This window comes from Lytechinus variegatus, chromosome 6 (genome assembly GCF_018143015.1).
Source record: "Lytechinus variegatus isolate NC3 chromosome 6, Lvar_3.0, whole genome shotgun sequence".
In the NCBI taxonomy this organism is placed as follows: domain Eukaryota; kingdom Metazoa; phylum Echinodermata; class Echinoidea; order Temnopleuroida; family Toxopneustidae; genus Lytechinus; species Lytechinus variegatus.
Genome location: NC_054745.1, coordinates 7,081,476 through 7,153,564, shown reverse-complemented (window position 1 = coordinate 7,153,564; position 72,089 = coordinate 7,081,476). Strand labels below are relative to the sequence as shown.

Below are 72,089 nucleotides of genomic sequence, written 5' to 3'. Positions count from 1 at the left end.
AACTTTTAAATGTCATAACTTTCTTATTTTACATCCAATTTTGATGAAATTTTCAGCATTGTTCTTGTCTGATTTTTCTCTATGGATTCAAATCAACATTTTTCCGAGGTGGAATTGACCTTTAAGGGTGTAGTTGGCATGTGAGGTTCTCTAAGGTTTGCTTTACTTATATTTGTGGGGGGGGGTCTCACAATATTGTATCATCGCGAGAAGAAGTGGGGTTTTTTTATTTGATTTTACTTCATGTATGAGGAGTTTTTAACCTACAAAATGTAACTAAACTATGTCAGTACAACTACAGGAAAGTGACAATAAAAAAAATTGATTTTTTTTATTAAAGATGTCCAAGTGGAAATTATGTCATTGAAAGTCGGACGAGAAGTGGACTTTCCTGCTTAGAAGTTCACTCACTCCCTCATTATCTCTTTAATTATAGTTTTACTTCGATAGTTTTACTTAATTGAATTAAGATGGTGTAAAATGGATGCAAAGAAAATAAGTAAATTTTACTGAGAACTTCCAAAGTAATAATTATTTCAAAGAATTAAGGTAGTTTCTTAACATAATTCAATTAAGTGAATACTAAGGTAATTTTTATACAGTGTACAAAACTGACCACCATTGATTGGTGTCTTGAAAATTATTTTACAGCAACTGGCTGATGGAGAGGGTATGGTTTACGTGCAGACTGGTGACTGAAGGAGTAACCAGAGAATTGGAGATGGAACACCCCCCCCCCTGGAAAAAAAACTGAGGTCATTAGAAAGTAAGTAGCGTAATCTGTCAACACTGTGCAAATAATGTAGTATCATATTTTGTATAATCTTTAACATTCTTTTATTACGCTATAACATTCACTAATGTTGTTTCCTTCGCTGTATTTGTACATTTACAAACATATTATCGATTAAACCTCTTTAAGATGTTTTCTGTTACTATATAAGTGACAGAGAACCCCGTAAATTTTGTTTATTTGTTTACTGAAGGAAAGTGGAAGCATAAAATTGTTATTACGGAGTGTTTTAGTTACAATTAATACTCTGCGAGGTTAGATCATCTTGTATTTTATTTCGGACATGTAATTTAAAACAATATCTTTTAAATGCAAATATTTATTACAGGTCTCCCTACGTGGTTCATTTCAATGAAAAGCGGATTGCAATACATGCATCGCCCGTATGAGGCTATATAGACAATCGGGTAAAGTGGTCATGTCATCGTAAGATACAGAGGCGTATTCTTTTTAACATTTTGTTAAATAAGATAAGAAACACTGTTAATCTTGGTCTTCTACTTATTATTTTTACTGAGCGTATCAGTTAATCAGTAAAAATGACATAAAAAGTATCGGGAATAAAATAAAAAAACAACAAATTAGCGTAATTGATTAATTAAATATACTTGTAGATTTTCATTTCGAACAATCATGTTTTTAAGACATTGTTGACGTGCATGCTGATTTTAGTTATTGAATAATGTAGCTTAATTCATACCATCACTATTTTTGTTTTGCTTTCTTATCCGATCAGACATGCTCCACATTTCAAGCAAGAAGGACAGATTTTGAAATCCGACGGGACAATCGTTAAAACAGTTCTTCTAAGATAGAGTGGGCTGGCTACAAAGATCAACGAGGTGGACCATGAACAAGGCGCAGATTATGTAGTTGCTATGCGTCCCTCAAAAAAAGGAAACTGGGATTCTCATATCGTTTTTCTCCTAAGGCAAATTCATTATAATATTTCATTTGCATTATATTTTCACTTTTATACACACAATTCAATAATTCCTCTAATTTTATACCTAATCTGCCACAAACACTTTACGCATTAAAGGGAATGGTCCAGGCTAGAGATATTTTTATCTTAATAAATATGGTAAAATTTACAGAGCAAAATGCTGAAAATTTGACCGAAATCGGATAACAAATAACAAAGTTATTGAATTTTAAAGATTTGTATTATTCTGGTGAAACAGTTCTAGGAATGTTTTTATGAATATTCACTATATAGGTTGGCTGATGATGTCATATACCCACTTGTTCTTTTGTATTTTATTATAAGAAATTAGGTTTATTCTAAAATTTTCTACCAAAAACGAAATAATTGGATTGACAACTGATTAAATAAGTGCAACTTATTTTATCATAATGGAGACACATCACTAACTCATGAATGAAAAAATGTTTCAGTTATGATTTTAATGTAATAACACAAAAACAAGGAAAGTGGGGATGTGACTGTGACATCATCAGCCCACCTAATGAATATTCATGACTATGTGCATATAACTGCTATCACAAATTATTGTTAAACTTTAAAATTCAATAAATTCTTTGTTATCCGATTTTGATGAAATTTTCAGCATTTTGCTCCCTGAATTTCACTCAATCCATTTAGATATAAATATTTTGAGCCCAGACCGTCCCTTTAATGAGCAATACGAGTTTGAAATTTTAATGCCAAAACCATGTTGCACAGAAAATTTGGACAAGATTGGCTTGTGTTACGACACCCGAACTTATTCGACGATTGACTCAATATCATTTCTTTTGTATACATTATTACATATCTCACTGATCATGCTGATCACTGAAATAAGAGTGCATTGAGAATGATTAATACCTTTCTGAACAAATCGTTTCTGAAAGTCCTCGATATTTGTTGTTTTAATTTGTCTTGCGTGAATGATTTACCAAGTTTTTGGTCTCAAATTAAAGATGAGATTTAACTCTTACCATGTATCAAATTCATAGTAAAAACATGTGAAATCTATCTCTAAATACGGGTTCCCTTTTTTTGTTGGACGCACTGTCTTACCCCGTCTATTAGGGTCAAGACAATGATAAGGGGCGAAATGCAGTAAGATTTTAATCCGGTCTCCTCCGCAATCAAATTCTGAAATCGATTGAAATTTGGACGCGGAAGTGGACTCCCTGTCTGAATATGATTGGAGGGATTTTAAAAAATACCTACATTGGCGAGCTATAAAGCCCACATGGTCCTGGGAAGCGGGGTGATGGTATGTGTGCCAAATTAGAAATGTCAGGAAAATCACCTTCATTTTTTTTTGTTGACCCCCCCCCCCCCCCTCTGTTTTTGGTTGTCAAATTCTTGGGACCAAAACGACCCTCATTTTGTAGTGAAAACTTTCTCTTTATGTTTTGGGGTCAAATTTTCTTCAGCACCCCTGCCCCCCAAAAAATCGTTCCAAGGGCCATGGATGTCGATTTGTGTTGTGAATTTTTGTCCAAGGGGGGGGGGTGATCTCTGGTTTCACCCCCCTCCCCTTGAATAGTATGATGTCACGGACCATAGAGCCCTGATTTAACCATTATACCTGCGAGCTTATAATCTGTATTCTTTGGTTATGATCCCCGGGTTATGACCATGAGGTAATTCAGCGACCTTGAATTCCCAGCACAACATCGAAATGCTTCCACAAATCTTAATCTGAGTAATTGATTATTTCTCTTTTTACTGACTTATCTCAACCTGATTATGGTCATCAAAAATAAATCCCAACGATTTCCATCACAAAACAATTCTGACAAATTTGGAAAACCGAGAAATACATGACAAATTGAAAAGAAATACATACAAAAGAAAATAATATTGCGATATTGATTTCTGTCAAGTGTATTTGATCAGACTGACCGACAGAGAGTCTGAATAAAAAATGGGACTTTAGTTAGCTTATTAGAGCAAACCTTTGATTTTAAGCATAAAGTTGCATGATATAATGAAAAATTTCGAAGAATTTGTTCTTACAGTTTTGTAGATGGTGCCGAATTTCGGGGTTGTGTGCGGGAATTTCTTATAGAATCCGATGACAGGGGCAAATAATATATCTGGAAGCGTGACTTTATGTTTTTAAGGCCTTTTCACACCATACGTCTGGTCCATTCAGAATAAATCGTATTTTGCTTATTTTCAGAAAAAGTATTTGAGGTTAAAATTAGCTGTAAATGTACTATAAATATAATCTTTTTGGATGATTTATTTTGGACTCGGTAGTGGACCAAATTGTTTTCGAAAAAGAACCCGAGAATGAAAGAAAAAAAAGGTTACCAAAAACTTAATTGACTCATGGTGTCTGAATTAAAAAAAAGATCATATATACACCATGCAAGTAACACATCTGCTCTTTAATTTGATAAATCAATTTAAAAAGTGTCTTTAAAAGAACAACGTTCTATTTCTTTAAAATTATGCTTGCACATGGGTAACAGAAGATGGCTGATCATCAAAAAAATGGAGTGACTATTTATTCCGAAAGCCAGCTTGTAAAAAGTCTTCATTTATTTCAAGATTTTTTTTTAAATAGAACTTCACTTGTACTTAAAGGTCAAGTCCAACTAAGAAAAATGTTGATTTGAATCAATAGAGAAAAATCAGACAAGCACAATGCTGAAAATTTCATCAAAATTGGATGTAGAATAAGAAAGTTATGACATTTCAAAGTTTCGCTTATTTTCAACAAAATATTTATATGAACAAGCCAGTTACATCCAAATGAGAGAGTCGATGATGTCACTCACTCACTATTTCTTTTGTTTTTTATTGTTTGAATTATACAATATTTCAATGTTTACGAATTTGACGATTAGGACCTCCTTGCCTGAAGCACAAAATGTTGAAATAATGGAATTCCATGTGTTCAGGGAGGAATGAAACTTCATTTCACATAACAATGACGAGAAAATAAAAATATTTAATATTTCATATAAAAAAATATACAAGAAATAGTGAGTGAGTGATGTCATCAACTCTCTCATTTGAATGTAACTGGCTCGTTCATATAACTATTTTGTTGAAAATAAGCGAAACTTTAAAATGCCATAACTTTCTTATTTTACATCCGATTTTGATGAAATTTTCAGTGTTATGCTTGTTGAATTTTTCTTTTATTCAAATCAAGTTTTTGTTGGGGTGGACTTGTCCTTTAATCAATGGAGTATTAGATCAAGGAGCGGCCACGGTACATTAATTAGAAGACATGCAATTTACTTGTTTTAAAGTTCAGTTTTCGTCCGCAAAAAAGTGTTGTGGAAATCCTTTCTTGGAACCGATGTACTGGCCCTTGCGTTAAGTATATTATACAAATAAAAGAATATGCCCTAAGCTTTGCAAATATGTAGTGATCAACCAATCATTTTTTTATGAATGGAACCTATAAATCTTAATGAAAAATGGATATGGAAAAAGGTGTAAGAGGATAATATTCGAGAGTACCAAAACTAAGAATTAAAGGGAAGTACACGAATTTGATAATTTTTGCAAAGTTTTCAGAAGTCGTTAGGCCACCGCACACCTTACCATGCTCACGACTGTTCGCGATCCGATTTTGGAACAAATCGCATTTTGCTAATTTTTTTTAAATGTGAATGGAACATATTTCATTTGAGGTTAATATTTATTGAAAGAATACTAATATAACCATTTTGAACGATTGCAAGCCTTTATTTTGGAGTTAAGGCCAAATAAGTTGCAAATTGAAGCGAATCGCACGACTGCTATGACGTCATTGCGACTAGATATTAAATTTGCTTGTATTCTAAGGATGGTAGAATATAAACAGACTTAAACATAGGAATTCATACGATGATTTCGAACATTACGCGGTAAGATATTCCAAGTCTCAATATTAGCATCAAATTCTACTACGTTTTATTCCAAAATTGAGTCGCAGACCCATCGTAAGGTGTGCGATCGCTTTTACACTACTTCAGCATAACAGGCTTTGATAATATTGCTCCAAATTAGGAATGTTTCATGCTTCACCTTTACACATGCAGAACGCATTTATATTGTACTCTACTTATTGCTCTCTTTTTCAAAATAATATCTGTTGGAAAATTCATTTTTGTCGAACCATGTCATATTGCAGCTATTTTTTCGATCCATTAAAGGGATGGTCCGGGCTGAAAGTATTTATAGCTTAATAGAGTGGGAATTTACTGAGCAAAATGCCGAATATTTCATCAAAATGGGATGACCAATGACAAAGATATTGAATTTTAATTTCTAGCAATATTTTGTGAAAACAGTCGTCATGAATATTCAGAAGGTGGGCTGATGATGTCACATCTCCACTTGTTCTTTTGTATTTTATTATATGAAATTAGGTTTATTCATTTTTCTTCCAAGAACTAGAATCAACTGATTTAGTGCATTAGATATTTATTACTGCAACTTATTTCATTATAAGGGAGACATATCATTCACGCAAGTATTAAATGATGAAAAAAAAAATGATCTTATGTTATAACATAAGAAAACAGAAAGTGGAGATGCGACATCTTCAGCCCCGCATACATTCGTAATTCCGAAGGTTCGGATATCCGAAGGTCCGTGAATCCGAAAACGAAATGATTTTCGTAATTCCGAAGGTTCATTAGTACGAAAACGAAATGATTAAAGAACCTTATTTCGTTTTCGGATTAACGAACCTTCAGAACAACGAACCTTATTGCATTTTCGAATTATCGAACCTTTGGAATAACTCCACAAATGTACGGATTAACGAACCCTTTTACGTTTTCGGATTAACGAACATCGAGGTTTTGGCAATTTATGTTTCGGAATTACGAACCTTCTGAATAAAGAACCTTCGGAATTACGAACCTTCGGAATTACAAGTGTAACCCATCAGCCCACCTAATGAATAGTCATGACGAATGTTTTCACAAAACATTACTAAACTTTAAACTTCAATATCTTTATTATTTGTCATCCGATAATGATTTAATTTTCAGCATTTTGCTCAGTGAATTCTACTGTATGTATTTATAAATATTTTCAGCCCGGACCATCCCTTTAAGATATCTTTGTTGTGTGTATTTTTTCTTATTCTTTGAGGTCAAATACAACATATAATTATATAGAAAAAAAATAAAGTGTTGACATTAAAATTCGGTTCTTGTTGCTTCTAGTTAATTTTGAAGCTTTATTTTACTTGTGAGATAATGTAGCCTATATCCACTAAGGTCATATAAAACTTGAATGACAGAACAGAAACAAATGTAGTTTTTACTTCCAGGCTATGGAGGCTCTAATCAGTCTCTCGTATGTTCTTTCTAAGGAGAAAGAACTGGAAGCAGAGGAAACCCATTATATTTCTCACCTTTCCGTGTTTTACTCCGCTTTAAGTCTGTGAACTGGAAGAAGAGGAAACTCATGCTATTTCTCACCTTTCCGAGTTTTACTCTGCTCATTATGAAAAATACGAGACATTTGGCTTCCTCCTGCTCGTACGCACGGGCGTCCGTCTATATAACACATGATATTTTTATGAAAATATGCACCCTTTTTCTTAAAAGTTCATGGAGAGGGGGAAAAATTAATCGTATCAAGTCGGGGTATTCAGTAATGAGTACAGGAGAAACTATATTTCACTGATTTTCATGATTCATTCCATTTGATTAACTCATCTATTCGTGTTTTGGGGCTAATCTTTCCCTTACGCATTGCTTTTTGGCAGAAGTTCTATGGAAAATGCACCTTTTTTCACACAAACTTTGAGACACTCTGTATTCATTCCCCCATTGCTCGAGAATGAATGGGCAGTTAACGACGGGGTTAAAGATTTATTGAGGAACGGAATGTATATTTCATGAAAATGAAAGCCATTTTCCCATTGGATATCTGTAATATGTGTTTTTTACTAGATGAAATTAGTTGTCGAATAGGCTGTCCTGGCATTTCAGGTCTCTATCGGTGACGTCACTCAGGATCGTCATGCCTGAACCATCGGCCGGGCAGGGTCGCAATGGTAGTATGATTTATGGATAATGCACTCGATATATACAATAATCTTGTCCTCCCGTTCAAATGAATGTGAAACTCATATAATTTTCATCAGAGCATTCAACAGGAGTACTGTAGTACACATTTCTTTGTTATAAGTGAATTAAAGTCCCTCCAGTGAGTTTGATCACACCTATTGCGAAAATGTATCACCCCTATGTTGTAACACAGTCAGCTGTTTGCACTCAGGGTCACTCCGTGACCTGTGTGTGCGTTCAAGAGTTGTACACGATTTTCTGTCTCATTTAGGCAGAAATCTTTCATAATGTAAGTCTGTGAACCGGAAGCAGAGGAAACTCATGCTATTTCTCACCTTTCCGAGTTTTACTCTGCTTTAAGTCTGTGAACCGGAAGCAGAGGAAACTCATGCTATTTCTTACCTTTCCGTGTTTTACTCTGATTTAAGTCTGTGAACCGGAAGCAGAGGAAACTCATGCTATTTCTCACCTTTCCGAGTTTTACTCTGCTTTAAGTCTGTGAACCGGAAGCAGAGGAAACCAATTCTATTTCTCACCTTTCCAAGTTTTACTCTGCTTTAAGTCTGTGAACCGGAAGCAGAGGAAACTTATGCTATTTCTTACCTTTCCGAGTTTTACTCCGCTTTAAGTCTGTGAACCGGAAGCAGAGGAAATTCATGCTATTTCTCACCTTTCCGAGTTTTACTCTGCTTTAAGTCTGTGAACCGGAAGCAGAGGAAACTCATTCTATTTCTCACCATTCCATGTTTTACTCCGCTTTAAGTCTGTGAACCGGAAGCAGAGGAAACTTATTCTATTTCTCACCATTCCATGTTTTACTCCGCTTTAAGTCTGTGAACCGGAAGCAGAGGAAACTCATGCTATTTCTTACCTTTCCGTGTTTTACTCTGCTTTACGTCTGTGAACCGGAAGCAGAGGAAACTCATTCTATTTCTCACCATTCCATGTTTTACTCCGCTTTAAGTCTGTGAACCGGAAGCAGAGGAAACTCATTCTATTTCTCACCTTTCCGTGTTTTACTCCGCTTTAAGTCTGTGAACTGGAAGCAGAGGAAACTCATTCTATGTCTCACCTTTATGTGTTTTACTCTGCTTTAAGTCTGTGAACCAGAAGCAGAGGAAACTCAATCTATTTCTTACCTTTCCGTGTTTTACTCTGCTTTAAGTCTGTGAACCGGAAGCAGAGGAAACTCATTCTATTTCTCACCTTTTTGAGTTTTTCTCCGCTTTAAGTCTGTGGACAGGAAACAGAGGACACACTTTATTTCTCACCTCTCCGAGTTGAATACTGCTTTGTTAAGCCTTTTTACTGGACGCAAAGGAAACAAATATTCCAATATTTTCCATATTGTCTGCGTTGAAAAAGAGAGGGGGAGGGGTGGAGATTGCTTATGCTTCATAAAGATAACGGAGTGATGACTCTTGATTTCTATTCCAGTGGAATATAGGCCTTAGGAATGTGGGGGGCTGCAAAATGAGATACGGGATGAAAATTTCCTTTTAGGAACGAATAATGAAAAATTGACCCTGTTACTACCCCTTTGACCCCTTAACCCCTCGAATATCATTATTTTTATTGTAATTATGATCCAAATCGCTTATCAGTTTCAATTTTCCTATTACACATAAAACAGATAGAAGTGGAAAAACATAAATGAAGGCATTTGCCTAAAAAAATGGGACTTCTAGTATGATTCAATCGTCGGGGCCTGTCTTAATGTGAGAGTGAGTTTGTTCCATACCATTGAAGTTATAACAGTGAAGTTTCATCTCCGGACTTTTTTATTTTAGTTAGATAATTATGTCAACTAAAGTCTTCCGAGGATCGAGTTCTTCTACCTGGTACCTAAATTTCTAAACAATCAGACAAATATTTCGGGGCGAGGTTAATATGGGATTTGAATGTACAAAAAAAAATAGGAAGTAGTTTGAAAATGATTCGTTGTCTAATCGGGAGACAGTGTACATTATGTATTTGGGGTTCAGGAGGTGTGTCACAGCGGATTTTGAAAAAAAGATGAGCGGTCCAATCTGTTCTTATGTCCAGAAATGATTTAATCATTTCCCATTCTCTATCTGTATGTGAAATTTTCATTTGTCAACTGGACGCGGGAGGGTGGAAGTAGGGCCCTACTTGGCACCATTTCTAACAGAACAAAACCGTCATTTTAACATGTGGAATTTGTGTACACTCTAAAAAAAAAAATTGGGTAAAAGTGGAGGTAATTATCTGTTCAACCAACATTGGGCATTTGGGGAGGGGCATTTCTATTTATCCAGTGTAATGAAAATTTTGCCCATTCTTAAGTAATTGCTTCTTATTTTTAAACCTTACTGGACGATATGCTTCCCGCATTGGTAAAAGACGGCCCAAAATTGGTTGGACACATAATTACCCTCGTGGTGGTAAAAAAATTACCCAATACTTTGTTTACAGTGTACATTAAGTTAGTGAGAATAAATAAGAAAGAATGAATTAGTTCAAGTTATAGTGTATTCAGATGACCTTCATTAAAGGTCAAGTCCACCTCAGAAAAATGTTGATTTGAATCAATAGAGAAAAATCAAACAATCACAATGGTGAAAATTTCATCAAAATTGGATGTAAAATAAAGTTATGACATTTCAAAGTTTCGCTTATTTTTAACAAAATAGTAATATGAAGGAGCCAGTTACATCCAAATGAGAAGATGGATGATGTCACTCACCATTTCTTTTGTTTTTTATTGTTTTAATTATACAATATTTATTTTTTTACGAATTTCATGATTAGGACTTCCTTGCCTGAAGCACAAAATGTTAAAATAATGGAATTCCACGTGTTCAGGGAGGAATGAAACTTCATTTCACATGGCAATGAAGAGAAAATCAAAATATTTCATATAATAAAATACAAAAGAAAAAGTGAGTGAGTGATGTCATTAGTTCCCTAATTTGCATACCGACCGATATGTGCATGTAACTGTTTTGTGAAATGAAGCGAAACTTTAAAATGTCATAACTGTCTTATTCTACATCCGATTTTGATGAAATTTTCGGTGTTATGCTTGTTGAATTTTTCTCTTTTTATTCAAATAAAGTTTTTGTTGGGGTGGACTTGTCCTTTAAAGACTTCAAAATAACGAAAAGTTCCGCAAATCCCTGTCATTGGGACCTATAAAGTTGGTAACGTTACCAGTATGAAATATCACCGTGGACAACTTTTCATTCATTTTTGTGCATGTAGAACATATTTCTAATCAATTCAAATATAATCATTAAAAATCAAATTAATAAATGAACCTACATAAGATGCAGCCATGTCCCCGAGTTGTTACTAAGTTGAATTGAAATTGTCTTGAAAATAAAATAAACATATTTCCTATTTTTAAAGTTATAAAAGCCTGGGTATAAATACTCACATCCTAATCTATCCCAATAACCGCACGTCAACATAACTAATTTGCCCATCTATTGCTTTTGATAAAAGATAAATAATATGAATTATAGGCGAAAATACATCAAATCTTTAAAAATCATGTCTTGGCCATTTAACTTTTTTCTCAATCTAAAATTAAATTCTATTACTAAGATATTACTGATATTACCCCCAACCCTGTACCCATAACACAATCGTTATCCTTAACCGGTAATAACTCTGATAGTGAACTCGTAACCTCCAAATAATCATTAATCTAGAATTCCTACCCAAACCAAAAGTAGATATCATTTTGGTTGAATTTCTATTTTTCTTTTACTTTTTCTTCTACTCTTCTTCGTTCTTCTTTTTCATAGCTTACTCACTTTCCTTTCAATTTATTTCATTTTATCTGTTTAAAAAAATATGTAAAATCGCTTTCCCTTTTTTGCCATATGAAATGCCCCCGGTCGTTTTATGATTTTGTTTGTCATGATTTCTCCGTTTAATCACATAATAGTTCAGCGCAATACTTTCTGTTTTCGTAAACTTGAATGCTTATGTCTCATAAATTTGCCTTTAAATTTCCTTATTTTCTACCATTTAAATATTTTCAAAAGGAATGTTGACCACCGAACTGTGGTATGGTAAACCCCTTTCTATCTTCTTCTTTTAATTTCTCTAATGAACAGTTTCAATGCACCTTATATGGTTTCTCATAACGCATCTCATCATATTTTAATCATAATCATTTGGAATACATAATAGTTTAGGTAAATGGCATGTCGAAATCATGCCACATTTCCTCGTAAATGAGAAATAAATTAAAATGGGTTTCAGACTGTTTCAGTCTGTCTCCTGTTCAAATGTTATCTTCCCTTTCCCTTTTCTTCTTTTTCTTCTTCTTCTACTACTACTACAGCTACTACTACTATTATTACTACTTCTTCTCCTCCTTCTTCCATTCAATTTTCTTCTTTTTTGGTTAATTCCTTGCTAACTCGCAATTGTCTATACATTTCCCTTATTGTTGACCCTTCCTTTTCAAATATTCATAGTTTGTTATTTTTTACGTTTTGAAAACCCACAATACGTAGAGGTTCGGAAATCTTGAAAATAATTTGAAAAATAATTATATAGGCCTATAGTTTTCGCCAGTTGTCCCCTCTTCTCGTAAATAGATGTTTAAAAATATATTGTTAATATTTATATATTTTTTTTTATAAATCACGTTTGTTTTTTAAAAAGAAAAACAGTTACACTGAAGGTCAGGTTATCTGTTCTAAACAAACATGATGCATGTCAGCATAAAATGAATACAGTACGGTATTTAAATAAACATATTATCATCATCTATCACTAATGTCAAAATCAGACAGTTTTTAAAGCTATTTCTCAATCAACACAATCTAAACTGCTTTTTTGAACGTAGAGGGAGTATGTCAGTAGTCTAGATTTAGACGTGAAACCCTCCATTCACCAGGCAGCGTTGTAATGAATCCATGATTGAATCCGTGGATTTGGAAAGAGTAAGTGTACGGGTTTCCGAGTAAAATAACTGATAACGTCAATATCTAGACTAATAACGCGGACGCCTCTTGGCCGCAGTCGGTTATCAAAAAAGCGCATAGGGGATTTGAAAAGGGGCTGAATTAAATTTGGACGATTTTTATTCCTATAAAGTGTAACGGTAAACTTCAGGTTTTAAAATTTCATAAGGTTCAACGCCAGAAGTAATTATTCATACATTTAGATGGATTTGTAGTGAGACATAAAAAAAAGCTTTGACGTCGCCGGGATGAAATTTGGGGCGGAGTTATGCGGTAATGAAAGTCAACGAGTAGCGTGTGACATTTTGTGGACCTCATCATACACTTGCTAAACGGAAGCAACAAGACATTGATGTTTTTTGTCCGTTTTGTTACCTCTGGTTGTATGGAACTGGCATTGTTTTTCGCATTATCTAAAAAAAAATCCAGGAGTTTACTTTTGGTGGCAATATTTTTGTTTGTTGCGAAATGTGTCCTACAGGGGAGGGGCAAATCCCTGTATACTGTTATATTTTCCATTTGATTTATTAAATACCCCCTCCCCGGCTTTCCATCTTTCTATCAAACTTATACACTTACAGATAGTGGTTATAGGCACTGGCGTTCGGGTGGGGCGGGTTCGATTCCCGGCAAAGATTTTTTTGCGGCCTTACCAATAGTGTCATGGGGAACCTCAGTTGATTTAAGCTACGTCTACCATTGTTCTCGTCACTAATTTCTTTCACAATATATGCACATATATTTGTCAGTGTGTGTATGTTGTATAAGATTTCATTATTATCGCTATTATTAATGTTTATCATTATAATTAGTAGCAGTAGTAGTAGTAGTAGCATTTTCAGATAATTATTATGAATTGTTAAGTGTAGAAATACATGACCACATCATTTTTTTTTGGGGGGGTGGGGTGTTGGGGCTATTAGCCTTAGGCTATTGAATCTTCCGAGAAAATAAAAAAAGAATATTGTGGGTTTACGATAACGTATGTTTAAGTATCGATATATATATATATATATATATATATATATATATATATATATATATATATATATATATATATATATACCAATCGCTTTGATCATTGTTTATAATATATGTGAAGAGTAGAGTAGAATCAAGGATGAAGCAAAGTATACACTATGTTGTAAAGCTTTCGGCCCTGGTCAGTTTATTTGCTAAACAAAACAAATAAAGCAAATCATAGAATAAGCAACATGTAAATAATAGCAAATTGAATCGAATAAGAGAAATCAAATGGTAATACACGGAATAACAAACTAAGGATCATACTCGACAGAAATGAAAGGAGAATTTGCTATGACCCATGTCAGGTACTTTTCACTTTACTTTTCATTTCTGTCGAGTATGATCCTTAGTTTGTTATTCCGTGTATTACCATTTGATTTCTCTTATTCTTTTGATTCAATTTGCTATTATTTACATTTTGTTTGTTCATTCTATGATTATTTGTTTTGTTTAGCAAATAAAAACTGAAGAAGGCCAGGGCCGAAAGCTTTACAACATAGTGTATACTTTGCTTCATCCTTGATTCTACTCTACACACATATATATGTATATATATATATATATATATATTGTGTAAAGAAATGGATGAAGAGAACAATGGTAGCGTAGCTTAAATCAAGGCTCCCCAGAGCTATCTACCCTTTGGAAAAATTGGTGATGCCGAAAAAATGTCTCCGCCGGAATCGAACCTGGGCCCCCAGCTTTGAACGCCGGTGCCTTAACCACTAGACCACATAGACGGGTTAGTGATAAGGGCGAGCCTGATCCAATTGACCGTCAGATAGATTTTCGACACCATACCAATTATCATTTCCTTTGTCGGGTGAAATGATAATTGATATGGTGTCGAAAATCTGTCTATCTGACGGTCAATTGGATCAGGCTCGCCCTTATCACTAACCCGTCTATGTGGTCTAGTGGTTAAGGCACCGGCGTTCAAAGCTGGGGGCCCAGGTTCGATTCCCGGCGGAGACATTTTTTCGGCATCACCAATTTTTCCAAAGGGTAGATAGCTCTGGGGAGCCTTGATTTAAGCTACGCCTACCATTGTTCTCTTCATCCATTTCTTTACACAATATTTAAAATAAAAGAGTTGCCGATGCTGTTGTACATGTATAGCTTCACACACATTTATATATATATATATATATATATATATATATATATATATATATACATATATTTAAATCCTTGATGATATTATGTCTCTCGAGGTTACCCCAGACGCGTTAGATCCGGAGGGGAGGGGGCGCTCCCCAGGAGAAATATCCTATACATTTTTTGATAAATCATTTGGAAGCACTGTAAACGATAAAACCATTAAACTTGGCATAAAGTACTTTTAAACATACCAAATAGTCCATTATTCGGCGCCCTTCGCGGGACGCGCCTCTGAAAATCCTAATGAAAGGATTAGTCATCATAGAATGAAATGACCTTGCGGTGTAGGTTGCACAAATTTAGTCTAGGCGTATAGGGATACATTGAACCCCCAAATAGCGTGCGCTTTAAGTTACAATTCGCTGATCAATGACTTAAGACCAGTGACCTTATGGTATCATGAGGAGCTAATACAAGAGTAATGTATGTCAATACCTTATAACATTAAAACCATTTTATTAGAATTACCATTAATGTACATGGTTAAGGAAATCACTGATCCTTCTTCTACTACTACTACTACTACTACTACTACTACTACTACTACTACTTCTTCTATACTTTTTCTTTTACTAAGACTACTCATGACAATCATTAAAACAGTAACATTGAAATAAATGGTAGTAATAATGAGAACACTAAATGTAATGGTAGTAGTTATAATGATCTTATGGTGAAATAAGAAGAAGCGGAAGGAGAATAAGAAGAATGATGAGGAGAAGAAGAAAAAAGGAGGAGAATGTTTGAAGAAAAGACGAAGAAGAAGATGATGGTCGTGATACTAATCATCAAATTAATGATAATAAGAATTATAAAGTTGTAAGAATTTATTTCATAATCCCAACAACATTACATTCAAGAGATTGCGTTGTATTAGGCATGATTAATATAAATATGGAATAGTACGCAAATATTGTCTTTACAAAGTCTACAAGCATTACCATCATTTTCCATATGGTTTAATTGGGTTAAGCATGTGTAGCACACAATCCAATTTCTTAATCATGTAATGGAAGGTATGACTTCCACTGATATACTTAATCGTTTTTTTTTTTGGGGGGGGGCAAACAAACCCCTCAAATATAAAATGATTAAAAGACAATACGCCTCTGATATAGAAACCTGTCCAGGAGAGCGAGCGAGAAAAACACCAGAGTGACATTTGGACATAAGGACATGTATGAAAATTAACCCTTGAATTTTTTTTTTTTTTTGCTGTTCTCAGAAGACGTTTGCCCCTCCTGACCGTTTTCCAGGTATATTCCACTGCTACAGTGTGTAATAATTTTTCCACATTTTATTGTATGAACATCTGACTCTAAAGAAAAATGATGTTATAACAATATCGTGTAAGTACATTTGTATACATATACCCGATGTTGATAACTGGTACAAATGAAAATTGTCTAACGATTTATATCATTAAAACACTGGACCAAAAGAAACGTTGTATTCATATTTCATCTTGTTATTCGAAATTCAAAAGAAATCTCATAGAAATGCTCAACAATATTTAAACAAACTAATACTGTAAGAAATTTAGACGTTGAAAATCTCATGACAGTGCAGCAAGATACGGCGTATCGGGCAAAATTTATATTAAAATCAGTTGTGAGCGAGCAAAAATTTTGATATTTCTATTACAAAAATCAAATTTTATGATTGATTTTGAAATAAAAGTCAGAAAAATAAAACCACAAGTCACCCTTCTTTCTTCCCCTTTCCTTTCCTTCCCTTTCTCTTTCATTTTCTTGGTCGTGAAAATTTTGGTGGTTTGGGGGCAAGCGCCCAAGCCCCCATCTGTGCGCCACTGTCTCATGTTAATTAATATATAATTTGAGTTTCAGACACGCAAGTTTAACTCTTAAACAAATTGACTTACCTGTACATTGCTCTATATACGACAACTATACAGCAATGCATTGATTATAATAGTTGTGACGAACTCAGGTTTACCTCGGTCACAGTGGCTCTACGGCGGCCGTAAAACGGCGAGTCGAAAGCAGCAGTTTTATTTTTTTTGTACCAGCTACATAATGATAGGTGGTTTGATTAAAAATGAATAAAACAACTGTTTTCGACTCACCGTACGGCCACCGTAGAGCAAATCTGACCGAGGTATAGGTGGCTTATCACAAGATTACCAAGACTGACAATACATCTCGCATTAAAAAAAAAATCGTTTTCAAAACGGGGGGGGGGGGCACTTCCATTGACGAGCGGATACCATGCGCGACCATGGGGTCTCGAAAAGCACCCTAAACACGTAATTTCCATATTCTGAAAATGCACCCCTTTACAAGTATTGGCGTGTGACACCCTACCCTTAACAAGTATTGGAAACAAAACGATACTCTTGGCAAATATTCCCTAAAATGAACCCCTAAACAAGTACAGGATTGTTTGATTGTTACGATTCCTTCGGTCGTCGGCTTTATCTCATTTGGTTTAGTACGACCCCGCCTTCTACACCTCGCGCAAATCGGACTCTAAACACGAATTGTTGGGGCAAAAAGGACATCCTTTATAAAACATTTTAATTTTGTTTTATCAACCCCGCATAATTGACCCTAAACACGTAATTTCCCTAGCGAAATAAATACCCTTTTTTCATTATTTTTGTGTTTTTGATACCCTTATCACGTTACGTACGTAACGTGCCCTATCGTGAAAAAGACATCCTTTTTACGTTTTTTTGGTCGCGCATGGTATCCACTCGTCAATGTAAGTGCCCCCCGGGATTCAAAAGTCATAATTTTTTTCCCAAAAGAGTTGTAGGCTTAGGCCTAAATTATGCTTTTGGAATAAATGATTTAAAGGTTAAGTCCATCCTAGAAAAACGTTGCTTTGAATGAATAAATAAAAAATAAACCAAGCATAACGCTGAAAACTTCATCAAAACCAGGTGTAAAATAGGAAAGTTACGACATTTTACAGTTTTCTTTGTTTATAAAAACCCACATGCACAACTCAGTGATATTGCTCAATATTCCTCTCACTTTTTTTAGATGTGTGAATTATGAAAATCCAATATTTCAATTTCACAGATTTGACATTAAGGACCAACTTGACTGAACCACAAAATAATAAAATAATGCTAATTCCACCTGTCCCTGTAGGTATAAAACCATGTTTCACGTGATAAGGAGGGGGAAATTGAAATATTACATATTTCATATAATAAAATACAAAATAAATAGTGGGTGGTTGATGTCATCAGTCCCCTCATTTACTTACCGACCAGAATGTGAATATAACTGTTTTGTGAAATTAAGTGTTACTTTGATATATCATAACTTTTTTATCTTACATCCTATTTTGATGATGTTTTGTAGTTTTATGCTTAAATAAATCCAGTGAATATTAAATTTAGTTTTAAACCTTGTAGATTTAAACATAAATCTAAAAGGTTTGAATCTAATTTTTTTGAGATATGAAAGTTTATCCTAAAAATTCAAAATAAATCCAACATTCGGCTGGTCACAATTCACATCCGATCTGGATTTATTTTAAGTCCTTGATTGATTTGTGGAGTGTTTATTAATAACTTGACCCATCTTTTTCAGGGTTAATACTTCACATTATCTAATTATTTATGACGTGAATACAATCTTTGTATTGAAATCATATATATCGTAGTATCGTAACTCTATGGAAATCCATCAGTGTAAAAAACAAATTCTACAGGAAATTTGCAAAATGTCCTTTGTAAACAAAGGAGAACACACCAAATTGTCACGAAATCAATGAATTCATGTATATACATGTACATTCATATCCAGAAAATCTTTTGAACAAACATGTATTTTTTTACTTTGCGGGCTTTCCATAGTTGCGATTGATCGGATCAATTGCAACTCTTTGTAAGATGGGCCCCAGATCTGTACATGTCGGAAAATATGTAATCTACTCGCGTGCTGGATCTAAATTGATCAAAACCGTTATTTCATGTGCCATTCCAATAGCAAGTGGTGTTTTCCGATAAATTTCACCCCCAAAAATCGAGATAAAGAATTACAATGAAACAATTTAATTGTATATTACTTATACATAAGTCTACGCGTAATTTCAGATCATGTAAACCTATAGGTACAGGCTTGCTAGGTGACTATTTTAAGAAACTTAAGAAATAAATTGCATGTTCTCAGCATAAATTGTGCTTTGTGTTTTCACTAACATTGCTGTTGCCTAATTGAAACGGACCCTCAAAATATGATGAAAATAAATCATGTGGAATTACATATACAGGTAAATCTAGAAAACAAGCGTACAAAATGTTTCATATCTGAACGTGCTTTGTTTAACTTTGAGATTTTTTATCTCTTCTGACAAAGAAATAATGAAATCAAAAGAGTATCGTATAGTTCATAATCCCCTCTCAAAAAGGAGAAAAGTAATGTTTAACTGACATGATGTACTCGACCCCATGTCTGATCACGGACCTATTACATGGTCTGATCCACTAGCGTACCTATGGGGGGGGGGGGCAGGAGGGCAGACTGCCCCCTTACAAAGTTGAAGACTTTTGTTTTGTTTTTTGCTTGTCCAATTTTTTTTCTGGCGCAAAATGTCGTTTATATCCTGTTCAGGACCTATTTTTTGCTCGTCAATTTTTTTGGGTACAAAACCCTTTGTTTGTGGTTGAAGACCATTTTTTTTCTTGACAATTTTTTGGGCAACGATTTTGCCCCCCCCCCCCCCACTGTGGGAGATCCTAGGTACGCTACTGGTATGATCGGTACCCCCAACTTAATTGGTAATCCTTGGACAGATGCATTTGTTCCAGTGTTCCACCTCAGTATTCGTCCTATCAGTCAAATAAGAACTGTTGTTCACATCCTTTCCATAGAGTATCTTTTGTTGTTTCTGGTATGGTTGAAATGTCGATGACAGCTCAATCTTTTAAGACCTTCAGATCTAGGGGTGTAAAGATAAAATAATAAGAAGTAAAATTATAGACCGACTACAAGGATTAGATAATAAATCGGATGAGTAATTAAGCTAGTTTCTTTGTATACTTACAATTTCGGAGTTCGTTTTGCATGGATTATTTTCTTCATCCAAAGTAATGGTTGTCCAAATTATACATTTTTACCTAACTTTGCAAATTATTATGACCCGATTTCAGTATTATTAATATTGTCGACAATTTTTTAATGTAAAAAATATTCAAAGAAGAATAGAAAAGCGGTTACATAATCTATTGGGCAAATGCGATACCGTTATATGTAGGTAGGGCGAATGAATTTACTTACATCGGATAGATAAAGCAAACCTAACCAAGCCAGAAGACAATAGTGGAATAACGAATCATTTCATGAGGAATGGGCACTTGACACGCATGCATAATGTGTTTGTGTGTACTTTAATAAATGTTATTTTAAAAGTAATGATAATAATTTTTGTTGTATCAGATCGACGCGTCTAAGCGCATTATATCATTACCCCGGTCGTCGGGTCCTGATGGCTTACCCGCACACAATGTAAACAGTTGATCCATTCCCTGAGGAGCATTCCAACAGTTTTCAGACACAATTGTTTAGGAAATACATAGACTTTCACATCTGTGAGGTACCAATTTAGCACCCGCGTGGGATGTAGAATGGAAAAGTATACGCCTCGCTAAAGAACGCTACATGCATGCAGCACTGCATTAGAATATTTTCAGGCTGGGGTAGCAGTGTTCCTTTATTCTTATATTTTTTTTACATAAAGAATGATACAAATGGTATCTTAAAGTTCAAATACAGGCTGGAAGAGGTTAATGGTCGCTGGTCGTTATCTCCTGAAATATTTAGCTTATTGGTCTACATATCGATTTCTTGTCACTATAATAGGTGGAGTCAGAGATTGCCCTCTCCTGCACGCCGCTGTGTTTTTTATTGATAATTCGAGGGGTAATGCTCCCACGGGCCCACCTCCATCAAAATTGCCTGAGTTTAATTACTGATATGACACTTCGAATTTGTGCAAGTTTACTAAAAACAGTTGTATGCATGTCCCTATGAATATGCAATGATGGAAATGATGATGCTATATCGCCACCTTAGAAAAATATGAAATTACCTTTACTTAGATTTCGTCCTCCGGGTCTACGTGCAATAAAAAAATGATTGTTTACTGATTTAGTGCGAAAGATAATTATTGCTACAACCTGTTTTGTAACAAGTGAGACGCGTTTTACAAATTATGAATGAAACTATACGAAATAGATTATGATTTCATGTAATGAAATAATGCAAGAAAAGATGGAGACAACAAAATGTATTTCTATGACGACTTCCATATTGTGAATTCCATAATGAAATAACTTTATTATTTTTTCATTAGATTTCAATGAAATTTTTACTTGAGTTTTGCTCGTTGATTATTATTATTATCATTGTTATCATTATTATTCATTTTGCTCTCCCCTAATTTTCTCTTCCATAATGGCAGGATAGATCCGCATCCTGGCCAGATTTACGCCAATAGCATCAAGAGTGGAAGCTAAAATGAGAACTGGGTCTTGGCACCATTGTTTTTTTAGTTGTTGAAAGGGGGAAGGAGTACATAAATTTTCAATGTAGACGGGCGGGAATGTGCTTGCTTATACACCAACCTCCCTTTAAGTCTGCATTAATGGATTAAAAAATCAAACTTGTTTTTCATATTCAAAATGTAAAGTTAGGAAAAACTATTCAAGCACATTGAGTGAATTTTGATTGATGTAGAAAAATATAAATTTTAATGTCTTACCGACTCCCATTGTTCCTGGGATGGCCTCTCTTTGCAACTGCATTCGACGTAATAAGTCTGACATTCTTTATTCAGCTCGGCTTGGTAATCGTGACTTCACATGTCTTTCATGTCTTTACTGTGATAAAGTTGAATTTCGCTGTTCAAATAAAAAATATGTTATCAGATATATATATATATATATATATGTATATATATATATATATATATATATATATATATATATGTATGTATATACATATATATATATATATATATATATATATATATTTATATAAAATATATATATATATATACATACATATATGCATAATAATATATATTATATATTATATAATATATATATATTTATTTCTATATACACAGCAAAAACTGTGGTGTTAACCGGTGTACGTAGAGGACCACACCAGGGGGGCGTTTCATGAAAAGACTTGTCGGACGTTTTATCCGACAGTTACCATAGTAACAATACCTCTCAGCCAATCAACATCAGAGAAAGATGTGAGATCTGACAACTTGTCGGATGAAAATATTGAGGAAACACTCCCCAGTTGTTTTACAGCGATATGTGTTATTACAACACCTTTGGTTGTTACATTTACACTCTTCGGTGTTATGGTCAATCTCTAGGGCGTAGTTTTAACACCTCAGGATGTGGTCCTCTATTAACACCAACTGGTGTCAATTTTAACACCACAGTTATTACAGTGTATGTATGTATATATATATATAAATATATATATATATATATATATATATATATATATATATACATATATATATGTAAATAAAACATATATGTATGTATGTATATATATACATATATATATATATATGTATATATATGTTTCTCCCTTACAAATATCTAAGCAATACCTTTGATCAAGCTAGGGCATTGCGGCTTAATCGTTAGTGTTCTAAACCCACTTACACCCGACAAAGGAAATTAATATAGATCAGTCAAATCGGGGTTAGTGGCTAGGGCATCAACTAACCCGCCTCTGTGGTCTAGTGGTTAAGGCACCGGCGTTCTAAGCTGGGGCCGGTCCGGGTTCTATTCCCGGCAGAGACATTTTTCGGTATAGCCATGTTTTTTTCCTAAGGGCGGGTAGCTCTCGGGAACCTTGATTTAAAGTTAAACTACGCCTACCATTGTTCTCTTCATTCATTTCTTTCACATATATAAATACAAGAGTTGCCAAAGCTGTTGTACATGTTTGTTTTTTTAGTTGTTGATAGGGGGGAGGAGTACATTAATTTTCAATGTAGACGGGCGGGAATGTGCTTGCTTATACACCAACCTCCCTTTAATTCTGCATTAGTGGATTAAAAAATTAAACTTGTTTTTCATATTTCAAAATGTAAAGTTAGGAAAAACTATGCAAGCACATTGAGTGAATTTTGATTGATGTAGAAAAATATGAATTTTAATGTCTTACCGACTCCCATTGTTCCTGGGATGGCCTCTCTTTGCAACTGCATTCGACGTAATAAGTCGACATTCTTTATTCAGCTCGGCTTGGTAATCGTGACTTCACATGTCTTTCATGTCTTTACTGTGATAAAGTTGAATTTCGCTGCTGAAATAAAAATATGTTATCAGATAAATATATATACATACATATATACATATATATATACATACATATATACATACATACATATATATATATATATATATATATATATATTCATATATTATATATTTATTTATATATACATGTATTTAAATACAAGAGTTGCCAAAGCTGTTGTACATGTTAGGGCAGCATCATACTACTCTTGGTAGTTTTCACCCAAAACACTTGTTATTGAAAGCTTTAACCAATTCTTGTGTGCACAGTGAGTTGCCCAATATTTTAAGAGTGTATCATTAGGGGGGGGGGGGCGGGTCCATGCCAAATATTGGGAGGCAATTAGGGCAGCATGCAAGATTATTCGGGGGATTGGATATGTAGGCCTAATATATTTTTTAAAGAATCGAAATATCGGGAATACTAAGTAATCGAGATAATCACGAGGAAATTACCGTATTGTATTTTCTTGAATAGTGCATTTTTTAATGTTTAGTTAAAAGGCATAGATTTGCACTTTTCTTAAGAATTAATAGCCCCTATTCGCCTACTAACGTTTAATGCAGCCATGGAGATGCCAACATAATTTTCGTAAATTAGGTCTAATCCCTCATGCATACCCTTTTGAATACAGTATACAGAAAGACACGAAGGGGCGGATCCAGTATGGGGAATGTTATTTTCTTTTAATTTCCTGATCGGCTGCTACCAGAGCTAAACCGAGGTTGGGGACGGTGCAGTTGTAATGATTGAAGTTACAATCAAGATGAGAATTTCTATAGGCCTACATTGAAAGCGCGAATTATTTCTACGTAGCTGCAAATGAACATTACCCTTTTAATAATTCATGAGCTGAATTCGTTTGATTTTATATGCCTAAAAAGGGTCACTTTGGAGAGTATAGGGAGCTAGAGCATACTTCTAAATAAGAATACGAGTGCAAAATGAGAGCTGAAATTGTTAGTATATTAGCTAACCTGAAAAGGGACACAACAGAATGTGAGCACGAAACCCGAGCAGATTTTATTTTTTAAAGACCTACCGGTCATGCCGGTATACCTAAAAAGAAAGGATATCTTAAAACACATTTTTTTTTTAATCGCTATTCGAGCTGGAAACTTTGGGCATATTGACTTGAAAATTTGTTATTCTAAGACTTTATCTTAAAGGTCAAGTCCACCTCAGATAAATATTGATTTGAATCAATACAGCAAAATCAGACGAGCATAATGCAGAATATTTCATTGAAATCGAATGTAAAATAAGAAAGTTATGACGTTTTGAAGTTTCCTTTATTTTTACCAAAATAAAAATAATCATGTGCACAATTTAGTCATGTGCCAATGAGGTAATCGATGATGTCACTCACTCACTATTTCTTTTGTTTTTATATTGTTTGAATTATACAAATTTCAATTTTTACAGATAAAATTTTGAAAAATAAGGATAATTGATCCATAAAATATCAAACAATGGTAAGTCCATATGTTCAGGGAGAATGGAAACTTTATTTCACAGAACATGGGGAAAAAATTAAAGCATTTCATATTTCATACAATAAAATACAATACAATAAGTGAGTGAGTTATGTCACCAGTTCCCTCATCTGCATAATTATAAGCAGAATGTGCCTAAATGTTTTGTGAAATCAAGCGAATCTTAAATATCAAAACTTTATTATTTTACATCCGATTTTGATGCAATGCTCACCGTTATGCTTGTTGGATTTTTCTCTTTTTATTCAAACCAACTTTTTGTTGGGGGTGGACTAGTCCTTTAAGTTTTTTTTTATATAATCGCGAACACGAGTATCGTTGAACAAAATAATGTGCACGCGTGCGTAGTGGAAGCTGAAATGGAAGCATAATAAGTATAATTTTAAGCACTTGTAAGAGTGATTATTCTTCGCCTATTTCCTATTTTTCATTTCTAGCAAGGGGCTGATTAATTTTGCAAGAGAAGAGTGTGATTTGTCCCCACCCCCACTTTTTTTGACAGAGCGACCGAGAGTCCCCTTGACACCGGCCCCCGGATACGCGAGGATTGGACTAATAAGAAAATACTAAATTCGGCCACCATAGTATAGGCCTATAAGTAAAAAAAATATACATACACTACATTACAGTGGGGTTTTTTCAAGTTTCCTGTTTACTAAGTTAAGAAAAAATAAGGACATACATGAACCTGAAAAACGTTCAGAATATAAGATAAAAGAACAATGGAAAGCAAACTTTGAATATTAATATTATTAATGTAAACATTACTAAGATATTTATTGTATACTATATATATATATATATATATATATATATATATATATATATCAAGCGAACATGTACAGGGATCAATGCTACTTTTATGCATAGGCATATCACTTCCCTTTTTTCTCTCTCAGGTGGGGGAAGAATATATTTATAATTCGTTTCAATATTGATCAGCTAGTTCTGTTTGTGGGAGTACCGTTAGCATGCAATGCAACTTTATTGTCGATGCACTGTCAGGAGATATCGGCCAGACACTCATGATTATGATGATGATAATGATAGTCTATCTCTATTATCATGATTATCACGATTTATAGTTAAAACGAGGCATCAAAACTAGCATGAGGAACCTGCAACGCCGTAGGCGTACGCCTATGTATTGTATGATGTTAAAACGGTAGACCTTTTGTGTGTCTACCTATTCTAAATGCAAAAGCCACTAGGTTTCAAGAAAAAGGAAATAATACTTACTTCGTTCAAAGACAGATGAAGGTACACGCCGTACTCCTGTAGCTACATATATATATATACTTGCAATGATCTTCCTATGAACATTTTGTTGTACAGTTCGTATCCCCCATTTATCTGGTACCCATTCATTGTTACCGTGACCTCTAGCTGTGTCAACATCTCTAGGCTCTGCGGCGAAACTTTTTTTACTCAAATACAAGGCCTATATTGTTGTAGGATCAAAGCTATTCTTTATTTTTCTCTCGCATTTTCCATATCAAAATGGATGTGGCTAAACATCATACGTCATTGAGGAATATCTCATTCCATGGACAAATTTTTAATCTGATATGCATATACGAGGAAATCGTTCCTAAGGCCTAACTATAGCAGCCCTAATTAATTAATGGAAATAAAAGTGTTATTGTAAATTATTGGTCCATCAAAATAATTATCAGCCTATCACTTTCTCTTATCTTTTTGAAGGATGATTAGAATCACTGTAATACATATCTTTTCAATCAATGTTGATAACATTAACATATTATTATCATCACATTTACAATATTATCATAACATTAATTCCAAATATAAGAATGATTATAATTAGATTATTCATAATTATATCAATTATTATAATCATACTTATTATATTCATGATTATAATTATTATAATTGAGATTATGATCAGGGGATGATCCAGTAATTTTTAAAGGGGGGCACATTTTCCCCGAGGAAAAATTTTTACATTACAAAATTTGATTGTGTCTCTCAAGGGGGAGGGGGGGGGGGCGGGCACAGACTGTGTCCCCCCCCATGGATCCGCCAGTTACTATGATTACAATCATACTTATATGTATATTTATAATAAGTATTGATTATGATAATGATAATTGATTATAATTGTGATCATGTATATGATTATAATTATAATTGTAATCATAATTTTTAAATTTCAATTACAATTAAAATTGCAATTGATATTCTCATCAGAATAGTACATAATAATTTGGAGCAACATGCATGGCGTAAGGTAGAACCAACTTTGGAATCAAGGATCTTGGGCTCTTAACTTAGCATGAGGCAATTTCCTTAAGAAGAAATTGATCCCGGTTTTGCTGGATGGAAAAAAAATGGTCTTTAATGAGGCTACGCATCTCCTTGTATCTGATTGGGGGAGGGGTACGATCGTATATTTAGACCGGGTTGGGTTTAGCAGCATGGCTGCATGATGATTGACAAGGCTTTTTAGCCCCGCCTACTTAAAACGCGTGTTCCCCAGCCCCCTCTCTCTCCCTCTCTCCCTCTCTTACACACACACACACACACACACACACACTCACATACACCAACTGTAACGTACATAGTATACACGTATTTTGCAATGCAACCTCTGCTGTGTATACCGGCAGATGGCAGCAAATAACCCCCTCTTAATATGCCTGATATGATCATATTAAGCCATTTGATGAAAAGAGTATATCAGTCTTTATAAGTAGGAGACCAGGTTGCAGAGGAGAGACCGTTATGGCAAATTAATCAATAAATGTAATCGATTATTGTTATCGATTACATCAAGTATCGTTTATAAAATAAAAATTATTTTATTGAAGGGGAAATTCACCCTGAAGAAAACTTTGTTGTAAAAATAGCAGAAAAAATAGTAAAAAATATTGGTGAAAGTTGGTGAAATATTGGAGAAAAATCCGATAAAGAGTAAGAAAGTTATTAGAGTTCAAAATTTGGGATTTGTGACGTCATAAACGAGCAGCTGCCCCATGTATTATGTAATATAAAATGTATAAGTTTCAAATTTTGTATGGTTCCTGATGACTTAATTTTGTTTTCTTTTCATGATCGGGTGTGAAATGATTTGTCTATTGATATACAAAAGTTACAGTGAAAACTATTTTCAATTTTCTGAGAAAATGACATTTCGTTGATTTTTTTACCATTTGCTATGTAGAAATGCTGTTCGCATATGACGTCACAAATCAAATAATTGAAATTCTAATAGCTTTTCAATTATTTGATGATTTTTTCTCAAACCTTCGGCAATATTTTATATTATTTTTTCTGCTATTTTTACACTAAACTTTTTGTCAGGGTGAACTTCCCCTTTAACACTCAACAGAAATGATAATAATACACAATTTTAGGTTTGCCGAAATTCAATTTAAGATTAAGAAAGTTATTACAATTTTAAGTTTTGGATTTGTAATTTCATACATGAGCAGCTGTCTCACAGCGTAAATTCATTTTTTTTTACTTAGTTTTTTGTATTCTTTCTAAGGAGCGGGTGCGAAATAACTTATTTATTGATGTACTCATGGTACAGTACAAGCAATATTTGAATTTTCTGAGAAAATGACCTTTCACGATTTTTTTACCATACGATATGGGGAAAAGCTGCTCGCATTACGTCACAAATCAAATAATCAAAAGGGTTAATACCTTTCTCCTCATTAATGGATGTTTTTCAAACCGTTGGCATTATTTTTTTATTATGTTGTATTGCTATTCTTACAATGAATTCTTCGTCAAGGTGAACAGCATTTCAATTAGTGGCTTGTATTACTGTGGGGCCTGACCACTAAAGTCATGTGTTGGGTCCTTGGTCACGGCACTTACGTCCGTGAGCAAGGAATTTAATCACACATTTTATTCTTCATTCAAACACATGAAAATGATAGAGCATTACTTCTAATTGTCTGTATACCTGTTAAAAAAACATTAATGAATTTTATTCAGTAGAATAGAAATGGTTTTGTGGTGTTCTCCTGAATTTCACACTGTCCTTCGCATAATTAATTGATTGTGAGGGCTTCAGAGGCCATGGCATGCAAATGAAATGGTATGGCACCAAAATATCTACAAGACATTTTTATGCCTTAATTATACAGCAGCTTGTAGCCCAAGATCATCACATCAGCGACTTTTTAAAGAAAGACTCCCAAAACACATGTAGCATATAGTGGGTGAGCCTTCTCTGCATCAGCAACATCTCTCTGGAATTATTCGTATCTTTTCTAACAGTATTAGTTTTGGCGATTTGACACTCATCCAAACTCTCATCGAATTTTTTTTGTGTGTGTGCGCCTCGGAATAGAATATTTTTAGATAGATGGCGCTATTTAAATGCCTATTATTATTATGGGGAGGTCTTGGATTAATTCGAGCCCTGAGATGTGATAAAGCATTAGTGAAATTGAGTTGTCTGAAAGGAGTGAGAGAAGAAGTATATAAAAAAAAGGAAATTCGCCATGGCCCGTATCCTGAAGTCTGGTTTAACTTAGACCATGGTCCAATTCTTTGCTAAAATTGTGGGAAGCCAGACGTATCAAAATTTTATTTACAATGAATGCTTCTCATGTTTAATGTGCTCTTTAGTAATTCTTTAATGATGAAGACAACTGTCATTCTAATCCTTCCCAGGCAGTTAAAGGTCAAGTCCACCCTAGAAAAAATGTTGATTTGAATCATTAGAGAAAAATCAGACAAGCACAATGCTGAAAATTTCATCAAAATCTGATGTAAAATTAGAAAGTTATGACATTTTAAAGTTTCGCTTATTTTTCACAAAACACTTATATGCACAACTCGGCAACACGCAAATTTGCGCTTGTTTGATTCGCTGAATCCTTCCTGTCACGAGCGCGTAACAAAATGAATACATTAATGAATTTTCCAAGTTGACTTTGTCATTGCGCTGATGCGCGTATTGTCTAATACACGTACAAAACCACTGTTGACGAGGGAGCATCGTACGAAATTAATATTAATGAGGGCTTATTTTAGCTTCTAATGCTTTTGGCGGTAGCTTTGGGGGCCTGGATCTAAAGTTGGATATTGAGAGCCAAAATATAAATATAAGTGGATACAGTAGTAGTGTATAGCATATTTATCATCTAATGACGGCCATCTTCTGATCATGGACAGTTTCAATTGTGTTGCTTTATTCTGCGACGTATACAGGACAATAGATTGCAAAGCACGACAAGGAGAGAATACAACTTCGTCTGCGAGTTACACCTACCGTTATGGACAACGTGAACAACGAGGGATCAGGCGCCGGCCGGCGAGGCACGCACACAGCTAGGGACAGCTAGCCAGGCCAGGCCAGTTCGTATAGATCTGTCATATTGGAATCGATGGAAGCTGCATGCAGGCAGCCTATCCAAAAATAGGTGAGCCTTTATAGGGGACTAAATTCTGATAAAATAATTCCCACTGCGTCTGTGTACACTTGGTTTACCTCGGGGCCTACCTTTCCAACGCTAGGTATATAGTGAACTAGATCTAAGTTAGGTCTAGTCAAGTTGAGTCGATAGGGCCGATATTGAGGTCGAATGATGAACATCTTTTTGGGGGAATGCAGTTGAAATCAGCAATGTCCCCGTTATCAGTCAAGGAAACTCCCGCTTTTGCGAGAGCGACAGAATCTCGATAAACAGGGATTTGTGGTCGCATGACGCAATCTTTTCGGATCTCACCGAATAGCTTTCCTGTACAAAGTGAATGGGGTTTTTTGACATACCCTCACTAAAAAATTCATATAAAAAAAGCACCACGGTGGCGGATTTTTATTTTCAAATATGTTAAAGAAAACTAAATTTCTCATCTATATTCCAAAAAATAGAATTCGCCACCGTGGTGCTTAGACGCTATTGAAGAAAGAAGACACATTTATGCTGAAAAAATGCAAGCAAAAGTTCTTGTAAGAGGAGGTTAGTCTCTGCGTTCAGCCTTTGTGCCGCGATACTCCGCTGCATGTTGTAGCCGAACGCGTCTGTGTGTATAAATTGTACAAAGTGTGCATACTATCATAGAGCTATGGTACTACCATAGAGCTGTTAATAGCTCTATGGTACTACCATGGACATTCCATGATCATGCTGAAAGTTATTTTGGGTACGGCATTACGTAATATATGATAAGAAAGACTTGGAAAATATATTCGTTCCTATGGTAATAACCTCTAACCAGCTCTCCGGCGGTTTAGTGCTATGAAAAATGGATATGCAGTTCTCGATAATGTTCATAATCTAAACCATTGATCTCACACCTGTTCACTGCTAGCATGGATCATGTCGAATGGAGAATGGTCATGATTATAATGACATCATGATATTCTCATCTGGGCTGGACGTTTGAGGGAAGTTTGGACATGGATCGAGCTGACAGGCAGACTTTTATAATGCACTTGATTTGGTGACCGGTAGCCCCAATACTTTGCAGTATGTATGTTTTGAAGGTGAATACAGTATACTTTCTTCCAATTTGTTGGCTTCGTCAACCAGCCAATGATTGTTTTAGGACAGACCTGTATTCGGCATGTTTTGAAATTGCATATCGACGTAATAATTTCCATGATTTCCGCCGGCACTGGTAGTGGAAATAATATTATAATGAATTGATTATGGATTGTGCATCAGATCATAAGCTGAATGCTGAGGTGGAATTAACATGAAAGTTGGATAGTACGGATATGACGGTGGATCCAAAAATATGGTCTTATTACGGTACATTTAACGTCAGGATTAAGGGTAAGTGATGAACGAAAATCAAATTGAATGCTTGACAATAAATAAGAGAGAGAAAGAGAGAGAGGGGGAGAGAGAGGCACATATAGATAACAATGTCCCGAAGAATGCACGGTTGTATCATGGAGCTAACAGCTCTATGGTTGTATACACGCGTACACATTTTCACCGCTCTTACCGAGTGTTCGCACACATACATAAGGGTCTGAAAACAGCCGAGAAAGACTACACAGGGCGAAGGTTTTCAGCTGTGATTCACGCTTCGGTGAACGCAACTATCTCGAAAAAGGGACGTTTCAAACGATCTCGGAAAAGCGGGAGTTTCCCTGACTGGTTATCAATGCTACTTCGTGTGAGTTCTATGTCACAATATTATAGACGCTATTTCATTACTCATATGCCTTAAACAAATAGCTTTTAGATCGAGATCTACTAGGCCTAGATCTGTATATAGTTTTGTATTTTTTTAGCTCTGAAAAATAGATCCCATACATGATACATGTAAAAGGCGACGCTAGATAGGCCTAGCTATATTGCCCTAGCAGAAATAAAACTTAGTTTGTGTGGAATGGTAGGATGATTCAATCAAGTCGATTTTAATTGTATGATATTCAATGATGATGAATTATAAGGATGGGGGTGGGTTATACAAAAATGATGTCATTGCAACTTTGCCAAACCATAGTAGGTCCATGATACGCACAATTGTGTTTTTGGGATCCTTGATCTGGTTTGTAATACAAAGCTGTCAAGTATTCAGTTTGTACTGAAAAGTGGGAAGAATACTCAAATTGTAGGTTTGCCGAAAATCAATTAGAGATTGAGATTGTGAATGGAATTTTAAGTTTTGGATATGTGATTTCATAACCGAGCAGCTGTATCATATTTTGATTAATATAAAATGCATAAATTCAAATGTTGTACATTGTTTGTGATGACATTGTTGTATTCTTTTTAGGAGCAGATTTGAAATAATTGAACTATTGATATATTCGTGATACAGTAAGACCTGCATTTAAATTTTCTGAGAAAGTGGCCTTTCGTCGATTATTTCACCATACGATATGAGGGAAAAATGCTCGCATTACGTCACAAGTCAAATAATCAAAATGCTATTTTTACTGTGAACGCTTTTTATTAAGGGTGAACCAAATTTTAATAAATGGCTTGTAATTCTTTGACCGGGCACTGTAGTCTATTAAAGGAGCCTGACCAGTAAAGTCATGTGTTGGGTCCTTGGTCACGGCACTTATGTCCGTGAGCAAGGAATTTAATTAACAATTTCATTCTTCATTCAAACACATATGATAGAGCATCAATTATAGTTATGTATGCACTTGTTTAAAAACATTAATGAATTTTATTCAGTAGAATAGAAATGGTTTTGTAGTGTTCTCCTGAATTTCACACATTTGTTTGCATAATTACATACTCCAAATTTATTCAAGATTAATCTTCAGCCTTGCAGTTTGTGCGAATTTTTGGACTGGAACACAAATGTTAAATGGGAATCCAGCCTTGGCCTTAAACAGTTGTATTGGGAAGGAGAAAAATAAATTAAACAGAATGGTGAAAGTTTGAAAGAAATCGGCCAAGCAGTAAGAAAGTTATAGCTACTTTAAAATTGAAATCACTAATACTATGTAGATTCCAAATTGGCAACTGGGTAATTAAATTATGACAAGGGGCAAGGACAACTTTCCCATAGGCCATGTACTTTATTATCAGGGATTTGTGGTTTTCTCCTAAGTACCCATTCCCCGGGGGCAGTAATCTAAATATAACCCAGGTAGTATATTGTTTTATGTCCTCATGAAAGAAAAATATAATTTGAAATAAAAATTTTGGGAAAAATGACATTTTAGCCATAATATGTATTGGAGGCCATGGAAGAGTAGTCCTTGCCTTACATCACTATGACATCACATATGCGGCCAATTTGAAGTCTCCATGGGTAAAGTGATCACCAATATTTACAACTTTTAAAAATTCATAACTTTCTTGTTGTTTGTCCAATATTGTTCAAACCTTCACCTATCAACTTGTCTGATTTTTCTTTTTCTTATAAAAACAAGTTTTTATTTGGGTTGGATTCCCCTTTAAGAATAATCGCTGTTTGGACTGACCTATCACAATCATCGTTGCATGCGTATTTTATTCACTAGACTATAAAGGAACCAATCCGAATTGTTCTTTTATATTAGCAGTTGATTGTTAACCTTTGTTTTAGGGGCCCCACTAGTCGAGATCGGAAGGAGTGAGTGAATTTGATCTGACCTTTTCCATTCCAAATATGACCAAAACAGAGCGATATTCATTCTCAGACACGTTAACCAAACGTTTCAGTGCCCCCCCCCAAAAAAAAACAAATAAAAAGAAGTACACTTACAATCGATTATAACGTAGGAATGAAAACAACCTGGTCTCCTACTTATAAAGACTGATATACTCTTTTCATCAAATGGCTTAATATGATCATATCAGGCATATTAAGATGGGTTATTTGCTGCCATCTGCCGGTATACACAGCAGAGGTTGCATTGCAAAATACGCGTATACTATGTACGTTACAGTTGGTGTATGTGAGTGTGTGTGTGTGTAAGAGAGGGAGAGAGGGAGAGAGAGGGGGCTGGGAAACACGCGTTTTAAGTAGGCGGGGCTAAAAAGCCTTGTCAATCATCATGCAGCCATGCTGCTAAACCCAACCCGGTCTAAATATACGATCGTACCCCTCCCCCAATCAGATACAAGGAGATGCGTAGCCTCATTAAAGACCATTTTTTTTCCATCCAGCAAAACCGGGATCAATTTCTTCTTAAGGAAATTGCCTCATGCTAAGTTAAGAGCCCAAGATCCTTGATTCCAAAGTTGGTTCTACCTTACGCCATGCATGTTGCTCCAAATTATTATGTACTATTCTGATGAGAATATCAATTGCAATTTTAATTGTAATTGAAATTTAAAAATTATAATTACAATTATAATTATAATCATATACATGATTACAATTATAATCAATTATCATTATCATAATCAATACTTATTATAAATATACATGTAAGTATGATTGTAATCATAATAACTGGCCGATCCATGGGGGACACAGTCCGTGCCCGCCCCCCTCCCCCTTGAGAGACACAATCAAATTTTGTAATGTAAAAATTTTTCCTCGGGGAAAATGTGCCCCCCTTTAAAAATTACTGGATCATCCCCGATCATAATCTCAATTATAATAATTATAATCATGAATATAATAAGTATGATTATAATAATTGATATAATTATGAATAATCTAATTGTAATCATTCTTATATTTTGAATTATTGTTATGATAATATTGTAAATGTGATGATAACAATATGTTAATGTTATTAACATTGATTGAAAAGATATGTATTACAGTGATTCTAATCATCCTTCAAAAAGATAAGAGAAAGTGATAGGCTGATAATTATTTTGATGGACCAATAATTTACAATAACACTTTTATTTCCATTAATTAATTAGGCCTGCTATAGTTAGGCCTTAGGAACGATTTCCTCGTATATGCATATCAGATTAAAAATTTGTCCATGGAATGAGATATTCCTCAATGACGTATGATGTTTAGCCACATCCATTTTGATATGGAAAATGCGAGAGAAAAATAAAGAATAGCTTTGATCCTACAACAATATAGGCCTTGTATTTGAGTAAAAAAAGTTTCGCCGCAGAGCCTAGAGATGTTGACACAGCTAGAGGTCACGGTAACAATGAATGGGTACCAGATAAATGGGGGATACGAACTGTACAACAAAATGTTCATAGGAAGATCATTGCAAGTATATATATATATGTAGCTACAGGAGTACGGCGTGTACCTTCATCTGTCTTTGAACGAAGTAAGTATTATTTCCTTTTTCTTGAAACCTAGTGGCTTTTGCATTTAGAATAGGTAGACACACAAAAGGTCTACCGTTTTAACATCATACAACACATAGGCGTACGCCTACGGCGTTGCAGGTTCCGCATGCTAATTTTGATGCCTCGTTTTAACTATAAATCGTGATAATCATGATAATAGAGATAGACTATCATTATCATCATCATAATCATGAGTGTCTAGCCGATATCTCCTGACAGTGCATCGACAATCAAGTTGCATTGCATGCTAACGGTACTCCCACAAACAGAACTAGCTGATCAATATTGAAACGAATTATAAATATATTTTTCCCCCACCTGAGAGAGAAAAAAGGGAAGTGATATGCCTATGCATAAAAGTAGCATTGATCCCTGTACATGTTCGCTTGATATATATATATATATATATAGTATACAATAAATATCTTAGTAATGTTTACATTAATAATATTAATATTCAAAGTTTGCTTTCCATTGTTCTTTTATCTTATATTCTGAACGTTTTTCAGGTACATGTATGTCCTTATATTTTCTTAACTTAGTAACAGGAAACTTGAAAAAACCCCACTGTAATGTAGTGTATGTATAATTTTTTTACTTATAGGCCTATACTATGGTGGCCGAATTTAGTATTTTCTTATTAGTCCAATCCTCGCGTATCCGGGGCCGGTGTCAAGGGGACTCTCGGTCGCTCTGTCAAAAAAAGTGGGGGTGGGGACAAATCACACTCTTCTCTTGCAAAATTAATCAGCCCCTTGCTAGAAATGAAAAATAGGAAATAGGCGAAGAATAATCACTCTTACAAGTGCTTAAAATTATACTTATTATGCTTCCATTTCAGCTCCCACTACGCACGCGTGCACATCATTTTGTTCAACGATACTCTTGTTCGCGATTATAAAAAAAAACTTAAAGGACTAGTCCACCCCCAACAAAAAGTTGGTTTGAATAAAAAGAGAAAAATCCAACAAGCATAACGGTGAACATTGCATCAAAATCGGATGTAAAATAATAAAGTTTTGATATTCAAGATTCACTTGAATTCACAAAACATTTAGGCACATTCTGCTTATAATTATGCAGATGAGGGAACTGGTGACATAACTCACTCACTTATTGTATTGTATTTTATTGTATGAAATATGAAATAGTTTAATTTTTTCCCCATGTTCTATGAAATAAAGTTTCCATTCTCCCTGAACATATGGACTTACCATTGTTTGATATTTTATGGTTCAATTATCCTTATTTTTCAAAATTTTATCTGTAAAAATTGAAATTTGTATTTATAATTCAAACAATATAAAAACAAAAGAAATAGTAGTGAGTGACATCATCGATTACCTCATTGGCACATGACTAAATTGTGCACATGATTATTTTTATTTTGGTAAAAATAAAGGAAACTTCAAAACGTCATAACTTTCTTATTTTACATTCGATTTCAATGAAATATTCTGCATTATGCTCGTCTGATTTTGCTCTATTGATTCAAATCAATATTTATCTGAGGTGGACTTGACCTTTAAGATAAAGTTCTTAGAATAACAAATTTTCAAGTCAATATGCCCAAAGTTTCCAGCTCGAATAGCGATTAAAAAAAAAATGTGTTTTAAGATATCCTTTCTTTTTAGGTATACCGGCATGACCGGTAGGTCTTTAAAAAATAAAATCTGCTCCGGTTTCGTGCTCACATTCTGTGGTGTCCCTTTTCAGGTTAGCTAATATACTAACAATTTCAGCTCTCGTATTCTTATTTAGAAGTATGCTCTAGCTCCCTATACTCTCCAAAGTGACCCTTTTTAGGCATATAAAATCAAACGAATTCAGCTCATGAATTATTAAAAGGGTAATGTTCATTTGCAGCTACGTAGAAATAATTCGCGCTTTCAATGTAGGCCTATAGAAATTCTCATATTGATTGTAACTTCAGTCATTACAACTGCACCGTCCCCAACCTCGGTTTAGCTCTGGTAGCAGCCGATCAGGAAATTAAAAGAAAATAACATTCCCCATACTGGATCCGCCCCTTCGTGTCTTTCTGTATACTGTATTCAAAAGGGTATGTATGAGGGATTAGACCTAATTTACGAAAATTATGTTGGCATCTCCATGGCTGCATTAAACGTTAGTAGGCGAATAGGGGCTATTAATTCTTAAGAAAAGTGCAAATCTATGCCTTTTAACTAAACATTAAAAAATGCACTATTCAAGAAAATACAATATGGTAATTTCCTCGTGATTATCTCGATTACTTAGTATTCCCGATATTTCGATTCTTTAAAAAATATATTAGGCCTACATATCCAATCCCCCGAATAATCTTGCATGCTGCCCTAGTTGCCTCCCAATATTTGGCATGGACCCGCCCCCCCCTAATGATACACTCTTAAAAATATTGGGCAACTCACTGTGCACACAAGAATTGGTTAAAGCTTTCAATAACAAGTGTTTTGGGTGAAAACTACCAAGAGTAGTATGATGCTGCCCTAACATGTACAACAGCTTTGGCAACTCTTGTATTTAAATACATGTATATATAAATAAATATATAATATATGAATATATATATATATATATATATATATATATATATATATATTGTAAAGAAATGGATGAAGAGAACAATGGTAGACGTAGCTTAAATCAAGGTTCCCCAGAGCTATCTACCCTTTGGAAAAATTGGTTATGCCGAAAAAATGTCTCTGCCGGGAATCGAACCCGGGCCCCCAGCTTTGAACGCCGGTGCCTTAACCACTAGACCACAGAGACGGGCTAGTGGCTAGGCCGACCGAGATCCGATTGACCGTCAGAAAGACAGATTTTCGACACTATACCAATTACCTTTGTCGGGTGAAGGTGGGTTTTGAACAATGACAAGCCGTCATGCCTCAGCTGGATCAAAGCTATTGCTTCGATACAGTACACGTATGTGAGAAAGTATACAAATGTGTGAAGCTATACATGTACAACAGCTTTGGCAACTCTTTTATTTAAATATTGTAAAGAAATGGATGAAGAGAACAATGGTAGACGTAGCTTAAATCAAGGTTCCCCAGAGCTATCTACCCTTTGGAAAAATTGGTTATGCCGAAAAAATGTCTCTGCCGGGAATCGAACCCGGGCCCCCAGCTTTGAACGCCGGTGCCTTAACCACTAGACCACAGAGACGGGCTAGTGGCTAGGCCGACCGAGATCCGATTGACCGTCAGAAAGACAGATTTTCGACACTATACCAATTACCTTTGTCGGGTGAAGGTGGGTTTTGAACAATGACAAGCCGTCATGCCTCAGCTGGATCAAAGCTATTGCTTCGATACAGTACACGTATGTGAGAAAGTATACAAATGTGTGAAGCTATACATGTACAACAGCTTTGGCAACTCTTTTATTTAAATATTGTAAAGAAATGGATGAAGAGAACAATGGTAGACGTAGCTTAAATCAAGGGACCGGCGTTCAAAGCTGGGGGCCCGGGTTCGATTCCCGGCAGAGACATTTTTTCGGCATAACCAATTTTTCCAAAGGGTAGATAGCTCTGGGGAACCTTGATTTAAGCTACGTCTACCATTGTTCTCTTCATCCATTTCTTTACAATATTTAAATAAAAGAGTTGCCAAAGCTGTTGTACATGTATAGCTTCACACATATATATATATATATATATATATATATATATATATATGTATATATGTATGTATATATATTTATCTGATAACATATTTTTTATTTGAACAGCGAAATTCAACTTTATCACAGTAAAGACATGAAAGACATGTGAAGTCACGATTACCAAGCCGAGCTGAATAAAGAATGTCGACTTATTACGTCGAATGCAGTTGCAAAGAGAGGCCATCCCAGGAACAATGGGAGTCGGTAAGACATTAAAATTCATATTTTTCTACATCAATCAAAATTCACTCAATGTGCTTGCATAGTTTTTCCTAACTTTACATTTTGAAATATGAAAAACAAGTTTAATTTTTTAATCCACTAATGCAGAATTAAAGGGAGGTTGGTGTATAAGCAAGCACATTCCCGCCCGTCTACATTGAAAATTAATGTACTCCTCCCCCCTATCAACAACTAAAAAAACAAACATGTACAACAGCTTTGGCAACTCTTGTATTTATATATGTGAAAGAAATGAATGAAGAGAACAATGGTAGGCGTAGTTTAACTTTTAATCAAGGTTCCCGAGAGCTACCCGCCCTTAGGAAAAAAACATGGCTATACCGAAAAATGTCTCTGCCGGGAATAGAACCCGGACCGGCCCCAGCTTAGAACGCCGGTGCCTTAACCACTAGACCACAGAGGCGGGTTAGTTGATGCCCTAGCCACTAACCCCGATTTGACTGATCTATATTAATTTCCTTTGTCGGGTGTAAGTGGGTTTAGAACACTAACGATTAAGCCGCAATGCCCTAGCTTGATAAAAGGTATTGCTTAGATATTTGTAAGGGAGAAACATATATATACATATATATATATATATGTATATATATACATACATACATATATTTTTTATTTACATATATATATATATATATATATATATATATATATATATATATATATATATATACATACACTGTAATAACTGTGGTGTTAAAATTGACACCAGTTGGTGTTAATAGAGGACCACATCCTGAGGTGTTAAAACTACGCCCTAGAGATTGACCATAACACCGAAGAGTGTAAATGTAACAACCAAAGGTGTTGTAATAACACATATCGGTGTAAAACATCTGGTGAGTGTTTCCTCAATATTTTCATCCGACAAGTTGTCAGATCTCACATCTTTCTCTGATGTTGATTGGCTGAGAGGTATTGTTACTATGGTAACTGTCGGATAAAACGTCCGACAAGTCTTTTCATGAAACGAAACCGAGATTTAGCGATCATTTATCATAACTTAATCGTAAATAGAATAGATAAATGACCTACCAATTTAAAGCTTAGAATCTCCTCTTTCATCTGATATTACTTAGCTTATTTCTTATTCACGCATGAGTGAGCAAAAACAATTTGAAGAAAGAATACCAAAAACTTATTTGGCGAGGGGTATCTGGGTTTGAAAAGGAAAACCACATTTCTGAAAAGTTAAATATCTGCTCCTGAATTAGGTACCTCAATTACAGAAAATGGTCAAGAAATAAAAAAGTTCTGGTCATTTGAAATAAGGCTTGTATTTCCATAATTTCATGAGATAAACGTGTTTTCACCGGTTTCCCACAGAAGCTTTCGCATGGTGAACAAAAGATTTAATGCATGGCTGATCGTCAACAAAACAGAGTGTCGAGTGAGTTTGAAAGCCAGCCTGGAGAACCTCTTCATTTTATGAAATTATTGAAATTCAAGCCTTATTTCAAATGACCAGAACTTTGTTATTTCTTGACCATTTTCTGTAATTTAGGTATCAAATTAAAGAAGAGATATTGAACTTTTCAACAATGTGGTTTTCTTTTTGAAACCCAAATACCCCCCGCCAAATGAGTTTTTGGTATCCTTTCTTCAAATTGTTTTTGCTCACTCATGCGTGAATAAGAAATAAGCTAAGTAATATCAGATGAAAGAGGAGATTCTAAGCTTTAATATGGTAGGTCATTTGTCTACTTTATTTATGATTAAGTAATGATAAATGATCGCTAAATCTCGGTTTCGTTTTTTCTGGACGCACTGTATTATATATATATTATGCATATATGTATGTATATATATATTACATAAATATATATATATATATATATATATATATATATATATATATATATATATATATATATATATATATATATGTATACACATATATATATATATATATATATATATATCTGATAACATATTTTTTTATTTGAACAGCGAAATTCAACTTTATCACAGTAAAGACATGAAAGACATGTGAAGTCACGATTACCAAGCCGAGCTGAATAAAGAATGTCAGACTTATTACGTCGAATGCAGTTGCAAAGAGAGGCCATCCCAGGAACAATGGAAGTCGGTAAGACATTAAAATTTATATTTTTCTACATCAATCAAAATTCACTCAATGTGCTTGAATAGTTTTTCCTAACTTTATATTTTGAATATGAAAAACAAGTTTGATTTTTTAATCCATTAATGCAGACTTAAAGGGAGGTTGGTGTATAAGCAAGCACATTCCCGCCCGTCTACATTGAAAATTTATGTACTCCTTCCCCCTTTCAACAACTAAAAAAATGGTGCCAAGACCCAGTTCTCATTTTAGCTTCCACTCTTGATGCTATTGGCGTAAATCTGGCCAGGATGCGGATCTATCCTGCCATTATGGAAGAGAAAATTAGGGGAGAGCAAAATGAATAATAATGATAACAATGATAATAATAATAATCAACGAGCAAAACTCAAGTAAAAATTTCATTGAAATCTAATGAAAAAATAATAAAGTTATTTCATTATGGAATTCACAATATGGAAGTCGTCATAGAAATACATTTTGTTGTCTCCATCTTTTCTTGCATTATTTCATTACATGAAATCATAATCTATTTCGTATAGTTTCATTCATAATTTGTAAAACGCGTGTCACTTGTTACAAAACAGGTTGTAGCAATAATTATCTTTCGCACTAAATCAGTAAACAATCATTTTTTTATTGCACGTAGACCCGGAGGACGAAATCTAAGTAAAGGTAATTTCATATTTTTCTAAGGTGGCGATATAGCATCATTATTTCCATCATTGCATATTCATAGGGACATGCATACAACTGTTTTTAGTAAACTTGCACAAATTCGAAGTGTCATATCAGTAATTAAACTCAGGCAATTTTGATGGAGGTGGGCCCGTGGGAGCATTACCCCTCGAATTATCAATAAAAAACACAGCGGCGTGCAGGAGAGGGCAATCTCTGACTCCACCTATTATAGTGACAAGAAATCGATATGTAGACCAATAAGCTAAATATTTCAGGAGATAACGACCAGCGACCATTAACCTCTTCCAGCCTGTATTTGAACTTTAAGATACCATTTGTATCATTCTTTATGTAAAAAATATAAGAATAAAGGAACACTGCTACCCCAGCCTGAAAATATTCTAATGCAGTGCTGCATGCATGTAGCGTTCTTTAGCGAGGCGTATACTTTTCCATTCTACATCCCACGCGGGTGCTAAATTGGTACCTCACAGATGTGAAAGTCTATGTATTTCCTAAACAATTGTGTCTGAAAACTGTTGGAATGCTCCTCAGGGAATGGATCAACTGTATACATTGTGTTCGGGTAAGCCATCAGGACCCGACGACCGGGGTAATGATATAATGCGCTTAGACGCGTCGATCTGATACAACAAAAATTATCATTACTTTTAAAATAACATTTATTAAAGTACACACAAACACATTATGCATGCGTGTCAAGTGCCCATTCCTCATGAAATGATTCGTTATTCCACTATTGTCTTCTGGCTTGGTTAGGTTTGCTTTATCTATCCGATGTAAGTAAATTCATTCGCCCTACCTACATATAACGGTATCGCATTTGCCCATTAGATTATGTAACCGCTTTTCTATTCTTCTTTGAATATTTTTTACATTAAAAAATTGTCGACATTATTAATAATACTGAAATTGGGTCATAATAATTTGCAAAGTTAGGTAAAAATGTATAATTTGGACAACCATTACTTTGGATGAAGAAAATAATCCATGCAAAACGAACTCCGAAATTGTAAGTATACAAAGAAACTAGCTTAATTACTCATCCGATTTATTATCTAATCCTTGTAGTCGGTCTATAATTTTACTTCTTATTATTTTATCTTTACACCCCTAGATCTGAAGGTCTTAAAAGATTGAGCTGTCATCGACATTTCAACCATACCAGAAACAACAAAAGATACTCTATGGAAAGGATGTGAACAACAGTTCTTATTTGACTGATTGGACGAATACTGAGGTGGAGTGTCGAACACTGGAACAAATGCATCTGTCCAAGGATTACCAATTAAGTTGGGGGTACCGATCATACCAGTAGCGTACCTAGGATCTTCCACAGTGGGGGGGGGGGGGCAAAATCGTTGCCCAAAAAATTGACAAGAAAAAAATGGTCTTCAACCACAAAGAAAGGGTTTGGTACCCCCAAAAAATTGACGAGCAAAAAATAGGTCCTGAACAGGATATAAATGAAATTTTGCACCAGAAAAAAAAATGGACAAGCAAAAAACAAAACAAAAGTCTTCAACTTTGTAAGGGGGGCAGTCTGCCCTCCTGCCCCCCCCCATAGGTACGCTAGTGGATCAGACCATGTAATAGGTCCATGATCAGACATGGGGGTCGAGTACATCATGTCAGTTAAACATTACTTTTCTCCTTTTTGAGAGGGGATTATGAACTATACGATACTCTTTTGATTTTATTATTTTTTTGTCAGAAGAGATAAAAAAATCTCAAAGTTAAACAAAGCACGTTCAGATATGAAACATTTTGTACGCTTGTTTTCTAGATTTACCTGTATATGTAATACCATATGATTAATTTTCATCATTTTTTGAGGGTCCGTTTCAATTAGGCAACAGCAATGTTAGTGAAAACACAAAGCACAATTTATGCTGAATTTATTTCTTAAGTTTCTTAAAATAGTCACCTAGCAAGCCTGTACCTAAAGGTTTACATGATCTGAAATTACGCGTAGACTTATGTATAAGTAATATACAATTAAATTGTTTCATTGTAATTCTTTATCTCGATTTTGGGGGGGGGGGAAATTTATCGGAAAACACCACTTGCTATTGGAATGGCACATGAAATAACGGTTTTGATCAATTTAGATCCAGCACGCGAGTAGATTACATATTTTCCGACATGTACAGATCTGGGGCCCATCTTACAAAGAGTTGCAATTGATCCGATCAATCGCAACTATGGAAAGCCCGCAAAGTCAAAAAATACATGTTTGTTCAAAAGATTTTCTGGATATGAATGTACATGTATATACATGAATTCATTGATTTCGTGACAATTTGGTGTGTTCTCTGTTTACAAAGGACATTTTGCAAATTTCCTGTAGAATTTGTTTTTTACACTGATGGATTTCCATAGAGTTACGATACTACGATATATATGATTTCAATACAAAGATTGTATTCACGTCAAAAATAATTAGATAATGTGAAGTATTAACCCTGAAAAAATGGGTCAAGTTATTAATAAACACTCCACAAATCAATCAAGGACTTAAAATAAATCCAGATCGGATGTGAATTGTGACCAGCCGAATGTTGGATTTATTTTGAATTTTTAGGATAAACTTTCATATCTCAAAAAAATTAGATTCAAACCTTTTAGATTTATGTTTAAATCTACAAGGTTTAAAACTAAATTTAATATTCACTGGATTTATTTAAGCATAAAACTACAAAACATCATCAAAATAGGATGTAAGATATAAAAGTTATGATATATCAAAGTAACACTTAATTTCACAAAACAGTTATATTCACATTCTGGTCGGTAAGTAAATGAGGGGACTGATGACATCAACCACCCACTATTTATTTTGTATTTTATTATAGGAAATATGTAATATTTCAATTTCCCCCTCCTTATCACGTGAAACATGGTTTTATACCTACAGGGACAGGTGGAATTAGCATTATTTTATTATTTTGTGGTTCAGTCAAGTTGGTCCTTAATGTCAAATCTGTGAAATTGAAATATTGGATTTTCATAATTCACACATCTAAAAAAAGTGAGAGGAATATTGAGCAATATCACTGAGTTGTGCATGTGGGTTTTTATAAACAAAGAAAACTGTAAAATGTCGTAACTTTCCTATTTTACACCTGGTTTTGATGAAGTTTTCAGCGTTATGCTTGGTTTATTTTTTATTTATTCATTCAAAGCAACGTTTTTCTAGGATGGACTTAACCTTTAAATCATTTATTCCAAAAGCATAATTTAGGCCTAAGCCTACAACTCTTTTGGGAAAAAATTATGACTTTTGAATCCCGGGGGGCACTTACATTGACGAGTGGATACCATGCGCAACCAAAAAAAAAAACGTAAAAAGGATGTCTTTTTCACGATAGGGCACGTTACGTACGTAACGTGATAAGGGTATCAAAAACACAAAAATAATGAAAAAAGGGTATTTATTTCGCTAGGGAAATTACGTGTTTAGGGTCAATTATGCGGGGTTGATAAAACAAAATTAAAATGTTTTATAAAGGATGTCCTTTTTGCCCCAACACTTCGTGTTTAGAGTCCGATTTGCGCGAGGTGTAGAAGGCGGGGTCGTACTAAACCAAATGAGATAAAGCCGACGACCGAAGGAATCGTAACAATCAAACAATCCTGTACTTGTTTAGGGGTTCATTTTAGGGAATATTTGCCAAGAGTATCGTTTTGTTTCCAATACTTGTTAAGGGTAGGGTGTCACACGCCAATACTTGTTAAGGGGTGCATTTTCAGAATATGGAAATTACGTGTTTAGGGTGCTTTTCGAGACCCCATGGTCGCGCATAGTATCCGCTCGTCAATGGAAGTGCCCCCCCCCCGGTTTTGAAAACGATTTTTTTTTTAATGCGAGATGTATTGTCAGTCTTGGCAATCTTGTGATAAGCCACCTATACTTCGGTCAGATTTGCTCTACGGCGGCCGTACGGTGAGTCGAAAACAGTTGTTTTATTCATTTTTAATCAAACCACCTATCATTATGTAGCTGGTACAAAAAAAATAAAACTGCTGCTTTCGAATCGCCGTTTTACGGCCGCCGTAGAGCCACTGTGACCGAGGTAAACCTGAGTTCGTCACAACTATTATAATCAATGCATAGTTGTCGTATATAGAGCAATACATGTACAGGTAAGTCAATTTGTTTAAGAGTTAAACTTGCGTGTCTGAAACTCAAATTATATATATTAATTAACATGAGACAGTGGCGCACAGATGGGGGCTTGGGCGCTTGCCCCCAAACCACCAAAATTTTCACGACCAAGAAAATGAAAGAGAAAGGGAAGGAAAGGAAAGGGGAAGAAAGAAGGGTGACTTGTGGTTTTATTTTTCTGACTTTTATTTCAAAATCAATCATAAAATTTGATTTTTGTAATAGAAATATCAAAATTTTTGCTCGCTCACAACTGATTTTAATATAAATTTTGCCCGATACGCCGTATCTTGCTGCACTGTCATGAGATTTTCAACGTCTAAATTTCTTACAGTATTAGTTTGTTTAAATATTGTTGAGCATTTCTATGAGATTTCTTTTGAATTTCGAATAACAAGATGAAATATGAATACAAATTTTCTTTTGGTCCGGTGTTTTAATGATATAAATCGTTAGACAATTTTCATTTGTACCAGTTATCAACATTGGGTATATGTATACAAATGTACTTACACGATATTGTTATAACATCATTTTTCTTTAGAGTCAGATGTTCATACAATAAAATGTGGAAAAATTATTACACACTGTAGCAGTGGAATATACCTGGAAAACGGTCAGGAGGGGCAAACGTCTTCTGAGAACAGCAAAAAAAAAATTCAAGGGTTAATTTTCATACATGTCCTTATGTCCAAATGTCACTCTGGTGTTTTTCTCTCCTGGACAGGTTTCTATATCAGAGGCGTATTGTCTTTTAATCATTTTATATTTGAGGGGTTTGTTTGCCCCCCCCAAAAAAAAACGATTAAGTATATCAGTGGAAGTCATACCTTCCATTACATGATTAAGAAATTGGATTGTGTGCTACACATGCTTAACCCAATTAAACCATATGGAAAATGATGGTAATGCTTGTAGACTTTGTAAAGACAATATTTGCGTACTATTCCATATTTTTATTAATCATGCCTAATACAACGCAATCTCTTGAATGTAATGTTGTTGTGATTATGAAATAAATTCTTACAACTTTATAATTCTTATTATCATTAATTTGATGATTAGTATCACGACCATCATCTTCTTCATCGTCTTTTCTTCAAACATTCTCCTCCTTTTTTCTTCTTCTCATCATTCTTCTTATTCTCCTTCCGCTTCTTCTTATTTCACCATAAGATCATTATAACTACTACCATTACATTTAGTGTTCTCATTATTACTACCATTTATTTCATTGTTACTGTTTTAATGATTGTCATGAGTAGTCTTAGTAAAAGAAAAAGTATAGAAGAAGTAGTAGTAGTAGTAGTAGTAGTAGTAGTAGAAGGATCAGTGATTTCCTTAACCATGTACATTAATGGTAATTCTAATAAAATGGTTTTAATGTTATAAGGTATTGACATACATTACTCTTGTATTAGCTCCTCATGATACCATAAGGTCACTGGTCTTAAGTCATTGATCAGCGAATTGTAACTTAAAGCGCACGCTATTTGGGGGTTCAATGTATCCCTATACGCCTAGACTAAATTTGTGCAACCTACACCGCAAGGTCATTTCATTCTATGATGACTAATCCTTTCATTAGTATTTTCAGAGGCGCGTCCCGCGAAGGGCGCCGAATAATGGACTATTTGGTATGTTTAAAAGTACTTTATGCCAAGTTTAATGGTTTTATCGTTTACAGTGCTTCCAAATGATTTATCAAAAAATGTATAGGATATTTCTCCTGGGGAGCGCCCCCTCCCCTCCGGATCTAACGCGTCTGGGGTAACCTCGAGAGACACAATATCATCAAGGATTTAAATATATGTATATATATATATATATATATATATATATATATATATATATATATATATATATATAAATGTGTGTGAAGCTATACATGTACAACAGCATCGGCAACTCTTTTATTTTAAATATTGTGTAAAGAAATGGATGAAGAGAACAATGGTAGGCGTAGCTTAAATCAAGGCTCCCCAGAGCTATCTACCCTTTGGAAAAATTGGTGATGCCGAAAAAATGTCTCCGCCGGGAATCGAACCTGGGCCCCCAGCTTTGAACGCCGGTGCCTTAACCACTAGACCACATAGACGGGTTAGTGATAAGGGCGAGCCTGATCCAATTTACCGTCAGATAGACAGATTTTCGACGCCATATCAATTATCATTTCACCCGACAAAGGAAATGATAATTGGTATGGTGTCGAAAATCTGTCTATCTGACGGTCAATTGGATCAGGCTCGCCCTTATCACTAACCCGTCTATGTGGTCTAGTGGTTAAGGCACCGGCGTTCAAAGCTGGGGGCCCAGGTTCGATTCCCGGTGGAGACATTTTTTCGGCATCACCAATTTTTCCAAAGGGTAGATAGCTCTGGGGAGCCTTGATTTAAGCTACACCTACCATTGTTCTCTTCATCCATTTCTTTACACAATATATATACATATATATATATATATATATATATATATATATATATATATATATATATATATATATATATATATATATAATTATATATCGATACTTAAACATACGTTATCGTAAGCCAATATTCTTTTTTTTTATTTTCTCGGAAGATTCAATAGCCTAAGGCTAATAGCCCCAACACCCCACCCCCCCCAAAAAAAATGATGTGGTCATGTATTTCTACACTTAACAATTCATAATAAATATCTGAAAATGCTACTACTGCTACTAATTATAATGATAAACATTAATAATAGCGATAATAATGAAATCTTATACAACATACACACACTGACAAATATACGTGCATATATTGTGAAAGAAATTAGTGACGAGAACAATGGTAGACGTAGCTTAAATCAACTGAGGTTCCCCATGACACTATTGGTAAGGCCGCAAAAATATCTTTGCCGGGAATCGAACCCGCCCCACCCGAACGCCAGTGCCTATAACCACTATCTGTAAGTGTATAAGTTTGATAGAAAGATGGAAAGCCGGGGAGGGGGTATTTAATAAATCAAATGGAAAATATAACAGTATACAGGGATTTGCCCCTCCCCTGTAGGACACATTTCGCAACAAACAAAAATATTGCCACCAAAAGTAAACTCCTGGATTTTTTTTTAGATAATGCGAAAAACAATGCCAGTTCCATACAACCAGAGGTAACAAAACGGACAAAAAACATCAATGTCTTGTTGCTTCCGTTTAGCAAGTGTATGATGAGGTCCACAAAATGTCACACGCTACTCGTTGACTTTCATTACCGCATAACTCCGCCCCAAATTTCATCCCGGCGACGTCAAAGCTTTTTTTTATGTCTCACTACAAATCCATCTAAATGTATGAATAATTACTTCTGGCGTTGAACCTTATGAAATTTAAAAACCTGAAGTTTAACGTTACATTTTATAGGAATAAAAATCGTCCAAATTTAATTCAGCCCTTTTCAAATCCCCTATGCGCTTTTTTAATAACCGACTGCGGCCAAGAGGCGTCCTCGTTATTAGTCTAGATATTGACGTTATAAGTTATTTTACTCGGAAACCCGTACACTTACTCTTTCCAAATCCACGGATTCAATCATGGATTCAATACAACGCTGCCTGGTGAATGGAGGGTTTCCACGTCTAAATCTAGACTACTGACATACTCCCTCTACGTTCAAAAAAGCAGTTTAGATTGTGTTGATTGAGAAATAGCTTTAAAAACTGTCTGATTTTGACATTAGTGATAGATGATGATATGTTTATTTAAATACCGTACTGTATTCATTTTATGCTGACATGCATCATGTTTGTTTAGAACAGATAACCTGACCTTCATTGTAACTGTTTTTCTTTTTAAAAACAAACGTGATTTATAAAAAAAAAAATATTAACAATATATTTTTAAACATCTATTTACGAGAAGAGGGGACAACTGGCGAAAACTATAGGCCTATATAATTATTTTTCAAATTATTTTCAAGATTTCCGAACCTCTACGTATTGTGGGTTTTCAAAACGTAAAAAATAACAAACTATGAATATTTGAAAAGGAAGGGTCAACAATAAGGGAAATGTATAGACAATTGCGAGTTAGCAAGGAAAAGGAGGAGAAGGAGAAGAAGTAGTAATAATAGTAGTAGTAGCTGTAGTAGTAGTAGTAGTAGAAGAAGAAGAAAAAGAAGAAAAAGAAGGGAAAGGGAAGATAACATTTGAAGAGGAGACAGACTGAAACAGTCTGAAACCCATTTTAATTTATTTCTCATTTACGAGGAAATGTGGCATGATTTCGACATGCCATTTACCTAAACTATTATGTATTCCAAATGATTATGATTAAAATATGATGAGATGCGTTATGAGAAACCATATAAGGTGCATTGAAACTGTTCATTAGAGAAATTAAAAGAAGAAGATAGAAAGGGGTTTACCATACCACAGTTCGGTGGTCAACATTCCTTTTGAAAATATTTAAATGGTAGAAAATAATGAAATGTAAAGGCAAATTTATGAGACATAAGCATTCAAGTTTACGAAAACAGAAAGTATTGCGCTGAACTATTATGTGATTAAACGGAGAAATAATGACAAACAAAATCATAAAACGACCGGGGGCATTTCATATGACAAAAAAGGGAAAGCGATTTTACATATTTTTTTAAACAGATAAAATGAAATAAATTGAAAGGAAAGTGAGTAAGCTATGAAAAAGAAGAACGAAGAAGAGTAGAAGAAAAAGTAGAAGAAAAATAGAAATTCAACCAAAATGATATCTACTTTTGGTTTGGGTAGGAATTCTAGATTAATGATTATTTGGAGGTTACGAGTTCACTATCAGAGTTATTACCGGTTAAGGATAACGATTGTGTTATGGGTACAGGGTTGGGGGTAATATCAGTAATATCTTAGTAATAGAATTTAATTTTAGATTGAGAAAAAAGTTAAATGGCCAAGACATGATTTTTAAAGATTTGATATATTTTCGCCTATAATTCATATTATTTATCTTTTATCAAAAGCAATAGATGGGCGAATTAGTTATGTTGACGTGCGGTTATTGGGATAGATTAGGATGTGAGTATTTATACCCAGGCTTTTATAACTTTAAAAATAGGAAATATGTTTATTTTATTTTCAAGACAATTTCAATTCAACTTAGTAACAACTCGGGGACATGGCTGCATCTTATGTAGGTTCATTTATTACTTTGATTTTAATGATTATATTTGAATTGATTAGAAATATGTTCTACATGCACAAAAATGAATGAAAAGTTGTCCACGGTGATATTTCATACTGGTTACGTTACCAACTTCATAGGTCCCAATGACAGGGATTTGCGGAACTTTTCGTTATTTTGAAGTCTTTAAAGGACAAGTCCACCCCAACAAAAACTTGATTTGAATAAAAAGAGAAAAATTCAACAAGCATAACACCGAAAATTTCATCAAAATCGGATGTAGAATAAGACAGTTATGACATTTTAAAGTTTCGCTTCATTTCACAAAACAGTTACATGCATATCTCGGTCGGTATGCAAATTAGGGAACTGATGACATCACTCACTCACTTTTTCTTTTGTATTTTATTATATGAAATATTTTGATTTTCTCTTCATTGCCATGTGAAATGAAGTTTCATTCCTCCCTGAACACGTGGAATTCCATTATTTTAACATTTTGTGCTTCAGGCAAGGAAGTCCTAATCATGAAATTCGTAAAAAATGAAATATTGTATAATTAAAACAATAAAAAACAAAAGAAATGGTGACATCATCCACCTTCTCATTTGGATGTAACTGGCTCCTTCATATTACTATTTTGTTAAAAATAAGCGAACTTTGAAATGTCATAACTTTATTTTACATCCAATTTTGATGAAATTTTCACCATTGTGATTGTTTGATTTTTCTCTATTGATTCAAATCAACATTTTTCTGAGGTGGACTTGACCTTTAATGAAGGTCATCTGAATACCCTATAACTTGAACTAATTCATTCTTTCTTATTTATTCTCACTAACTTAATGTACACTGTAAACAAAGTATTGGGTAATTTTTTTACCACCACGAGAGTAATTATGTGTCCAACCAATTTTGGGCCGTCTTTTACCAATGCGGGAAGCATATCGTCCAGTAAGGTTTAAAAATAAGAAGCAATTACTTAAGAATGGGCAAAATTTTCATTACACTGGATAAATAGAAATGCCCCTCCCCAAATGCCCAATGTTGGTTGAACAGATAATTACCTCCATGGAGCACTTTTACCCAATTTTTTTTAGAGTGTACACAAATTCCACATGTTAAAATGACGGTTTTGTTCTGTTAGAAATGGTGCCAAGTAGGGCCCTACTTCCACCCTCCCGCGTCCAGTTGACAAATGAAAATTTCACATACAGATAGAGAATGGGAAATGATTAAATCATTTCTGGACATAAAACAGATTGGACCGCTCATCTTTTTTTCAAAATCCGCTGTGACACACCTCCTGAACCCCAAATACATAATGTACACTGTCTCCCGATTAGACAACGAATCATTTTCAAACTACTTCCTATTGTTTTTGTACATTCAAATCCCATATTAACTCGCCCCGAAATATTTGTCTGATTGTTTAGAAATTTAGGTACCAGGTAGAAGAACTCGATCCTCGGAAGACTTTAGTTGACATAATTATCTAACTAAAATAAAACAGTCCGGAGATGAAACTTCACTGTTATAACTTCAATGGTATGGAACAAACTCCCTCTCACATTAAGACAGGCCCCGACGATTGAATCATACTAGAAGCCCCATTTTTTTTTAGGCAAATGCCTTCATTTATGTTTTTCCACTTCTATCTGTTTTATGTGTAATAGGAAAATTGAAACTGATAAGCGATTTGGATCATAATTACAATAAAAATAATGATATTCAAGGGGTTAAGGGGTCAAAGGGGTAGTAACAGGGTCAATTTTTCATTATTCGTTCCTAAAAGGAAATTTTCATCCCGTATCTCATTTTGCAGCCCCCCACATTCCTAAGACCTATATTCCACTGGAATAAAAATCAAGAGTCATCACTCCGTTATCTTTATGAAGCATAAGCAATCTCCACCCCTCCCCCTCTCTTGTTCAACGCAGACAATATGGAAAGTATTGGAATATTTGTTTCCTTTGCGTCCAGTAAAAAGGCCTAACAAAGCAGTATTCAATTCGGAGAGGTGAGAAATAAAGTGTGTCCTCTGTTTCCTTCCACAGGCTTAAAGCGGAGAAAAACTCAAAAAGGTGAGAAATAGCATGAGTTTCCTCTGCTTCCGGTTCACAGACTTAAAGCAGAGTAAAACACGGAAAGGTAAGAAATAGATTGAGTTTCCTCTGCTTCTGGTTCACAGACTTAAAGCAGAGGAAAACACATAAAGGTGAGACATAGAATGAGTTTCCTCTGCTTCCAGTTCACAGACTTAAAGCGGAGTAAAACACGGAAAGGTGAGAAATAGAATGAGTTTCCTCTGCTTCCGGTTCACAGACTTAAAGCGGAGTAAAACATGGAATGGTGAGAAATAGAATGAGTTTCCTCTGCTTCCGGTTCACAGACTTAAAGCAGAGTAAAACAAGGAAAGGTAAGAAATAGCATAAGTTTCCTCTGCTTCCGGTTCACAGACTTAAAGCAGAGTAAAACATGGAATGGTGAGAAATAGAATGAGTTTCCTCTGCTTCCGGTTCACAGACTTAAAGCAGAGTAAAACTCGGAAAGGTGAGAAATAGCATGAGTTTCCTCTGCTTCCGGTTCACAGACTTAAAGCGGAGTAAAACTCGGAAAGGTAAGAAATAGCATAAGTTTCCTCTGCTTCCGGTTCACAGACTTAAAGCAGAGTAAAACTCGGAAAGGTGAGAAATAGAATTGGTTTCCTCTGCTTCCGGTTCACAGACTTAAAGCAGAGTAAAACACGGAAAGGTAAGAAATAGCATGAGTTTCCTCTGCTTCCGGTTCACAGACTTAAAGCGGAGTAAAACTCGAAAAGGTAAGAAATAGCATGAGTTTCCTCTTCTTCCAGTTCACAGACTTAAAGCGGAGTAAAACACGGAAAGGTGAGAAATATAATGGATTTCCTCTGCTTCCAGTTCTTTCTCCTTAGAAAGAACATACGAGAGACTGATTAGAGCCTCCATAGCCTGGAAGTAAAAACTACATTTGTTTCTGTTCTGTCATTCAAGTTTTATATGACCTTAGTGGATATAGGCTACATTTTCTCACAAGTAAAATAAAGCTTCAAAATTAACTAGAAGCAACAAGAACCGAATTTTAATGTCAACACTTTATTTTTTTTTCTATATAATTATATGTTGTATTTGACCTCAAAGAATAAGAAAAAATACACACAACAAAGATATCTTAAAGGGATGGTCCGGGCTAAAAATATTTATAAATACATACAGTAGAATTCACTGAGCAAAATGCTGAAAATTAAATCATTATCGGATGACAAATAATAAAGATATTGAAGTTTAAACTTTAGTAATGTTTTGTGAAAGCATTCGTCATGAATATTCATTAGGTGGGCTGATGGGTTACACTTGTAATTCCGAAGGTTCGTAATTCCGAAGGTTCTTTATTCCGAAGGTTTGTAATTCCGAAACACGTAAATTGCCAAAACCTCGATGTTCGTTAATCCGAAAACGTAAAAGGGTTCGTTAATCCGTACATTTGTGGAGTTTTTCCAAAGGTTCGATAATTCGAAAATGCAATAAGGTTCGTTGTTCTGAAGGTTCGTTAATCCGAAAACGAAATAAGGTTCTTTAATCATTTCGTTTTCGTACTAATGAACCTTCGGAATTACGAAAATCATTTCGTTTTCGGATTCACGGACCTTCGGAATATCCGAACCTTCGGAATTACGAATGTATGCGGGGCTGAAGATGTCGCATCTCCACTTTCTGTTTTCTTATGTTATAACATAAGATCATATTTTTTTTCATTATTTAATACTTGGTGAATGATATGTCTCCCTTATAATGAAATAAGTTGCAGTAATAAATATCTAATGCACTAAATCAGTTGATTCTAGTTCTTGGAAGAAAAATGAATAAACCTAATTTCATATAATAAAATACAAAAGAACAAGTGGAGATGTGACATCATCAGCCCACCTTCTGAATATTCATGACGACTGTTTTCACAAAATATTGCTAGAAATTAAAATTCAATATCTTTGTCATTGGTTATCCGATTTTGATGAAATATTCGGCATTTTGCTCAGTAAATTCCACTCTATTAAGCTATAAATACTTTCAGCCCGGACCATCCCTTTAATGGATCGAAAAAATAGCTGCAATATGACATGGTTCGACAAAAATGAATTTTCCAACAGATATTATTTTGAAAAAGAGAGCAATAAGTAAAGTACAATATAAATGCGTTCTGCATGTGTAAAGGTGAAGCATGAAACATTCCTAATTTGGAGCAATATTATCAAAGCCTGTTATGCTGAAGTAGTGTAAAAGCGATCGCACACCTTACGATTGGTCTGCGACTCAATTTTGGAATAAAACGTAGTAGAATTTGATGCTAATATTGAGACTTGGAATATCTTACCGCGTAATGTTCGAAATCATCGTATGAATTCCTATGTTTAAGTCTGTTTATATTCTACCATCCTTCTTAGAATACAAGCAAATTTAATATCTAGTCGCAATGACGTCATAGCAGTCGTGCGATTCGCTTCAATTTGCAACTTATTTGGCCTTAACTCCAAAATAAAGGCTTGCAATCGTTCAAAATGGTTATATTAGTATTCTTTCAATAAATATTAACCTCAAATGAAATATGTTCCATTCACATTTTAAAAAAATTAGCAAAATGCGATTTGTTCCAAAATCGGATCGCGAACAGTCGTAAGCATGGTAAGGTGTGCGGTGGCCTAACGACTTCTGAAAACTTTGCAAAAATTATCAAATTCGTGTACTTCCCTTTAATTCTTAGTTTTGGTACTCTCGAATATTATCCTCTTACACCTTTTTCCATATCCATTTTTCATTAAGATTTATAGGTTCCATTCATAAAAAAAATGATTGGTTGATCACTACATATTTGCAAAGCTTAGGGCATATTCTTTTATTTGTATAATATACTTAACGCAAGGGCCAGTACATCGGTTCCAAGAAAGGATTTCCACAACACTTTTTGGCGGACGAAAACTGAACTTTAAAAGAAGTAAATCGCATGTCTTCTAATTAATGACCGTGGCCGCTCCTTGATCTAATACTCCATTGATTAAAGGACAAGTCCACCCCAACAAAAACTTGATTTGAATAAAAAAAATTCAACAAGCATAACACTGAAAATTTCATCAAAATCGGATGTAAAATAAGAAAGTTATGGCATTTTAAAGTTTCGCTTATTTTCAACAAAATAGTTATATGAACGAGCCAGTTACATTCAAATGAGAGAGTTGATGACATCACTCACTCACTATTTCTTGTGTATTTTATTATATGAAATATGAAATATTTTTATTTTCTCGTCATTGTTATGTGAAATGAAGTTTCATTCCTCCCTGAACACATGGAATTCCATTATTTCAACATTTTGTGCTTCAGGCAAGGAGGTCCTAATCGTCAAATTCGTAAAAATTGAAATATTGTATAATTCAAACAATAAAAAACAAAAGAAATAGTGAGTGAGTGACATCATCGACTCTCTCATTTGGATGTAACTGGCTTGTTCATATAAATATTTTGTTGAAAATAAGCGAAACTTTGAAATGTCATAACTTTCTTATTTTACATCCGATTTTGATGAAATTTTCAGCATTGTGCTTGTCTGATTTTTCTCTATCGATTCAAATCAACATTTTTCTTAGGTGGACTTGACCTTTAAGTACAAGTGAAGTTCTATTTAAAAAAAAATCTTGAAATAAATGAAGACTTTTTACAAGCTGGCTTTCGGAATAAATAGTCACTCCATTTTTTTGATGATCAGCCATCTTCTGTTACCCATGTGCAAGCATAATTTTAAAGAAATAGAACGTTGTTCTTTTAAAGACACTTTTTAAATTGATTTATCAAATTAAAGAGCAGATGTGTTACTTGCATGGTGTATATATGATCTTTTTTTTAATTCAGACACCATGAGTCAATTAAGTTTTTGGTAACCTTTTTTTTCTTTCATTCTCGGGTTCTTTTTCGAAAACAATTTGGTCCACTACCGAGTCCAAAATAAATCATCCAAAAAGATTATATTAGTATATTTACAGCTAATTTTAACCTCAAATACTTTTTCTGAAAATAAGCAAAATACGATTTATTCTGAATGGACCAGACGTATGGTGTGAAAAGGCCTTAAAAACATAAAGTCACGCTTCCAGATATATTATTTGCCCCTGTCATCGGATTCTATAAGAAATTCCCGCACACAACCCCGAAATTCGGCATCATCTACAAAACTGTAAGAACAAATTCTTCGAAATTTTTCATTATATCATGCAACTTTATGCTTAAAATCAAAGGTTTGCTCTAGTGTATAAGCTAACTAAAGTCTCATTTTTTATTCAGACTCTCTGCCGGTCAGTCTGATCAAATACACTTGACAGAAATCAATATCGCAATATTATTTTCTTTTGTATGTATTTCTCGGTTTTCCAAATTTATCAGAATTGTTTTGTGATGGAAATCGTTGGGATTTATTTTGATGACCATAATCAGGTTGAGATAAGTCAGTAAAAAGAGAAATAATCAATTACTCAGATTAAGATTTGTGGAAGCATTTCGATGTTGTGCTGGGAATTCAAGAAGGTTGCTGAATTACCTCATGGTCATAACCCGGGGATCATATAACCAAAGAATACAGATTATAAGCTCGCAGGTATAATGGTTAAATCAGGGCTCTATGGTCCGTGACATCATACTATTCAAGGGGAGGGGGGTGAAACCAGATATCACCCCCCCCCCTTGGACAAAAATTCACAACACAAATCGACATCCATGGCCCTTGGAACGATTTTTTGGGGGGCAGGGGTGCTGAAGAAAATTTGACCCCAAAACATAAAGAGAAAGTTTTCACTACAAAATGAGGGTCGTTTTGGTCCCAAGAATTTGACAACCAAAAACAGAGGGGGGGGGGGGGGGTCAACAAAAAAAATGAAGGTGATTTTCCTGACATTTCTAATTTGGCACACATACCATCACCCCGCTTCCCAGGACCATGTGGGCTTTATAGCTCGCCAATGTAGGTATTTTTTAAAATCCCTCCAATCATATTCAGACAGGGAGTCCACTTCCGCGTCCAAATTTCAATCGATTTCAGAATTTGATTGCGGAGGAGACCGGATTAAAATCTTACTGCATTTCGCCCCTTATCATTGTCTTGACCCTAATAGACGGGGTAAGACAGTGCGTCCAACAAAAAAGGGAACCCGTATTTAGAGATAGATTTCACATGTTTCTACTATGAATTTGATACATGGTAAGAGTTAAATCTCATCTTTAATTTGAGACCAAAAACTTGGTAAATCATTCACGCAAGACAAATTAAAACAACAAATATCGAGGACTTTCAGAAACGATTTGTTCAGAAAGGTATTAATCATTCTCAATGCACTCTTATTTCAGTGATCAGTGAGATATGTAATAATGTATACAAAAGAAATTATATTGAGTCAATCGTCGAATAAGTTCGGGTGTCGTAACACAAGCCAATCTTGTCCAAATTTTCTGTGCAACATGGTTTTGGCATTAAAATTTCAAACTCGTATTGCTCATTAAAGGGACGGTCTGGGCTCAAAATATTTATATCTAAATGAATTGAGTGAAATTCAGGGAGCAAAATGCTGAAAATTTCATCAAAATCGGATAACAAAGAATTTAGTGAATTTTAAAGTTTAACAATAATTTGTGATAGCAGTTATATGCACACAGTCATGAATATTCATTAGGTGGGCTGATGATGTCACAGTCACATCCCCACTTTCCTTGTTTTTGTGTTATTACATTAAAATCATAACTGAAACATTTTTTCATTCATGAGTTAGTGATGTGTCTCCATCATGATAAAATAAGTTGCACTTATTTAATCAGTTGTCAATCCAATTATTTCGTTTTTGGTAGAAAATTTTAGAATAAACCTAATTTCTTATAATAAAATACAAAAGAACAAGTGGGTATATGACATCATCAGCCAACCTATATAGTGAATATTCATAAAAACATTCCTAGAACTGTTTCACCAGAATAATACAAATCTTTAAAATTCAATAACTTTGTTATTTGTTATCCGATTTCGGTCAAATTTTCAGCATTTTGCTCTGTAAATTTTACCATATTTATTAAGATAAAAATATCTCTAGCCTGGACCATTCCCTTTAATGCGTAAAGTGTTTGTGGCAGAATAGGTATAAAATTAGAGGAATTATTGAATTGTGTGTATAAAAGTGAAAATATAATGCAAATGAAATATTATAATGAATTTGCCTTAGGAGAAAAACGATATGAGAATCCCAGTTTCCTTTTTTTGAGGGACGCATAGCAACTACATAATCTGCGCCTTGTTCATGGTCCACCTCGTTGATCTTTGTAGCCAGCCCACTCTATCTTAGAAGAACTGTTTTAACGATTGTCCCGTCGGATTTCAAAATCTGTCCTTCTTGCTTGCAATGTGGAGCATGTCTGATAGGATAAGAAAGCAAAACAAAAATAGTGATGGTATGAATTAAGCTACATTATTCAATAACTAAAATCAGCATGCACGTCAACAATGTCTTAAAAACATGATTGTTCGAAATGAAAATCTACAAGTATATTTAATTAATCAATTACGCTAATTTGTTGTTTTTTTTATTTCATTCTCGACACTTTTTATGTCATTTTTACTGATTAACAGATACGCTCAGTAAAAATAATAAGTAGAAGACCAAGATTAACAGTGTATCTTATCTTATTTAACAAAATGTTAAAAAGAATACGCCTCTGTATCTTACGATGACATGACCACTTTACCCGATTGTCTATATAGCCTCATACGGGCGATGCATGTATTGCAATCCGCTTTTCATTGAAATGAACCACGTAGGGAGACCTGTAATAAATATTTGCATTTAAAAGATGTTGTTTTAAATTACATGTCCGAAATAAAATACAAGATGATCTAACCTCGCAGAGTATTAATTGTATCTAAAACACTCCGTAATAACAATTTTATGCTTCCACTTTCCTTCAGTAAACAAATAAACAAAATTTACGGGGTTCTCTGTCACTTATATAGTAACAGAAAACATCTTAAAGAGGTTTAATCGATAACATGTTTGTAAATGAACAAATACAGCGAAGGAAACATCATTAGTGAATGTTATAGCGTAATAAAAGAATGTTAAAGATTATACAAACTATGATACTACATTATTTGCACAGTGTTGACAGATTACGCTACTTACTTTCTAATGACCTCAGTTTTTTTCCAGGGGGGGGGGGGTGTTCCATCTCCAATTCTCTGGTTACTCCTTCAGTCACCAGTCTGCACGTAAACCATACCCTCTCCATCAGCCAGTTGCTGTAAAATAATTTTCAAGACACCAATCAATGGTGGTAAGTTTTGTACACTGTATAAAAATTACCTTAGTATTCACTTAATTGAATTATGTTAAGAAACTACCTTAATTCTTTGAAATAATTATTACTTTGGAAGTTCTCAGTAAAATTTACTTATTTTCTTTGCATCCATTTTACACCATCTTAATTCAATTAAGTAAAACTATCGAAGTAAAACTATAATTAAAGAGATAATGAGGGAGTGAGTGAACTTCTAAGCAGGAAAGTCCACTTCTCGTCCGACTTTCAATGACATAATTTCCACTTGGACATCTTTTAAAAAAAAATCTAATTTTTCTTATTGTCACTTTCCTGTAGTTGTACTGACATAGTTTGGTTACATTTTGGTAGGTTAAAAACTCCACATACATGAAGTAAAATCAAATAAAAAAACCCACTTCTTCTCGCGATGATACAATATTGTGAGACCCCCCCCCCACAAATATAAGTAAAGCAAACCTTAGAGAACCTCACATGCCAACTACACCCTTAAAGGTCAATTCCACCTCGGAAAAATGTTGATTTGAATCCATAGAGAAAAATCAGACAAGAACAATGCTGAAAATTTCATCAAAATTGGATGTAAAATAAGAAAGTTATGACATTTAAAAGTTTCGCTTATTTTTAACAAAATAGTTATATGAACGAGCCAGTTACATCCAAGTGAGAGAGTCGATGATGTCACTCACTCACTATTTCTTTTGTTTTTTTATTGTTTGAATTATACAATATTTCAATTTTTACGAATTTGACGATTAGGACCTCCTTGCATGAAGCACAAAATGTTGAAATAATGGAATTCCACGTGTTCAGGGAGGAATGAATTAAACTTCATTTCACATGACAATGACAAGAAAATAAAGATATTTCATAAAAGAAAATACAAAAGAAATAGTGAGTGAGTGATGTCATCAGTTCATATTTGCATACCGACCGAGATGTGCATATAACTGTTTTGTGAAGTGAAGCGAAACTTTGAAATTCAATAACTTTCTTATTTTACATCTGATTTTGATGACATTTTCAGTGTTACGCTTGTTAATTTATTACTCTTTTTATTCAAATCAAGTTTTTGTTGGGGTAGACTTGTCCTTTAAAGGGGAACTTCACCCTGACAAACAAAACGTTTTTATTTATTGTGAAAATTGCAGAAAAAATAATATGAAAAACATCGGCGGTTTTTTAGTAAAACCTATCAAAGAGTTAAAAGTTACTAGAATTTGGATTATTTGATTTGTGACGACTTTTGCGAGCAGCTTTCCTAAATATCAAATACTATGGTAAAAATGAATGAAATATCACTTTCTCAAAAAAAATAACAAATGGTTTTATTGTACCTTCAGTATATCAATACACAAATCATGTCACAAGCGCTACATGCCTCTCTTACAAAAGCAAACAAAAATTTGACATCACGAAACATTAAAAAATAATAAATGTATGTATTTTATCTTACTTATCATATGGGGCAGCTGCTCCTTTGTTACGTCACAAATCCAAACCTTGAAACTTGATATTTGATATTTAATGTATTTTCCTAAAACCTTAATCAATATTTTTTCTGCTATTTCTACAACTAACTGTTCAGGTTGAACCTATCCTGTACTTAACGGCTAGCCAATACATTATCAAGACCATGAATTTAAAAAATGGAATCATCATCAGGTCGAGAAATTTGACTGAAGAAAACAAAGAGGGTTTCTTTTGGGTTATTTTAGTCCTCAGAAATTTGACAAGCAAAAAAATAAAACAATGTTGTCCGTCCCACCATGGACCTACTATGGTCACACCTACCGGAATTCCACGGGGGTCTTGCCTATGGAAAGTAACACACGCAGCACTCACACTTTCCAGGGCCATGATCATCATATCATTTCAGATCAAATTGGAAAATCCACTCCAAACGAAAACTTAATCTGGAGAAAAAGAGAAACATTGAACAAGCTTAACGCTGAAAGTTTAATAAAAATCAGATGAATGCTAACTAGCAAATATATTGAGAGACAGTCAAGAGCAATGACATTAAATTAAAAACACACACCTAATTTCAATTCTTCTCGCGTTTATAACAATATTTTGAGACTTGCCCCCCCCCCAAAAAAAAAGGAAACAAACCTTGGAGGATCTCATATGCTAGAAACTTTAATCTAATCAAGGCCGGAACATGCAATCATCATATCAGTTAAAATTAAAGAGCAAATGCACTCCCACCGAAAACTTGATCAAAAGAAAAAGAGATACGATACATCGAACAAGTATTCGCTGAAAATTTAACCAAAATAAGATAAATATAAAGAAAGTGATTTAACGACATGTAAAAAAAATACTTAATTTTTCACAAACAGCTCTAATTTGACGACAAGGAGACTCTTCATCAAATCACTCGAAATTACAACAATGACAATTCCGCATATCAAAGGAACCTTTATCACATCATATCGAGAGAATCAAATATTTCATATTTCTTGGAATAAAAATCATAAATTACAATATAAATACGTCATCGGCCTTTATTAGCATCCCGACCAAACTTCAGCATGTCACAACATTCTTATTTTACTCCCGATTTTGAGGAAATGTAAGTTTTGTTTGATTTTTCTCTATTATAATTGATTAAAAACCAACGATTGTTGGGGTGGGAAAGTATTTTATAAAGATTTTCTGTAAAACAAAATAAAAAAATTATATAAAGTTTATACATATAGAATATAAAATCACCAACTTATTACATAATAACACCAAAATCCTACACGCCCCCTACCACACTATCCATTATCTCATTGGCCTACCAAATTCACCATTATGTTCACAGGGAGTCGGGGTAGGGTAGTGTCACACGGAAACCGACGTTGGAAAAGTACATGAAATACGAAAAAGGGATCCATACCACTTCACTTGAAGGGAATTATATCATTACATTTCATTCAGGGGCGGATCCCCATTTTTCTGAGGAAAATTTTACAACCCCTCCCTCCGAACAAGGGGGAAGGAGGGTTTTATTTGTGTTACAACAGCATATTTACATGACAATTGTTATTTGTGCCTCTCAAGAGGGGGGGGGGGGCGGCAGGCCGGCTGTGCCCCTCTGGATCCGCCAGTGATTTCATCATCTTTCCAGACCCTTTATTTAAATGCTCACAAGATGAGTATGAACTTTTCGGTATAGTCAATAGTGACTATATCCAATCTTGACAGTAGCAAACTTATTTTGATTCGTACTACTGTACTACTACGAAGGATAACAGCCAAAGAAAGAAAGTTTACTCACATGGATCATCTCTGGTATACAACATCACACTGTTGTTTTCACTGTAATGCAAGATGTAGCTGCGTAAACAAGCCGTATGCTAGCTGGTGGACATGACCTGGCTGCGGCTCTGGTCAATGGTCATAGGTCCATACTCTGATAAAATGATTATCATCATCGCCAGTATCATACTCCTCAATAAAAATGTCGGCATATACAACGGTTGACAACCATCAATTTGCTAGACATACAGGTCCTTAGAGGCTTATTCAAGATACAGTATATAACGGAGCTCAGTCACGACGACCCCACGTCATGGAGCTGGAGGTACAAGAATGCGCGGTTTCTTGTCAAAACTATCGTCAATGGAGGATAAATCATTCAAGACTGAAAGAGGAGATTACCTGGTAGTCTAGTATTGTAGACCTTTTCATGTTAATCTTAGAGGAAGATTGGAACAGTGCTCGTCTCCACCGCCCGCTCCACAGATCTCTTCTAATGAACTCAAAACGACAATGCGGGATTACCTGTTATGATTTGTTTTCTTACCACCGTGGTCATATTTCTAATATACAGTTTTTTATAAGATGCACTCAAAATTGTCAAATTTTGAGATACGTTGTTATGCCCTTGTTTGATTCTGTTGGAATTAGCAATTGATTCATGACCTTTTGCAAAAAAAAATGCAGATGATAATAATAATGAAAATAACAATGATCAATGATGATGATGACCTTAGTATCAATGATGATAAGAATGAAAATATTAGTTAACTGAATATGATTGATTATATGATAATATTCACAGGAAAATGATGATAATATTAATAATTATAATGATATTGATGATAATAATAATAATAACAACTATATAGTACTAATATAATGATAATGATGATAAGAATGAAAAAACAATAATGGTAATAACAGTGATAATAAATAATAATGATAATTTTAACAACAATAATAATAATAATGATAATAATATAGTACTAAATTAAAATGACATTAAACGTAAATTAGAGAATAAATCTTTATTAGTGGAAACAATTTATTTAACAATTAATCCTAAGCATATCACTATTTATTATTTAATATATATCTAAAACTCACCTTTAACTACTCGAGGACAGGACTCCAGTAATAGCTTATCAAAATGGAATTTTAATTCACAATTTGGGGTAAGAAATAGTAATAAAAAAGAACACCTTGAAGTCATTATAAGCTATATATATATATATATATATATATATATATATATATATATATATATATATATATATATATATATATATATAGATATATATATATATATAGATATATATATATATATATATATAGATATATATATATATATATATATCGACATGTGATTGACAAAAAATAAAATCACTAATTCTTTTACATTATCATGCTATTATTTATTATATTTATTATTTTATCATTTTCATATATTACCGTTTATCATTTATATCATGGTTATCACCATGATTACGAATTTTATTATTTACAATCAGATCATTCAAACATGATAAGCCCAACTACTGGGAAAACTTTTCATTCCCAGCCACCGCCCCTTCGCCACCGCCCTCTCCCAAGACGGACAAGAGTTACGATACACCACGCCCATCACAGCCACGCGCCACAGCACGACGATAATTAATTATAAATTGGTCTGTAAAGAGGCTACGCAAATTCACGTGTCTAGATAGGGGTGGGGTACCATTGTAGAGTACTACAGCTGACGTGAACAGCGCTACGTACGGGTGCCCCCTCCCCCACCTCCCTCCATCCCCCTCTCTCCCCCTCCAGCTTCCCGCTCTTCCCCTCTCTCTCTCTCACTCTCTCTCTCTCACACACACACACACACTACAGTACCGTAAGAAGCAAAGCCGGCCTGTATTTTATAATGCAACCTCTCCTGTGTATACCGGCAGATGGCAGCAAATAACCCCCTCTTAATATGCCTGATATGATCATTTTAAAAATAACTTGATGAAATGCCTGTATGAATCAATTTAAGTAGGAGAGTACGTTGAATGAAAAGAAGAAAAAAAGAAAGGAAAAATGGCGAAGATGAAACTTGTATATTTATAATGCGAATGTGTTCTAATTGATAAGCTATCTTGGATGATTCGTTGAAATGCAGTTTTCACAAGCAAATTAATGGTAAAAACAAAAGAAGTTTGTTATATTTGCTGATTTCTGTTATTTTATTCTTCTTTGGTCTGAAACTCTTTTAATCGATTAAAATAAGGATTTTATATAAAAAAATAATATAATTACTTTTTGCAAAAATGAAAGGAGCCGTGGCCGAGTGTCTAAGGCGCCTGACATCACTTTTAATGCACTATCAATGATTATGAAGTAATTCATTCATCTTTGGTGATTCTTTGAAATGCAGGTTTCATAAGAAAGGTAAAGGTTGAAGCAAAGTACTTTGTTATATTAGCAGATTCTGTCATTTTATTTTTTTGTTAGTTTGAATTTTTTTTTAATTGACTACAACATTGATTAAAGAAATTATAATTACTTAATGCAATAATGAAATGAAATAATATCATTGTCATTGTTTTAGGCAATACATGGATAGTTTGATCCTCGGCCGCGGTGCCAATGCCTGTGGTTAATCGATCGATAATGATCTTTTATCCTGCATTGAAATAAATGAACATGTTATACACACTCTTGGTAAGTAGGTGTGTACTTGTAAAAAAAGGTATAAAATTCAAGTAACAAATAAAACAAGTAACTTAATAAAAAATAAAAGGAGCCGTGTCCGAGTGGTCAAAAGGGCCCGACAATGCATGGAAAGTCCGGGGTTCGATCTTCGATAACGGTCTTTTATCATGCATTCAAATAAATAAGAATGCTATACGCGTTCTTGGTAACTAGGTGTACACTTGCTAACAAAAAATGAAAGGTGAAATTTGTTTATCTATTGGTGTTTTTTTTATACTAAGCTAACACCTAGTTACCAATAATGCACATAGCATTTCCATTCATTTGAAAGCAGGATAAAAGAGCATTGTAGAATAAATGCCTTGCTCACGGGCATCGCTACCGCGGCCGGGGATCGAACCCCGAACTTGTTACTTCTAACAGTCGAATGAAATGAGAAATCTGTTTCGATCCAGAGCTCCATGATCAATACCATGGTTTTCTTTCAACTAAAACATGCCGATAACCAATGAAGATCGTCGTCAAACGCTCAATCTGTTCCTAAGATTGGATTATCAGCCATTTAGATTTGCTCTTTCATTCTTGTGATTTAAAGGGGTAGCAACTAACAATGGCCAACACTGTGTGGTGTCTCATTGACTATGTTCATGTTTTTAAAAGGGCTAGTTTAGAAGGGTTTTCCCACAAACGCCAAAAACACAAATTCCAATACCATACATTAATGGCTAGACCTAATATCTACCTTTTGTTAAATTAGAGGAACTAATGTTGATTCAGCAAATTATTCACTTCCCCTCTCCCCCACCCCCCCCCCCGTGAATTTTCTCCACAAACATCCACGCACACAATCCAACAAAATGCAATAATTTTACTTTGGGGTGTATGCTTTTATTCATGTTTAATATTGATCATCACAACGCGCCCTCTCGCGCTTAAGATTAATTTCTATGCGTTCAGTCATTCTTTGCACAATAACAATACACAAATGAATTGAATAATATTATGAATGTGGTACATCCTACTTCAATCATGAACAGCTGAAGGAAAACGTATTAATACAATTAACTAAAACATGAAAATGGAGGCTCTAATTTGTTTCAAACTTTTGAACTCTGATAATTCAAACCATGACATCTCCCTTGTAAAAAGTAGCATAGTATTACTATGGTATTACCATAGTATTACCATAGTATCCATGGTAAATTCATTAGTACTATAGTACTACCACAGAAGTACCATACGGAATAGGAAAGTACTATTTGAAAATACAGAAGTACCATAATGTACTATAGTACTACCACAGAAGTACCATACGGAATAGGAAAGTACTATTTGAAAATACAGAAGTACCATAATGTACCATAGTACTACCATGAGTGTACCATAAATGTTATGGTATTACAATGAAATTACTATGGTTGATTTTAACATACTGAACAGAGGCCTCCTAACACATGATACTGTGATGGTACTCCATAGTACTTTCATGTTTGTCTGTGAAAGTACTATGGTACCCCATAGTACTTTGATGGTTCTCTGTGATACTTGAAAGTACTATGAAAGTATCACAGAGAACTATGAAAGTACAGCGGAAGTACTCTGTATACTTTCATGGTTTTCTGTGATACTTTCATAGTACTTTCAAGTATCACAGAGAACCATCAAAGTACTATGGAGTACCATAATACTTTCACAGAGAACTATGAAAGTACTATGGAGTACCATAGTACTTTAACAGAGAACTATGAAAGTACTATGGTACTTCCCCATAGCAGGCGCAGATCCAGGAATTTTCAAAAGTCAGGGGCGGCTATCAAGGGGGGGGGGCAGTGGGCACAGTGTCCCAACTTTTTGAAGCACTATAAAAAATGCCCCTTTTTACGCAAGAAAAATGCCCCCTTACAAACGCGTTCAGTGCCCCTTTCATTCCAAACAGACCCTTTGTGGTAAAGAGTGCCCTTTTGTCTTATTATAAGTGCCCATTCTTGTATAAGGTAAATTTTTATTCTTAAATCTGCTCTTTTCATGCCTGATCAGCGCCCATTTTCCTTATTTAGCGTTCTTATCGCTTCTAAAAGTGTATTTTTCAATAGAAAAAAATAATTAAAAAATATTCTTATTGCCCCTTTTAGTTGTCCTTTTTCGTAGTGACTTTCTTCATCTGTAGTGTGCCCCTTTTCACCTTTGATCAAGTGCCCCGATTGAATATGCCCTTATTTCCTTAAATGCCCCTTCTTTTCTAGTTTGATCGAATGTCCAGTTTGTTAGTGTAAGTTATTTGCAATTAGCGTCCTTTCTTTTCTGCAAGGGCATCTGAACCGGGGGAGGGGCACTTGCCCCCTATAAAATGGACTTCCATGGACCAAAAAAAATAGGGGAAAAAAGTGGTGAAATATGGCATCGTTCTCAAAATATGTCAAAATCTATCACTTATTAGATTTTTTTAATTAAAAGTGTCAGTTTTTTGCTCACTCGCTTTGCTCGCTCGCAGCGTTAAAGAAATTTTGACCAAAACCCCATGCCTGACCCCTTCAATTTGTTTTTGTTTCATTACCCGTCTAGGTTAGATATGCTTTTTAATAAGAAGTTCTTTTTTTAAGTGCCCTTTTCAACAGAGGGAGTGCCTTTTTTCTGTGCCCTCTTCCCACTTTCAATTTCACTCCGCCGCCCTTGCCAAAAGGGGAGACACTTTTGTCTAACTTTTTTTATGGTGGTTCTCCCCTTTTCCCCCCTTAAATTTTGGATGATAACCTCTTTTTTGGGGCTTGTCAGATTATTTTTCTTGCGCCCCCCTTAATTTTTGGTTGATGACCTTTTTTTTGCTTGTCAAATTTTTTCCCCGTGTCCAACACTAAATTTCAGGTGGACCCCAATAAATTTTTGGGCTTCCACCACCAATGCCCCCCGGATCCTTGCCTGCTCCATAGTACTTTCATGGTTCTCTGTAATGTAATACTTTCATAGTACCCTGGTAATTTATGGTACTCGTTAGACTGGCCGTGGTACTACTACTGTAATACACTCTTAGAACTGCGGGACGGTAAATTTCGGGATCATTTTGTTTTGATCAATTTTTGGAACGTTTTGTTCCATTTGTTGATATCAGCAAAATGGCAAGCAAAATTGATCAAATTGATCGTGTGATTTATTCTAGCATCTCATTGGTCAATAGTTCACTGATGTACTGACGTCACCGTTCGCAAAACTGCTGATCTTTTGAATTTGGTCGCCATTTCTGAGGTTAAAACAGTGGTAAGGAATCCAGTTTAATCTGTAAAAATAATACATTATTTTGTCTATATTTGCATTTGGTAGCATGCTCTGATGTTGTGTTGTTCTGAACAAACTCCTTGTAGATGACCAATGCCATCAGGATGATTTTTCGGTCAATTTATTCTCACAAAATGTCACGGTTATCAGTGCGCTGTTGGAAGGGGGAATGCCATGGCTGTACTCTAAGATTAAAAATGAATTTGTTTTCTCGTAGTAGAAACTTTACAAAACGTTTATTCCGACAAAATTTATTTTATTATGTTCCTCATATTCTAAAGAATAATAATAATTCAAAAAACTCATCTAAATTTGAGCAAATGATGTCAATTTCGAAAGATATACGACACCCTGTTGTGTTCCACCCGTCCATGGCCCGGGCGCGCTTTTCCGTTTTACACCCTTGCGAAGGCATTTTCCGGAAAAGTAGCCAAAAAGCGACTAGTGAAGAGTCTACGTTTGTTGACATTATCAGCTGGGCGCGCGTTTCCGTTTTACACCCTGGCGAAGGCATTTTCCGGAAAAGTAGCAAAAAAGCGACTAGTGAAGAGTCTACGTCTACGTTTGTTGACATTATCAGCTGGGGGCGCGCGCGATCCAAAGTCCGCACCGAAGTTATCCGCAGAACATACCGTACTTGCAAATGCAGCTGAGCTTATACTTTCCAGCAGGGAAGTGTTATGTTATCAACATAACACTCCCCTGTTTCCAGGTTCAATACGAATGTCTGTCTTTCTATCTGTCTAATATATCTATCTCTCAAATTCTATCTCTATCTATCTATGTAACTGCAGTATCTATCTATCTAATAATCTTCTCTGTCTCTCTCATTCTTTATCTTTCTATCTAACATCTATCTATCTGTCTCTCAAATTCTCTATCTCTCTCCTTCTCTAGCATCTGTCTGTCTTTTTTCCCTCTCTTTGTCCGTCCATATTTCTATCTACAACATCTCCCCCTCTCTATCCTCTCTCTCGATCCGTCTATATATCGACCTCTCTGTCTCTCCCCCTCTCTCTGTTTATCTATCTATCCATCTCTCCCTCTTTCTCTCTCTTTCTATCTATCTATCCACCTCTCTCTCTCTCCCTCTCTATTTCTATCTATCTTTCTATCAATCTGTCTGTCTATCTTGTCTCTATCTATTTATCAGTCTTCTATATCTTTCTTTCGGCAGCTATAATTGTATCAATCCATCAAACTTCAATTTGTCTTTCCATTATAAGTATCTGTTTATTTTGATTTTGTCTGTCATTCTATTCATTTAGTTAATAATTTATTTTTAGAAAAAAAATATAAACAACGCGACTGCAAAAGCATGTTCGGATTTCACTCCTGACTGCCGCACTCTCCCTCTCTACATGAAGTGCCGAGGAACTCTGTGCTCATGCGGTGTGGTGGACTCGCCTGTGTCGCACGCTGCATGCTACCAGCGACGTGTGTAGACTCTTCACTAGTCGCTTTTTGGCTACTTTTCCGGAAAATGCCTTCGCCAGGGTGTAAAACGGAAACGCGCGGCCCGCGCAACACTTACTACCGGTACGGTACCGTACTTTGCGGCGAGATCCCCTGCCTCATGGCTCGGGCCTCGGCTCGATGCCATGGCGCACTGCCCCAGTAAATAAATATGATGACTTGATGTTTCATGGACATATTTTTGCACACCCAATAAATGCAGCCAATTCGACGGTGAAAAAGACTGCATTCTTGTGAGCACCGGCCAACTCTTGATCTAGAATATACATGTACCGGTAGTACAACTTTGCCTAAATTAGTAAGGGTCTTTAGTAAGTTTAGAATAGATCTAGACACTCTAGTCTAAGACTAAGTAACGTTAGGGCTAGATCCTAGGCCTACTCTAGTCTAGATCTAGAATCAAGTAGTCTAGCGGAGTCTAACTAAGTAATAGATCTAGAATATACATGTACCGGTAGTACAACTTTGCCTAAATTAGTAAGGGTCTTTAGTAAGTTTAGAATAGATCTAGACACTCTAGTCTAAGACTAAGTAACGTTAGGGCTAGATCCTAGGCCTACTCTAGTCTAGATCTAGAATCAAGTAGTCTAGCGGAGTCTAACTAAGTAATAGATCTAGAATATACATGTACCGGTAGTACAA

At 34.8% G+C, this 72,089-nt stretch overlaps 4 long non-coding RNA genes across 4 annotated transcripts in view; 2 read left to right on the top strand and 2 right to left on the bottom strand.

Moving 5' to 3' along the window:
* The window catches only part of LOC121416482, a 4,684-nt gene extending 3,009 nt beyond the window's left edge, over positions 1 to 1,675 (top strand). The window contains exons 3-4 of the long non-coding RNA XR_005970183.1: positions 652 to 766; positions 1,530 to 1,675. This is a non-coding gene — a long non-coding RNA (uncharacterized LOC121416482). The remainder of the gene's footprint in view (positions 1 to 651; positions 767 to 1,529) is intronic.
* An 18,040-nt stretch (positions 1,676 to 19,715) lies between these two features.
* LOC121416481 lies at positions 19,716 to 23,154 on the bottom strand. The gene is made up of 3 exons (XR_005970182.1): positions 23,097 to 23,154; positions 21,658 to 21,796; positions 19,716 to 19,836 (listed from the first exon to the last, which is right to left on the bottom strand). It is a non-coding gene; the product is annotated as an uncharacterized LOC121416481 (long non-coding RNA).
* Positions 23,155 to 39,209: 16,055 nt separating this feature from the next.
* On the top strand, positions 39,210 to 43,429 carry LOC121416480. The gene is made up of 3 exons (XR_005970181.1): positions 39,210 to 39,267; positions 41,254 to 41,392; positions 43,206 to 43,429. It is a non-coding gene; the product is annotated as an uncharacterized LOC121416480 (long non-coding RNA).
* Positions 43,430 to 59,709: 16,280 nt separating this feature from the next.
* Positions 59,710 to 64,278, bottom strand: LOC121416479. Its single transcript, XR_005970180.1, has 4 exons — positions 64,042 to 64,278; positions 62,568 to 62,689; positions 60,620 to 60,735; positions 59,710 to 59,855 (listed from the first exon to the last, which is right to left on the bottom strand). It is a non-coding gene; the product is annotated as an uncharacterized LOC121416479 (long non-coding RNA).
* Positions 64,279 to 72,089: the final 7,811 nt, after the last annotated feature.